Source organism: Anser cygnoides, chromosome 1 (assembly GCF_040182565.1).
Source record: "Anser cygnoides isolate HZ-2024a breed goose chromosome 1, Taihu_goose_T2T_genome, whole genome shotgun sequence".
In the NCBI taxonomy this organism is placed as follows: Eukaryota; Metazoa; Chordata; class Aves; order Anseriformes; family Anatidae; genus Anser; species Anser cygnoides.
In genome coordinates this window covers 114,608,489-114,670,641 of record NC_089873.1, presented here as the reverse complement: position 1 = coordinate 114,670,641, position 62,153 = coordinate 114,608,489, and the positions used below count along the sequence as shown (strand labels likewise).

The 62,153-nt window shown below is 41.7% G+C and overlaps 2 protein-coding genes across 8 annotated transcripts; one reads left to right on the top strand and one right to left on the bottom strand.

Annotated features, from left to right (window-relative positions):
• Positions 1-1,488: 1,488 nt before the first annotated feature.
• LOC106036138 (carbonyl reductase [NADPH] 1-like) lies at positions 1,489-9,085 on the bottom strand. Of its 3 annotated transcripts, XM_066978589.1 has the most exons (5): positions 8,954-9,083; positions 8,308-8,394; positions 7,703-8,022; positions 4,353-4,460; positions 1,489-2,752 (listed from the first exon to the last, which is right to left on the bottom strand). In XM_066978589.1, the coding sequence occupies exons 3-5, from the start codon at positions 7,986-7,988 to the stop codon at positions 2,316-2,318; spliced, it is 831 nt and encodes a 276-aa protein (XP_066834690.1). In that variant the 5' UTR covers positions 7,989-8,022; positions 8,308-8,394; positions 8,954-9,083; the 3' UTR covers positions 1,489-2,315. The 3 variants fall into 3 exon arrangements, with proteins under 3 accessions (XP_066834690.1, XP_047927376.1, XP_047927377.1); XM_048071419.2 differs by lacking the exon at positions 8,308-8,394 and having other exon boundaries at positions 8,954-9,085; XM_048071420.2 differs by lacking the exon at positions 8,308-8,394 and having other exon boundaries at positions 8,974-9,060.
• SETD4 (SET domain containing 4) lies at positions 9,009-21,950 on the top strand. Of its 5 annotated transcripts, none has more exons than XM_048071414.2 (11): positions 9,009-9,115; positions 9,550-9,652; positions 10,093-10,188; positions 11,142-11,179; positions 12,696-12,784; positions 13,950-14,379; positions 15,147-15,321; positions 15,992-16,073; positions 16,418-16,498; positions 17,474-17,597; positions 18,496-21,950. In XM_048071414.2, exons 2-11 carry the CDS (start codon positions 9,583-9,585, stop codon positions 18,628-18,630), a joined length of 1,320 nt encoding a protein of 439 aa, XP_047927371.2. In that variant the 5' UTR covers positions 9,009-9,115; positions 9,550-9,582; the 3' UTR covers positions 18,631-21,950. The 5 variants fall into 5 exon arrangements, with proteins under 5 accessions (XP_047927371.2, XP_047927370.2, XP_047927373.2 ...); XM_048071413.2 differs by having other exon boundaries at positions 9,023-9,158; XM_048071416.2 differs by lacking the exon at positions 9,009-9,115 and adding an exon at positions 9,154-9,177.
• Positions 21,951-62,153: the final 40,203 nt, after the last annotated feature.

The following is a 62,153-nucleotide window of genomic DNA, read 5'->3' as shown; positions in this document are numbered from 1 at the left end:
TAAAACGTTCAAAGGTAATTTGCTTGACTTGAACGTAAAAATAAAGCAAAACAAAACAAACAACAAAAAAAAACCAATGATGAATTAGACTTAAGGAGGAGATTTCTAGAATGTAGGGAGATACAGGAACTGATCTCTCTTTGATGATGGATACTATCCAGCTACATTAAACTTATCTGGGATTCTTACAGTCTCGTTTTTGCAGAAACCGTATGAAAGTGGGGGTTTGGGTAAAGCTTCATTTGAAAAATTTGTGCACGCCAACTGGAAGGGCACGCAACTTTTGAAACTTAATGACTCAAGTATGAAGAACTAGGTATGATTTTCCACTGCTGGATTATACCTCTTAAAGTTCTGCATAAACTATTACTAAATCAGAACAGCCAAGTTTCATTTTGCTGAGGTACCAGTGACACAGCTAAAAGAGCATAAGAAAGCCACGGTCCTTTCTGTTGCACATCAGAATGATAGTCAAGTTACTCTGTTAGCAGGATGACCTTTGGAGCTATGATACAGTAGGCAGCTTGTGGTTACTACATAAAACGCATTAAAAACTTTTTAAAGGGGTTTTGTAACTGATCTGCTGCCCTTAAACATCAGGCCTCCGAGATTTTTCTTCATGGAGAATAAATTAGCATGAGAACCCTTGGGGCAGCACTCATCCTCTTCAACTGACTTGTGCCAACAGTTCCATCTTAATGAAAAACAATAGCTACTGTGTCCTTTAAACACTGACTAATAATCACACCTTTGTTCTGCGCTGTTAAGCGATCAATAAAGCCACACACATTGTGCCCAGTGCCTAAGGCTTCCCTGAACACAAACCGTACCATGGGAAGCCAGTATAAAACCCAGTTAGCTAAGCCCCTTTGGCATCATCTTGCTGACTGCCGATTAACAGAATCATTACCAATTTTTCACAACTAATGAGGCTCATAGGTATTTTTTTCCTGCTCTTTCAGTTACCCATAGCAAGAGGAAGAGGGTGGCACCCTCCTCCTGCACAGCAGTCCTGTGTGCATCTTGCCCTGCAGCAAAGATGGGGCAGGGCCTTGGAGCCCCCACCATGGCTTTTGTGCTGGACAAAACCAGATGTTATGAAGGCTGCAGTTACTGCCTGAGTCAAAACCCACTTTGCTCCTACCTGCTGCAGCCAGCTACCTCACCCACCCCACACCTCTGCTGTGACATGCCTGCACCTCACAGCTTAAAGTGCTGGGGCAACCCTTTCAAGGTTAAGCATTTGAAATACAATAACCAACGTTTAAACCCCCCAAAAAAATTAGTGCTCTACATGTCACTGCTTCCCCTATTTGTGATTTTGCTTAGAGGATGTTTTTACTCTGATAATTATGTGTGTTTTAGCCCTATCCTATAATAGTAACATAGGATTCATAGTTCTATTTCTCTACTACACAGAGTACGCTTGATCTGGGCTTTTAATAAGGAAACTTCTGACTGGACAATAAATGAACTGGAAGTTCTGGAGAAGTTTGCTATTATCAGTTCTGTAGTTTATTTTCTCTTAATATATTCCAAACATCACACATTCCAGCTACAGGTCTGGATGCAAAAAATTAAAGCGTATTTTTCAACAAACATCTATTTTAGTATCACAATAATAGAAGTCCAGAAGTAATCATTTATTGATGTACACATTAATAAAGCCCACTGGATAAGCTTTCCTATTAATGGTATATCAGTGCTATTTTTATTTTCACCTAACTCCATTTTGTAATGACAAGGAATTTTTATACAACAGTGATTCTGTTTGAGTCTGATTAGCTTCCCCCAAAACCTGGTTAGATTGTAGCTCTGAGAAAAAAAATCCTCTCCTTTAAGAAATCACATACAAACTCAAGATGCACCTATGGTCCCCAGAAAGATCCGTTGCACTAAGAAAGCATAATGCATGTCTCCTCATCTGACCCCCAAGCCAGAGATACACAGGCTGTCTCAGGGGCAGTATGAGAAGTGAAGGGCTAGCAATGATTTAACAGAGACTAAATTCTGGTACACAAGGTCAGGCACCTCAATATAGGTTAACGTGGTGTTGCCCTTATGTGATCTGTGCTGGAAGACCCCACAAACCAGATGTCAGGCTGCCCAGTCAGTGCTGTGAACAGAATGGACACTGCTGGGAAGCATCCTAGCATAAACAGTGTTGGAGAAACACTGGAAATGTAACCCCCACCGTAATGACAAAGGACCCTCATGCTTCTGTGGAAAGGATAAGACTGCTCTGGGTGTCACTGCTGAGGCACAGGCTGATCTACAGCCCTATTACCACTTGCAAGGGTCCACAAACCATAAGATCACCAGGTCTGAACAGTTTTCTCACTAACAAACTGGCCATGAGGACCATCAGCATCAGAAGGCAAAAGGGCTAAGTAAACTGGGGTCTCAGCCCCTTCCTCTGGCGATTTAGGGGCCTTAGGACCTGCCATGTCTGTTCTCACCCACCCAGGACAGCAGGCATTGAGAAGGATGTGGTCACCTTTTCTTTTCTCACTTAACATCCGGGCTTGAATTCTGGACAAGACTGTGACACCAATTTTGGACACCCCATAGGCAGTATTTGGCCACCCCTCTTTCTCATGCACATTTTTCTTGGTATCTTCCACAAATTTTGTCATGAGCTCCACCAACTCTTCCTCAGTGATTGTGTTGCTGCGAAACTTCTTCTGTAGTTCTTGGCTGCAGTTTCCCAGAGCTGAGCTACTTGCCATACTAGAGACATTCACTACTCTACCTGGTAAAAAGAGAATAAAGACTGGTTACATTTATGCACACTAAATACACCCAAACTTGAAGTAGGTTTGCTCTACAGTTGTGTGTTCACTGCTTAAGTGAATACCTGTAAAATATTTTATATGGACTATTTCGCAGAACTTCTGGAAGATCAGTCTACTCAGTGTTCAATGCCTCTAGTGAACTCCATCACAAAGGGTAATTTAAGGTGCAAATCTGCAAAAGCTCTCTACTGAACTTCAGGTATGCTCAAGGATATAGCCTGTTACGGTCTGTAGGCGCAGTCAGAGCAGTAAGTGGTTTTCTCATTTAAGGGCAGCCAGACTTTAAATACAGTCTTGAAATTCTGGTGGAAAACATTCTCAGTTCTGCAACAGCTTTAAGAAGGTGCCACAGGAAAATACCTCCAAACACCAGAATAATGCATACTACAGCAAAAGCAACCTAGTTCCTAATGCATTGAGAGCATCAGCTTGTTTATAAGATACCCCATGATCTACAAATCCCAGCACACAAAACTGCAGTAAGCTATTTCTCCCCTAGCACTTCAGCACAGAATGAACTAAGGAACAAATGCAAGGATTTAGACCTTAAAAGCCACAGAAATTAATCATTTTTGTTAATGACTTTATTAACATACTTGTTCTTTGCCCTTGGTACAAGGGACTAAATTGCTATTTTGTCACTCTTTACTCTCCCCCATCTACTGACTCAAATTCACTTCATGTCCTTTCCCTCCTCCCTATGGACTCAGAGTTCCCAACTTTTATCTCATCTACTCCTTTTCTCATGCAAACTGTGGGTGTACTTAGATGTCAGTATAGACTACACTTCACTTATAGCATCAAGCACTTACCTAAATATCTATGGAAATATCACACAATCACAAGTTTGAAAATACTGCTATTAAAAAAAAACCACCACCACCAAGCATAACAACTTCAAGAGTTTGATGTAGGGATTGGATCCAGATACCCTCCTTTCAAATTATCTGTGACATGTCAGCAGCATTCAAGCACTCCAGGTTTTGACAAGAGGAGCATCCTGTGCAGGATAGTCATCTGATGAGTACGGATTATTTGCACGCTGCTAACATCCCTTTATTATTGATGCATCTGCCTTCTTTTATCCTGGTCTCCCTCCATTCTATTTACCATTTTTGGTGAAGTTTTTCCTCGAGTTCCTCCTGCTACCACCAAATTATGACAGTGTAAAGCATCTTTGAGTGCTATTTATAATTACATCACTGAACACCTGCAAATACAGCAAAGGCTGTGATCTAGAGACAGACCAACAGCCTATCAAAAAGGTTTCCTCAGTTGCAAGGACAGGCTTATCGCATCAAACCCAACAGGAATACTATTTTTAGTTGCTTCTTTATCCTAATTGTATGATCAGAATGTTCTTTTAAAGCGAGAACAATTTATGTAGGCAAGTAGCATGAAAAGAATGTGTGTAAATTCTTCATTTCTTCTTGAGGGTGCCATGAAAATTCCACTTCAGACCAGTGTGCTTGAGACATGACAGGATTTTGCCAGTTAATGAGCACCAAAAAAAAAAATCACATAGAACGATTTCTCTGCTTGTTATGTTACACTTACCATAAGGCTTCATAATAGGCAACAATTCTGTGCAAATATTCCTGGTTCCAAAAAAGTTTGTCTTCAGGGTAACCTCTGCTTGGACTGCAAACGGAGTTTGGTCATGAACTTTTTGTAAGAGGCAGTAGCAAGGGAAGAAAAAACAGAACAAAACAGAATTATACTACTGTTTGAAAGGAAGTTATTGAACCAACAAAAACAAACAAGTTTATCTTATCACTGTCCAATGACCTACCTACTCACATCTAGTTCTCAGAGTATGGGCTGTCACTACCACATCCAAGCAAACTTGGAGGTGCCCTCTCCTCTTAAATGCACAGTGCAGTGCTTTACCAGCATCCTGACATATCTGGGGGAGGTGATGGGTAAAAGGGGAAATCAGAGAGCAAAGAAGATCCTGAATCTAGGATACTGCCACTGAAGACGCAGAAGTTAGACTACTACTCAGGCATTAAGATCCAAAACCAGGGCAGACAATTGCTTCCATATCCTGACTCATTTCTTGCTATGTCTTTTGGGTTCTCAGACAGGACTTGGGAGTCAGAGCAGTACAGAATTGCAACAAACACCATAAAACATTCTATAAAGAATGCAGGGATAGCATTTGCTGCAGTCCAAAAAAAAACCACTAGTACCAGTGTGATAAATCGTTTCCCTAAACTGACAGATCTGTGCTGACACAAGCACAAGAGTAGGAAACATGAAGCTAGGAAAGAACAGGGAGCTGACTTAGGTAATCGTATGGTGCAGTTCCACAGTCTGCTTAAGGCTGTGATCTCAGACAGAACTGACAGCTTGCCACCACCAGAAGTGGGGTAGGATGTGCCATCAGCTGACGATTTGGCTCAGCAATAAGCCATATGCTGTGCGCCCTCCAGCTTGAGGGGAAATAAGTTAAAGAGACAGCATTCTTCCTCATCTGCTACAGGCTCAATCTCTGCAGCGATAAAGGCCACCTACACAGAATAGGTAGGTCTTCACTTGGTCTCCATAGCCCAGACCTACGTAAACTCAGAAGTAGTAACAGATCACTTGATGGTTAACATAGTTGTGGTTTTATTGTAAAACTCGGCTTAAATGACTGTAAATAAGTCAGTCTCCAGCAGATCACTTGCTTACATTTAAAACAGAGATAAAAGCTGGACCATTGCCTACTGCAAAAGCTGTGACAACAGGAGAAAAAACTAGAAGTCCACGCAATCCAAAACTCCTGCTTCCATGCCCACTCTGCAACAAACTCCCCTGCCCTCAGAAACCCACCCATTTGTCAAACAAAATATATATCTTGTAACATCCGATTGATATGCCCTCCCCTGACTTAACAAGCGTTACTAGAATGAGTGCTTTCACAGAAGCTCATCCAGAGGACAAGTCACAAGTACACAGTCATTTCATACAGGGACATTTTTGGTGGACTAAGGACTTCGCTGGACTACCTGTAGCGCAGCACAACAACTGAACAATAAATTCAATTTAATGACAAATCTGATCTCTGTCAGACAGCAATAACACATTTCTACAATAAAGAAATGAAACCATAAATTCTGGGATGGCAGCAAAAACCACGAAAGCAAGAATTAAAGCCAAAATACGAGATAAGGATCAGAGCAAGTTATTATACCTAGGTGTAACTCTCTAACCTCTGTTAGATACTTGCACAATAGCAGTTACAGATAAGAACTGTGATAGAGGAGCTGGTCATATGACCTACTGCTGACTCACGGTGAATTGTCAGCATGACAAAAGTCAAATTCTAAGCGCCTGGAAGCAACTTATGAATAGAAAAATCTATGCTGTTGTAAAGGAATTAACAGAAACCTCACTGCTCACGCTATTTTCACCTATTTGTGGATGTGGTGTTTTAGGGATACGGTTTAGTGGCAGACTTGGTAGTGTTAGGTTGACGGTTGGACTTCATGCTCTTAAGAGTTGTTTCCAATCTAAATGATTCTGTGATTTATCTGTCCAGTGTCTATACAATAATATATCTGAGATCTCTCACAGATGAGCTCTAGCCAATCTTGCTAAAGTGATTTCTGGATTTTTTGTTTCAGCTGCCCAGGTATCCACCCTGGTGAACGCTACGGTCGCTGCAAAGTCAGCAAGGGGAAACACACACTGCACTTCAACTATGGCAGTTACAGTCTAGTCTAGCTCAAACACATTGTCACTTGCAGGTTGAGCTAGGGCCCTGATTATGAACTGAAGAAATGCTGGTCTGGAGACCTGCAGGCTTTTTGTGCAATAACCTTGGACAGAGATGCAATAATTTAACCACTGCTGTTAAGTTCTAGCACTGCTCTATTTGTCCACACTTCAGGATGCACTGAAATTGTATTAAGAGTTGCCCCTTATTGAGCTGATCGTCAACAGAAGCAATCTTCCTGCAGAGTACCAAGCAAAATGTAAACAGTGACTTGACTTCAGAACACCCTTGCTACATTCCCACTATGTAAGAAGCTCCATCTTCAGCAGCAAGTGAGGATTAGTCCATACTACCTGACAGGCTGCCTTAACCCATACTGTGAGCAGATGAAACAGTGCTTATGCTGTGCTTGAACAGTTAATGTCCTAATTACAGATCAGGCAAAGAGATTAAAAAACAGGAGAGCAAGCTTTTACTGGCAGGGAAATGAACTAGTAGTCATGCCTGTGATTTGCTCCATCTGGAGCTAACATGATTCTCAATTTGTTTTTATAAATATCTACAAGTAGAATGCACTCTTCTACCTTACAACTGTGGTGCCTTCCTTACTTTGTCTAATAGATGAAAAATTTCAACTCTTTCTCAGCACAGCAAGATTTAGACTAACTGTTCTACAGGTTAACTGAATTGCCCGAGAAAGTTAATGAGAAGTAAAGGTGACAGGAACACCCAGAGCTGAAGGTTCTCCTTTTTATCAACTGGAACTCCTGAGCAGATAATGCACAGAGCAAAGTACAGGTCTCGTGAAACACAGAAAACTCAGATCCCAGAGGAACATGGCCAACTTTCATACCTATAACGGACTGCCATAGGTCTGATGAAACTCACATGCACCAAGGCAACAAACCCCTCTGCTCACGTGCACTGTGCATCTAGAATATTTGCACGCTCTGTACACGATGCAAATAAAATACTCCAGGGATGCATCTTTACATACACAGTTAACTCATCAGGTGCTGAAAGAAGAGCTGTTTCACATTGCCCTCTCGTCATGCTTGAGATAGTAGGCAGCTTGCCCAGCCAAAAAGCAGCATGGTGTTGGCACAGAAACCCCATAAAAGCTTTATAAAATCCTTGATGCATGTACCATCCTTCTCCATGTAACTTTATACCACATGAGTAACCCAGATGGTCTGCTTCCTACCTTTGAAAGCTATCCCTGCATTGTTAACCAGCACATTCAGACCTCCATATTTCTCCTTCAGGAAGTCCCGCAGAGCTCTGATACTCTGCGGATCATCAATATCCAGCTGGTGGAAGAGAGGATGCAGCCCTTCCTCCTGGAGCTTCGCCACTGCTTCCTGGCCACGTCCGGGGTCCCGGGCTGTGAGGTACACATCCCCTGGGAACTGCTTGCACATAGCCCGCACAATTGCGAAGCCAATCCCTTTGTTGGAGCCGGTCACCACAGCCACGGGCACGCTGGACATTGTCCTCTCTGAATGTACACTAAAGCAACAGTAACTGCAAACAACAAAGAAGAGAAGTTTTATGCTCTGATGGACAGAACGGATATCTAAAAAAGGATTAAGGATTAAAAATCCCATTTAGAATTTCTCTTTGAATTATGTAAACCTACGTTACAACTATACATTAACATTAATTTAGTGAACTAGCATGAGCTATTAGCAAAGAACTATATTTGGTGTTAAAAAGTTTTAACTCTGCCACTGGCTGGACTTTATTTTAAAGTCACTAGTCTGCAGTGCTAACTTAACTTTTGATAGTATTACAGCCTTTTGGACATACACCTTATAAAATGACCATTTCCTTTTTTTCAGGACATTCAGCTGGTTCAGGTCAAGCACTGATGAAGTCAAAACTGAAAAACCTGGGCTGAAAAATACAAGAGGAGCAGCTTGATCCTGAAGCCCCAAGCAGAACTAATTCTAGTGTTTTCAGAAGGATACAGGGACCACGCATTGCCCTCACACAACTTTTCTTCCATTTAACACATCAGCTAGCTTTAGATACAAAGTACACTTCAGAAAACCGCTCTTCTTACAGATGCGGCACATGAAAACCTGCATTTCACTCATATAACCGAGTTTCAAAAGCAGTTTCTGTCCACTTTTAACCGCTATTCCCTTCCGAAAGAGCTTGCAAGTAACCACGAGCAGGCACCTAGCAGGAATAAATCCTCACCAGCTCCCAAAAAACACCCACATCATGCCAGAGATGTCGGACAACTCATGCCCAGCCTTCCCCCCCCGCTTCGCTACCGAGGCCCCGCTGGCCGCCTACCATCTCCCCAGCACCCCTTTTTCGCCCTAAAATAAAAGCAGAAGGGATCCCACAAGCCAAGACCAAGCCCAGGTCCCCAGGAGACTCCGTGCTGGCCGCAGGGCGAGCCCGGCAGAGAGACCCGAGGGGCGGCTGGCGCCCCCCGACCCACCTCTGGCTCCGCGTGCCTACCCCGGCCCCTCAGCGCCGCGCTGCAGGAGGTTGACCTGGCCGCCCGCCACACACCGCGCTCCCCAGGCGCAGGCGCACGTACTTAAGATGGCGGCCGGGGCCCCGCCTCCCGCGGCGGGCAGGGCCGGTGCGGGCGGGCAGCGTAAGGGGCCGGCGGTGGCGGCTGCTTTAATCCCTCATTGCAGGTGGGCTGGAGGCAGCTGGGTGGGTGCCTGCGAGGCGGATGGGTGACTGGGGCAGCCATTTTTGGCTGTTGATTTTCTATAACTCTAATATATTTGCTGTTTGGAAACTGTTTGAGTTTTGTGTACGTGAACACCCGCGTCTCATTTGCTTTAGACAGTTATGGCCATACCTTGGCCAATGTGAGGCTGGAGATAAAGGCTTTCCCTCTTCTCTCACCCCATCACCCACCCTCATTTATGGGTTTGCTTGTAGTACATTTGCTTAAGTTTAAAGAGCCAGTGCATTCAGCGGAGAGTGGTCTGATTTTTCTTATTGAAATGAAAGGAACATGCAATATTTGAAGTGGTCATTTAATATTTTTATTTATTTATGTATTTTCCCTAAATTTAGGCTGTCTGAAAAAGGTGAGATCTGTTTCTTAATATGAAGAGAAACAGAGGCCGGACAGGTCGAAAGAGAAGAAGAAAACACTTGCAGGGATTCATGCATGGAGGTACTATCCCTGGAAGTACTGCTAAATAATTGTTTATCTAGGTATCATTTTATGGTGCACATTTCTCAAACATTTTTGTATTTTGCAAATAGCATTCAGATTTTTTTTTTTCTGTACAAATATTCTAACATTGCATTCCTAGTCAGAACCTGGTGAATATTGTGAGCTCTGTTTTCTGGTTGATGGGAAGTACCATGTTATTCTTAAGTTCTTTGTCCCTTGACTTTGCTGAATAACTCCTACGATTCTGAGAGCTCCCAGTGCCCAGAGGCCCAGAACTTAGCAAGCTAGTTCAAGGGGAGCCTTTCTTGCTATTCTATTATTCTGTACTAAAAAGTTGAAAATATATTTTTTTCTGAACACACAGTCAAATTTTTGTATTTGATTTGTTTTACAGTAGAGCACTATTTTACAGCATTAAACGTCTCTTTCATTTTCAGTCAACTGCAGTCACAAACTGGAATATATTAAACTTAAGAAGTGGCTGAAAGAGAGAGGGTGTGAAGACAGTTATTTAAGACCAGCACAGTTCTGGGGTAATGTTCTAATTATTTATTGGTGGTACATATTTCTGATTAAGAATGTTGTATTCCTACTTTAGCTTTGAATCACTCACGTTGGCAAAAAAAAAAAAAAATGCAGCTACCATTAGTCTTTTAAAGACTTTTGATAAGTGCACGTTAATGTCATTTAACACAAATAAGTGTATGTGGAGGCCTGAAATACTGTAAACTGTTTCTTATATAGAAATACTTTTCTGTAAAGCTCTGTTATAGAGAGTTCTCAGGTATGCTGTAAAACATGCAAACCTATGCCAAATTCCTTGTAGAAATTGAGATTTTAAGTGTTAATAGTACAGTTTTCAAGAAGAAAGTATCATGTCAAGTGTTTCCAGTATCAGAGTCTAACCGTGGTATCATTTCTTTACCTTTTATTTATCTGTGCTAGTTCAGCAGCGCTAGTGATACAGATAAGTAAATGATTTTAGAGGTCAGAGTCATATACTACTGTTTACAGTAAAGATACGTACCTGTATTTTTTCTCTTCAGTTAGATAGTGTTTCAAAAACTTTTGCAGTATTGAAGAGAGAGTAGAGAGGGTAGTATGAATCAGAGAAAAATATTGTAAATAGAAATTGTAAAGTGAAGTTAAAACTTTGAAAACAGGGTCAAGAGCCAATGGTGAAAGATGTGCTTAAAGAGAATTGGGAAAAAGGAATTGAGTAATTTCTAGAACTGGACAACAACTGTTGCAGGGGTGCAGGGGAAGGGCTTTCTCCAGGTCCTGAAAAAATAGTAGTAAAAAGGGAAAAGAGTAAAAAGAGAAAAAGAAATGTGGTGTGTATCTAGAACAATCTATAATTGGCTTTTTATGATTTTTCAGAGAGGTATATATTATTTTAGACTTATTCCTTGTGGGCCTGTAAATTTATTGAAGCTTACCATAGTCTTGTATTTTACTATAAACATTCTCTTTGTTTCTGCTTCAGATACAGGAAGAGGACTGATGACAACAAAAGCTCTTCAGGTTAGTAATGTTGATTGTAATGCAGGAGCTTCTCTAGGTTCGTTAAATTGTAATCATTGAATCATATGACTTCTGCAACAAGAAAACTCAAAATTCCAGACAAGGTGTTTGTAGTCCCTGTTGTAAATGTAATTTCTAGCCTAATACTAGAAATTGTAGTGTTGTCGTATCTGCAAAATTATATTGTATATACCCTCAGGACTCACTGGATGAGGGCATTACTATACTCATTTACAGCAATTTAGTATGCAGTCTTATTTCAATTTAAGGCAGTCAGTGGCTAACTGAAAACAGAAGAGCAGGCCCATTTCTTGCTGTGTGCATTTTTCCTCAGCCACTGGCTTCTAGAAGTTTCCTTGCTCTTGGGGTAAATTGCCTCAGGAAGCTAAACCAGGAGAAGACTCTCTCTTTCCTTTGATAGATTTGCTCCTTGAAATGGCACACCTTGGTTAGACTGCGTGGTACAAAGGGAGCAATGGCACGTCAGGGAGGGAGATGGAGGGAGGGGGTCAAGGCTTTTAAGCAGCATTTGGCGTTAGATTATCTTAACCATAATGTGAAACCACAGCTTTAATCACCCTTCAATGGCCCTCTTCTTTGTTGATAACCAAGTAATAAAAATGTAATTTCGCAAACATTCCCAGCAGAAAAGGCGCATAATAGCAAAAATACCTTGACCTTCAGATATTGGCATAGCAAGACTGATCTCCAACTGCAGAGTGCCTCTCAGAAAATAGGCTTGTTGGAGAAGTTTCCTAACTGGCATGAGAATAGTATATCAAATATTGGGAAATCAGACCCAGAGCCTTTTGTGAAACAGAGAATACAGCAAGAGATAGGAAGGAGATGCAGTGCAGAGTCTGTGTGGAGAACAGCGTAGGTTCTCATGCTGGCTCAGCGTAGGTTCTCATGCTGGCTCAGCGTATGTTCCCAGGGCCACAGCCAGCAGTTGAAGCCAGAGGTTTGGATTATCCACAGTGCTGGGAGTCTGCAGTTAATAAAATGAGAGCTATACTCAGCTATACTTGAACAGGATAGGGAAATACAGGAGAGGAATGGGAAGAGGAGAGTATTGACTTATGTCCTCTTGCTACAGGGATGGACATGTACCTCTCAAGCTAGGAATGAAAGCTAATTTACACACACGGCAGCTTGAACAACATCAGGGTAGACATGACCTTACACATCCCTACTCCATGCTGCTCTGTTGATAGAAGAGCAGGTGTTTGTGAGATCATTTATAAAATGTATCATAGTACAGAAGGTAGTGATGCTGAGGAGCCAGGCACCAAACTGTTGTGAACAGGTGAGTTTCTGCAGGAGACAGTTCCTACTGGTTGCAGTCATACTCCTTCCCTGGACTGTGACTGTCTTAAATCCATGTTAGTTTCCATTAAATTCAACATCACATCTGATTGCTTCCTCTCATTAGTGTTTTCTGGGTTCTCTCTTCATGAATCACATAGTAGATGAGCCATTTACACTTGACCTTTACATTTTATTTTTTCCCTCAAAGGCAGGGGAACTGGTTATTTCATTGCCTGAAAAATGCTTACTCACCACGGACACTGTCCTTAACAGCTGCTTAGGAGAATACATTATCAAGTAAGTGAAAAGTGACATGGCAATAAAGGAAAACTTTCTCAGCTGACCCTTCCCATAGGTTGCTCAATAGTAGATGAATCATCCTAAGTGGTGGTAGAATTTTGAACTGCATATTCTAACTTGTATTTTTTGTGTACTTCCCTGCATGTGGAATGCTCAGATAATCAGCTAGGCGGAGTTGGAGGCATGGTACAGGTTTGAACTTGACCTGCCTCTAGAGCCATCTTGGACCTAAATGCCAGTTATGAATGGTTTCTTAGAAATTTGAAAGTATGCTTCAATAGAAGAAGGGGAATAACATGAGGCAGCAAAGCAATCACCTGAACATAGCCTTTTAGAAAGTTCAGGACAAAGGCCTATGCTGGATGTTGAGTTGAATCATAAAATCACAGAATGGTTTGGGTTGGAAGGGACCTTAAAGACCATCTAATTCCAACCCCCTGCTAAGGGCAGGGACACCTCCCTCCAGACCAGGTTTCTCCAAGCCCCATCCAGGCTGGCCTTGAACACCTCCAGGGATGGGGCATCCACAGCTTCTCTGGGCAACCTGGTGAAGTGCCTCACCACCCTCAGAGTAAGAACTTCACCTTTCTATCTAATCTAAATCTACCTTTTTTTAGTTTAAAACTATTATTCCTTGTCTTATCACTGTGCTCCCTGACAAAGAGTCCCTCCCTGGCTTTCCCGTAGGCCCCCTTTAGGTACTGGAAGGCCGCTCTGAGGTCTCCCTGGAGCCTTCTCTTCTCCAGGCTGAACAACCCGAGCTCTCTCAGCTTGTCTTCACAGGAGAGGTGCTCCAGCCCTTTGATCATCCTTGTGGCCCTCCTCTGGACTTGCTTTAATAGGTCCATGACTTGCTGTAATAGGTCCATGAGTACTTGTTATCTATCCTAAAAAAAACCAAACAAACAACAACAACAAAAAAAAAAAAAACAGAAAACAAGAGGTGAACCTGAAATTTTTACCACAAACTGACTTTTATAGCTTCTCAATAAAATGAAGTCAAAAGCCCCTTTGAAAGAATCAAAAAGACTTGGAAATTAACTACAAAGAAGTTTAAAATAGAAGTTATTTATAACATTTCAAAGAATTAAAAGATAGACAAAATACTACTACATCAATTTCCTATCTCACCTCTGTGTATCTGCTTTTTTATTTTTAATAGATGGAAGCCTCCTGTATCTCCTTTGATAGCACTGTGCACGTTTTTAGTAGCAGAGAAGCATGCTGGTGAGAAATCTCTGTGGAAGCCATATCTCGATGTTTTACCAAAGTCATACACTTGCGCTGTTTGTTTGGAGCAAGATGTAGTGAGCCTTCTTCCCGAACCTTTAAAAAATAAGGCTGAGGAGCAGAGAACAATGGTCCATGAATTGCACACGTCTTCCAAAGCTTTTTTCTCTTCCCTGCAGTCTTTATTTGCTGAGAACACAGGAACTATTTTTAACTACAGTGCCTTAGAGTGGGCTTGGTGCACTATAAATACCAGAACAATATACATGAAACATTCCCAGAGGGAATGTTTTTCTCTTGAGCCAGATGTTTATGCATTGGCACCATATTTAGATCTGCTAAACCACAGTCCAAATGTTCAGGTAAGAGACTAAGAATAGATCACTTAATTTCTTGATATATGAATGTACTATCCCAATGCAGTATACATTTATGTGATGGATTAGGAGTGTCTGGAGGTTAGCAAGAGATCTCATAGTGGGGAAGTTGTCTATCTGGACGACACCTGCAGTCTGAGTATGCGTGGTTCACATGTACCCTGGAGGCTCTTACTCAGTAAAGCAGAGGTACAGGGGGAGCTCTCAATTTCTGGCTGAGATTTGCTCCCAGGGTAGCTACTGGGAGGAACCACTTGTAAATATAACCCTACCCTGCTCTCCCCACAGGCTCAACTCCTAAGACAATTCTTGAGTTACACAGTCCTTGGGTTACTTCACCTCTGGCTGAAGTTTCTAGGTAGCCTTAGGAGAGTGTACAGAGCAGTTCTGCCTGGTGACAGAGATGGGACTTTGCCAGTGTATTTCTGGGACAGCATAAAAGTGGTTAGCTCCACATGAGGCCACTTTTATTTGGGGCTTCTGTAATAAGTCTACAGAGTGGATGGCAGGCACATCCTGCAGACTACGGTTTTGATGTTCGTTCTTTGTACTAGTATTTTTGGAGTACTCCTAGTGTTAAATTGTCTGAATGGGTTGCCTTTTCAGACATCTGTAATGCTTATCTGTTTGCACCCTATTATTGTTGCTGTTAGAGAAGTGTTCAGTTCTGTTGGATTTTAATATTCAAGGCTTGATTCCTTTTTCCCCATCTTCTGCCAAGACTAACATTTTTACCTTTTAATTTCTCAAAGGTAAAGGCTGCATTTAACGAACAGACAAGAAGTTATGAAATACGGACAAATTCACAGTGCAAAAAATATGAAGAAGTATTTATCTGCTATGGACCTCATGATAATCAGCGACTGCTACTAGAATATGGATTTGTTACCACTGATAACCCTCACAGCACTGTTTATGTCTCATCAGGTTGGATTTATAAGTTGTCTTGACATTAAAAGGTACAAGAGGAGAGAGCAGAGTGTCTGAGCTAACACTGTCTTCAACAGGAAATGTGGTTAGAAACAACAAGGATAGTGAAGTTCATTTGCTTGCATATATGTATATGCACAGTGCATATTAAGGCATTGTGGTTTTTTATTTTATTATCATCAAAATATTTCTGTGTACTTCTAAGAAGTGGAGTAGAGTTGATACCACCTTGAACTGCATAAAATTTAAAGATTGGCATTTTCAAATTGGAAGTGGTTTTGGTAACTTTTTCTTTTGTAAAATTGTGATTCTTACCACCATTTATATAGAGCTTCTAACTGGATGTCTTAGATTGTATCATCGTTTTTCAAGATTGAAGCCCTGATTCCCACTAGTTGGAGTTACTAAAAGTTTTTCATGACTTCAATTTGAGTCAGAATTTCCACTATAAGGATACAATCCTGCAGGTTGCTGATTGCTTTTAAGATGTAGTGAGCACCTCCCAAATATGTTTTTGATTATGTTCAAGTTCTCCCAGATTTAGCAGTTTTGGTCTTTTATCTTTTAGCTGTGTGACAAATACAGTTGAAATATCATTTCAGAATTGAGGGTTGTGGTTTCTTCTTTGTATTATTTACATAAATATTTTAAATATGTTTTTATGTAGATACTCTCCTCAAATACTTTCCACCACTGGACAAGCAGAGAGATGCAAAGCTTTCTATTCTGAAGGATCATGATTTCTTACAGTAGGTATCTAGAGTTTTTTGTTTCCATGTTAGCTTTCTTATAATTTTTTGTTTCTGGGAGTCAAATTTTGCTTCTGGTATCAAAATCCACCATAAAATCATTTTTATCTAACAAACTGATTTACTCACTGTTTGTGAGAGAACATACAAGAGGTAAACACCAATATCAGGCTTCAAGATCCAGCCTGTCTCCTAGTTGTGGACAGCAGCAGGGTAAGATTAGTCAGGGAATCCTCTACTTCTGAAGAGCAGATCTTCTCTTGTTGACAATTACCAGGAAGAAAACTGCTGGGCTGTAGAAGACAACCTATACTTTCTGTATCTCAGCACTTCTGTCTTTTTAGAAACTTGACCTTTGGATGGGATGGACCATCTTGGAGACTTCTTACAGCCCTCAAGTTGTTAAGTCTTGGAGCAGATGAATTGTAAGTTTCAGTACTTTTTGAATATGTAGACAGTGCATACGTCATTTTCCTTTGTTCTTTGCTGCCTGTGTGTGAGACAGTGGGGACAGGTTTGGATCTTGTGTCTATCTGATTGACTCCAGGTGAGAGGGGGAAAAGAAGAAAGGCAGAGAAAAGTATACAACATGAAGAGACTGCCTATTTCTTGCTTTGCTCTTTTACTTTATTGTATTAAGCACTACACACACCCCCATTGTTTTCCCTTTCTATTTCAAGAACCAGATGTTTCTTTACGATTCAGACTGCAGGCGATTTTTCTGTTGGTTTGGTAGAACTCCTATATGCTATTGACCTTGCTTGCTTCTGATATTCTAAGGTCAAATAAGTTGCTGAAAGTCATCTCCAATGACTATCAGTGAAGTTTTGATCATTTGTTCCAAATGGCAAGCATGCCTCAGACAGGTTTAATACAAAACGGTCACCTGAGCTTTTCTTGTAATAGTAAATTTTAAAAAAGAGGAAAAAGGTTATCTTTTAGTTTTGATTTGGGCAGCTGTTTATGCTTCAGAGATTGATTGATTGCTGAGTGGAATAAATTGATTATAAGAAATAAAAATAAATCCCCAGGACACTGGTTTTAGGCACATGAAATGTGTCAGTATGTGAATAAGCTCTGCCTGACTGAATAGCTTTTAGTCCTTACTGGTGCTGCTGAAGTTGGTGGCAGCAGAGCAGTGAAGACTAGAAGCACTTACCTAAGTACAGACTGGCTTTGGCTGAAAGGGTAGGGGTGAAACTGTTTCTTTGGACCATTAAATATCTCTTCTCTCTTGCTTGATTCATCAGCCTCATATCTGTACACTGTGTGCCTTTTTTGTGCATGTTAACTTTACTTGCCTTATGCCTACAATGTTATTATGAATATAACCATGTGTTTAATATTTAGTTGTGGAACACAGCCAGTGATTGTGTGTTGTTCAAACATTTTGATTCTAGTACTTGCTGGAGGAGAGTGCTGCTTGGTGATGTAATATCAGCCAGAAACGAACAGCAGGCTTTGAATATAACAGCAAAAATATGCCGTTTTTTAGCAGAGGAGACACAGCGTGTCCTTCTCCAGGTAATTTGGTTAGAAGAGCAAGGTAACCCAGATTCCTTTCTCTCCCTGCATAAATGTATGGCAGTCTAATTTTCAGGGTTAAGAATTTTAGGGTTGAGTGATGGAGGGAATTGATTTCACTGGGATGGTGTAGGGTTTGTTACCAGGGTGACTGACACCGCTAAATAAATTGCTCAGCAGAATTTGTGGCTGCAGCAGAAGGAGGAACCATGTTACAAAGCTTATACAAAGCCCTATAAACAAGTGAATAGTATTTAAACTTGCTCTGCCCACAGTATCGTGTTTGTTGAAATTTCTTAAGTTGAAGTTTCATTTACATCTTAAAAGAAATGTGCCTACTTTATTGGAGTCTGCACTAAGATGTTACAGACCTGCTGTGAGTACATTTGCTGCAGAAAGTATGTTCATTAAAGCCAGCCAAGCCAAGCTAAATACCCTTGTCAGCCAGTCATTTGTGAGGGGGGTCTTCAAGACCAAGTTACTATTACGCTCTTAAAAAAACAATCTCTTCTTCCTTTCTGAATTTTGGCAAACAACGTGTATGTAATATAAAGTTGGATAGCTATAATGGCAGAGGGTTTTGAAAACCACACTTTTGCAAAGGAAATGCATGCACAGAGTATGAGGTGAATCTGGTCTTGAGCTACATCTTGAGGATAGTATGGACTTAGGAAATGAATATCAGGTAAACATTTACCTTCCCATCCTCTCCCTGGTTTTGTTCTGCTTCCTATCTGTATGGTGATTGTTTCCTTTTTTTTTCTTTTTAAAACAAAACAAAACTTTTACTGTGTTTTAAAATAATGCTGCAGATGAGCTTTCCACAAATTCTGTGTTCATATCCTATGTGAAATAATGTGAATTTTGAGTAATTTCATCCTGTTTGTATAAACTCCAGATTTCCCAGTTGAAAAGGGATAAAGAGAACCTCAAAAAACACCTGTCTTTGGTAGAAGCACTACGCTTGGAAGATCTGAAGATACTACAAAAATCAGCAGAGATTCTTTGCAACTTGAACGCGACAACAACTTGACCCATGAGGAGCTGTGATAGCTGTGGTTGATTGCATCTCATTTGCTATGGGTGTGCCTTGCTCAGCTGTTTTAATGGACCTGAGCAGCAAAGAAGAATGTAAAAATTCATCAGAAAATGCCTAGTTTTCTTTATAGGATCACATGGGCACTAGAAGCTTATTTTGTTCTTTGCTGACCTTCTTCAGTAATACAAAAGGATAGCCCAAAGGGTAGGGAGGAGCACAGGCAGCTTTCATCACGTGGCATCCAAATCATGGTTGTTATGAGCAAAACAGCCTCAGGTAATTTGAGCAGCTTTGGGATTGTGGGCTCCAGCAGTTCTAGACTTTACAGCTGTCTGTGGGGCTAAGGCATGGATTGTTGGGTCAAGTAGACATTCCTTAGCATGTATTAGAGTCCTAGCAATTGACAGAGAGGGAAAGGACAGAGCTACTTTTATTTGCCCTGTACTAATTTACTTTTTGCCCTGAGGTCTGTACATATGCCTAAAAATTAGTAGTTCACGTAGTGTCAATTCATTGCTGGAGCAATAAATGTGGACCAGAGCACAGATCACCATCAGCATCTTTGTGACTGACCCCAAATCATTTCCCTCACAGTTTCAGCTCATGTTTCTGGAACTTAGGGAAATACGAATTTCCCTCCTTTACCATCAGAGCTTCTTCCAGACTCACTAGTTTGTGTTCTAACTCCTCCTGCTGGGAATGAGTACTGAAAGGATGCATCATTTTTAAACTGTTTCTTATTTGGAAGAGCACCCAGGCAATTCATTCTGTTTCTGTTCAGTTCTTGTGATCACAGTGAGGAATATTTTCATCCTGTCTTTAAGAGGATAGTCTTGTGAGCTGCCTTTCAGTATGAGCTCTACCTAAATAGGGAGGTCAAGCTCCCTATGATAGTTTAGAAGAGAGGTTTCCTTGAGGGCATTTCTGAGCAGGACTCTTGTTTGAGCTTTATAAGCTTCATAATTGTGCTTGTGTTGTGATTATTTCCCATTGTATGGGGAATCACGTTTTGTAGAATTTTCATTAATATTTTTAGATTTTTGTTAAGAATTGTGTTTTTAAAGTGTTTATTTTTTAAATATATTGATTTTCTACAAAACTATTGTTCTCTATATTTTTTAATAAATGAAATTGTATACAGCAATATTTTGGCTAATATTATTTAAAGAAAAAAATGCAGCAAGTGAAAACTTCTAAGAAATATGAAAGCTCACATGCACTTTCTGATTTTCTGTGGTACCTTGTGAACAAGAATGTTAATGTATAAACTTCTTTGGATATGAGCATTCCAAGATTTTTCTCTGCCTTTTTTTTTTCCTGCCTTAATGTATTTGGGACAGGAAATACTTTGATACCTCACCCATGTGAACTGCTGTTCCTAAAGTGTGGTTATCCAGAATCTGCATAAGACTATGTGAACATGTGATATGTTTCTGAGCAAAACAATCTGGCATCTCCAAAAATTCCTGCATCTCACTCACTAATGTTCTGATCTTGTTGATGACATCTGTTCCCAAGCCATCTGGTCCTATTGCTTTGAGGCGAGTTAAGACTCTTCAACATATCTCCCTTATTTTTTTTCCCCCTATCCTTTATGATTTACCAAATGCTGGAGCTCTGAGAAGGATCTTTCCTTAACTAGAGAGGTATGTCAGCTGAGGTTCAAAAGACTGGGAGAACTAGAAAGTAACTGCTGTTACTCAGTTTCCATGACACTGAAGACAAAAGTTCTTGGTTTTGAGGTGCCATCCTTGTAATCTCTTCCTAGGTTTAGAAAAATAAGCTATTTTCTATGTAGTTCACCTGACTGCCCTGAGATTCTTGTACTCTCAGGCTTTCTGGATCATTCATGTGGAGATGCTGACAGTGTGGTTACTTTACATTTTCCAACAGAGGGCAAGGTGAATGTGTTGGGAGAACTGGAGTGCCTCCAGGACCATGAAGTGTATATACTGTGTCCTTCAGACAAAATTCATTTCATTTGCTTAAACTGTGGTTTTTTAACCCTTGCAAGTCACAAGGCACCTCGTTCTATACTTTGGTTGGCCCCATACTGAAGTACTTTAAAGAAGGAGATGACTGGATTTGGGTATGCAATCACTTCTAATCCCACCAAGGGCAATCTTCATCAGCTTGCATAAGGCTCCTTCTGTACCACTGAACCTGGCTACAGCAGAGAGTGCAGAGCTGAGAACCCGAACCTGGGGCTCCTGCCAGTTCACTTGGATTAGGTCTGCAAAAATGTTTACAGAAGTCATGAATGACATGAAAAGGGGGGTTAGTGACTGAGCATTCAAGTGAAATAAGTAAGGGCTTTCAAAGGAAGTTTGAAGAAGTCAGGTTCAAACCGATTAGGATGTGGTGACAGATTCAGAAGTTTACATGGGTTCAGAGTGCACGTATGTGGAAGACAGACCTGCTGGCAGTTACCAGCCAGAAAAACCTCTTCAGTCTTAGGCAGTTCTCTGATTTCAAAATATTCGAGGGGAGTATTGGTATTGGAAGGTATTGGCGGTAAGTATTATATACTCTTGACTTGTGCTTACTCTTTTAAGGTGTTGGTAGACGTTGGGGAGAGTCCTGGGCCAGATGGACGCTTGCTTTGAACATGTCCTGCAGTTTTTATGTTTACCATTGAACTGGTTGTCTTCTTAGGTTCTTTTAGTAAGATCTTTTTCGTTCTCTAAGAAAAGATGTGTTTTCTAGCTATGGTGAAGCTATATAGTCCCATGGTAGTCAGTAGGGCCCTGCTAACTTAACCCAGCTGAGCATCCAGTTATCCAGTTCTCTGTGTGGAAGACTGAATAGTGGTTTTGTTTGTTTGTTTGCCTTTTTTTTTTTTTTCTTTCTTGCTTTGCAAAATGGATACTAGTTTGACAGAAGTTTATTTGCTTCAGTATTGCAGGATAAGCCACACATTTATACCACCTGGTCTGAATATGGGTTCTACCTCTGTAACTCCTGCACTCCCTGAGGGACTGTAGGAAGGGGTTCTGGCAGAGCAGGACAGCAGGCAGCCTGAATCGCTTGTGAATCGCTTGTCTGTCTCTTGGATGTAAACACAGCAGTAAGCCCCTAGCTTTACCCTAAGCACTGTAGCAAGTGTTCTGAATAGAGCCATGTGTGTTTAATGTCAAAGACGAAATCCTGCTTGAAGAAGTTACGGAATTGGAACTAGTGCTTTTGTAACACATCAACAGCAGTGCATTTATAACTGGCAGAGCATAGGTAACAAGTCAGCATGTATATGTATGTACACATATGTGTGTATATATATAAATACACACACATACATGCACAATCAGCAAAAGCTTTTTTTTTTTTTTAATCAAACCTAAAACTATGTGCCAAATGGAGCATCCTAAGCTGGTCTTAGAGTTAGGGTGCTGGAGGAGGTAACTGTGCTGGGAGTGCTTTCCAGCTGTCTGAGAGAACACTAAATCGAGTTTTCAAAGAGTGAAGATGCTTACTCTTGGCCTCTACCTAGAGCCCCTTTGAGCTTCAAACATCTTAATCATGTAGCTTTAGTGACTTGCTGTTAACGTTTGGCTCTGGCAATCTGTTAGTTTAAAAAGGATTTTAGCTGTGATCCCAGTGTGGAAAGATGTGTTGTATTTCCCTCTTGGTATAACTTTCCTTTTCGATCATATCTGCAAACCTCAGCAGTAGTAGGAATAAACCCCAGCTTTTTACCATTGGCAATACAAACCTAGTATAGACCATGGCAGTGAGCTAGATTCTCTTCCAGCTTGTGCAGTATTACTCAAAGAGAGCTAAAATAGGACTGCATTCTGCGACTGCAGTGAAGACACTGGGTTTGGGTAGGTGTAATGAGAGAAGTTTTATTTTTATTTTCTGTGATAAGAGTGTGACACAGAAATAGCATACCTTTTTTTTTTTTTTTTTTTTTTGTCTTGAGGGGCAGGGGGAGTTGATCTAGTGCAGTCTGAAGTCACTGAAAAATGATAAACATGAAACCTCATGATAGTATCTTTCCTGTGTCAATTTATGTAAATATGGCATGGATTTTTCTTTGATCTTCTACAGAGAGTGGCTTCTAGTTTACAGTTTTCTTCAGCTGTAATGTGTGGAGCTCATCCATCATTGCTAAGTGCTTTTAGACCTGTCTATTCAGGACAAGATAAGGGAGTATCAACTCTCATATCCTGATAATTAAAGCTTTTAGGTATACTGTGAAAACATTTCAAAGATGACATTCCCAAAGAAAGAGCTTTTAGAAGTGATGTCTCCCAGGGTATGTAGCCTGTGCCTACCTAGAAGGTAAAGAATGCCCCTGAACAAATGCCACACTTTGGTATAATTTGAAGTGGTTGTTTGCACTCAGTGTATCAGTGACTACAAATGTGAACACTAAGATTGAATGAAATTGTCCCAACAAAACTTTATGAGTTTCATTACGTATTAAATATGAAGTATAGATGTTAAAAGATTTACAAATATTGTCTTATTTTCTTTGTGAGTTTGAGCCAGCAATTGATTTTGAACCATGTGAAATTCATGATTTTGTCTCATTTCAGTGCAAAAGCTCAGTGACTGAACTCAACTAAAAGAACTCATTTTTAATCCTATCTGTAACAAAACTTAGGTGGCATAAATCTGTTGAAGATTGGAGTAGAAAGAAAAAATATATTTCTAAGATTCACTTCCGAGTGTTTTAGAGAATATTTATAATTCCAGAATTAAGGCTTAGAAAGCACTGCAATGAGCTATATTAAGCGGAAAAGCAATAATATTTAATGAACCTCAATCTAAATTGTGTAAAACTACTGCAATCTCTGTGTTGTCCACTAGATGATGCAACTGTACTACAGAGAAATAAGAAATTACAGTATATCTACATACAATTGTAATCCTATTTACAGTATTATGTTTTAAATAGCAGGCTGCATAGTTTTCTATGAATACATTGTGGTTGGTATTAGATAAATAGTTAAAAATGTGGTTTTCTTTCTGCTGCGTTCAAGCGAAACTCGAAGCTTTATAGTCTTTTATTTTCCTTCAGTTTGATTGCATTTTAACTTTTTAGAAGTTGCTCCTTTCTCAAGTTAAATCATGTTGCTCTTCCCTGAAACTGTCACCCTAGATGGAACTAATGTGTCAAACCATTTTTATTTTTTTAACCTAGTGGGATTAGCTAGTTTAGCTAGTGGGATTGCAAAGTTTGCTCACGTGTCTTTTTCTTTAGAGTTTAGGTGCTGGATTCATCTTTTGCACAGGTCTCTTTCAGTAATGTCTTTTGATGTGGCTGGTTGAACTCTGAAACATTTCCTCTGTGCAGAGTGGTTCTGTGGGCTCTACCTCATGTCTGTTCTCTAGTGTCTAATAGCAATAAGATGATGTTTGTCCCTTTCATTTCCTGGAGATTTGTTCCGTGCCCATTTTCGTGACTGCTCATTACTTTTGATGCACACTTGTTTTCCCTGGGACTCCTGAAACAGTCAGTGTGTGTCTACACTGCGTGTCCTTAGAGCCCCTTTGGATTGTCCCAGTTGCCCATAGATAAAAAGAGGACTGGAAAGAAATGCTGCTTGCAAAGCTACTGTATTCTTCTGAACCCCCCTCTCCTGTTCCTTAGCTCTTTTCCCCTGCCTCCAGTGCTGCACCATACTGGAACATGCCAACCATGAGAGCACTGGAGTGGGTTGGACTTTAGCACCACCATGTGTGCGGCAGGAGGCAGGTATTTGCAGTGCACTATTAATGTAAGATTATTTTTCCTCTTTACATAAACCTGTACTTATCCCAAGTCTGGCAGGGCCAGCTATGTTTCCAGTGCTTTACCTCTCCACGAGGATGCTGGAGCTGGGCTGGAGGAATTGGTAGAAGAGCGCCGTATCCCTTGCAGATACATCCAATGGGCACTGGATGTGCTATTTCGGTAGCTCCCTCCTGCTGGGGCTGCTCTGGAAGGAACTGGCAGTGACGGTTTGGCTCCTTTGACCTTTGGCAGGCAATGATGACTATGAAGAGGACAGAGGGACATTCTCAGCATGGGGCTGGTGCCATGCCTGTCTGTACCACCCTGCCTGGGCCAGCTTCCAGAGCCTGTATCTCTGTCCTTAAGAAGCCAGGCCTCCTTGCAGCAAGAAAGTGCTAGTGACTTTGTGTACCCTTCCCATGACATGAGCTTTGCATGGACAAAGATGCTTGGGTGTGGGTGGGCTGGCCTGCAGAGGATGTTGGCGAGAGATCAGAAGGGACTGTGCCATCCCAAGAGGACTCACACTGCTCTGAATGGTTTCTGAGGAGTGCTTAGATGCCGGGTTAGCCAGCCACTGGCTCAGGAGTGGGAAAGCACTGTGTGAGTCCTGGGAAACTCCTAAAGGGCTGCTAGAAGCACAGTGTGGGCTGGGCTCTGGAGGTGGAAGGGGAAGGGTGGGCTAGGACAGGAGGAACAGTGAGGTCCTACTGGACAGGGGATGTTTGGCACCCTTACGAAGGGCACATGCTCCTATTTGCCTGTAAGTTCATTAGATAACTGGACAGCACTGGTGCCCTGGCTTGGTGTTATTTCTGTGGTGGTAGAGCAGGGGCCATAGGCTGAAGGGCAGGCACCCTGTTTGGGCCAGAGCCACACTGACAGGGGGAGGCCTTTGGTTGTGTTGGTCCACTGGGACGTCTCTGCTCCATGCTGCTATGCACATGGAGATGGGGATGGATCCCTCCATGTAGCCAGGTGGGAAATCCCTCTTGTCAGGCATGCTGCTTCTGGTATGGCAGTAAAGGCAGCCTGTCTGTCACGGAGACGTATGCAATGCATCCCACCGTCCTTCACTGGTGGGGTTGCCTTGCTGTATGGGATACGAGTTGGAGGACATTAGCTGCTCTGGCTGGAACACTCTTGGGTGTGGAGCTGTCTGGTGAGATAGGGAATGTGTGTTGGAAGAAACAGAAAGAAGTGCAATCCCCTCTGGCAAGTTTCCTTCGGCATTTCCAATGGGGTGCTCTCATGATTCAAGGGCATGCTCCAAGGCTATGGCAGTATGGATGGTCAAAGAGCTGGACTTTGAACACACAGCCAGCAGAACTCACAGAGGCAGCATGGTTGTGACTGCTACTTTGAGACTGCTACATTTACGTCACATTTGCTAGAAGCTGGCTAATGTGTTCAGGAAACACAGGAGAGAGGAAGGAGAGACTAGGATGGTCAGATATACAGAGATTTTCTTTCTTGTGAATCCAGGCTAAAATCTCTACAGAAAAACAGAAAATTTCACATAACATGTTTTGAAGTCAATATTGGAGACATTTGCAATGGGAGGTGATTGTACTTCTCTGAAGAGCTCCCTGCCTGTGGGAATGGCCATTCACTTTCTAGATACAGCTAGAAAACCACCTACACTTGGCACAAGTCATGAGCCACAGATCAGACTTATCTAAATCTCAGGAGACTTAATATTGTCTCTCTCCCTGGCTGCTTCTGGTAAAAAATAAATAAATAAATAAATAAAATCATTTCATACCATGTCAGTTTAATTCCCCTGGCTTGAACGGAGTTACATCTCGCCTTTGATATTTGGCCTCAGGGCTTCATTAGGCATAGTTGTGGTCCAAATCTTGCTGACTGAAATCAATTGGTTTATGTGAGTTGAAGCTTAATTTTCATTCTTGTCAAGAAAAGAACACAATGTGTTGCAGTTACAGGGGAGTTTTTACAGCCTGGTGGGAGGATCAGAGAGCATGACCCCTTAGTCAACTCACAATTTGCACTGGAAGCACCCAGACGTAGGCAGAGCTCTTGTACTTGGGGAGGCCTGAATGCATGGGTATAGGTGAGCTCCAATTCCCCTTTGTGCAATGCGGCTGGACTGGGTAAGAGGTGCCTTGGCTGTCCTGACGCATGTTATGCTTGAGTTGTGGTGGGACTAACATCCCCCAGCATGGGCGGGAGCCTCACAGTCGCTAGGTTTGCACTGCTTCAATCTACCTGCTCTTGAGGCGGCTCTTAATCTCCCCCAGTAACAGCACAGAGACAAAGCCACAGAGGAACAGCGCCTGACACAGCTGAAGCGCTGAGGGTAGGCTGCCATGTGTCTGAGTTTTGCTCCAAGGAGTGTTGTTCAGGTAAAAAAAAGCAGAATTTGCTTCTTACTCTGGGATTTCCAGAAGCCAGAGAGCTCCTTTGGTGCGGCAGTGACTGACATGTGTGCCTGACCAGCCACATGTATGCAGTCAAGCAGCATAGTAGAGGCTTTTTATGTCCAACGAGACCTGCACATGCCGGTCTTCATGTACACGTGCCAGGCAATAGATCTACACCTGTGCACAGCCTGATACACATCACCTGTACATGCTCTGGCCACCTGGGCAGCGTGTGCACAATAAATCCACCGCCACGTTCATGCTTGTGGGACTTGCTGGCAAGTGAGTCTCTGGTTTATGCCTCCCTGAGAATAATTAGGGATATCAATAATCAAGGAGAATAATCAAAGAGCTGAAATGTTCAACTGTAGCATCAAAAGTTGGTAGGAACTCTTATCACAACATTGACCATTTTTATTGGCCATTTCATGTATTGAAATATATTTATTCATGTTGTTTATCATGTATTCATTTATTCGTTCATGCTGTTTATCACAACATTGGCCATTTTTATTTAAGTTTTTCAAAATCCTTGGGAGAATCACCTGATGAGGACAAACACCCCTCCATTCAAAAGAAGAGAAGCAGCACTGGAAAAACTATGGGTTGAGCATTCCTAATTTCAAAATAAAATGTTTTCGCTAAAGAAAATGTGCAGTGAACTGTGAAACAAAGAAAGCCCAGACCATTGCAAAATGAAACAGCATGAAAAATGCTCTTTATATACCCACATTCTCTGGATTTTTCCCCGTTTTCCCCACTGCTTCAAGATGAATGTAAGATCTGAATCTAAGTCAATAACAAGATGCAACTGTTGAATGTCAAGTAGGGGGGAAAATGTGAGCGTTACTTGGATAATTCAGAAAACAGCTGCTGCAGCTATGCAGCACTGTACAAGTTAGAAAAAGATGCTACTCCCCTTGGGAGGAAGAGACAAAATTCTGGTAACTTGGTGTCCTAGGGCCGACAGGCAATGCTGTTGTGATGCTGTGTGAGCCCAGGCCGGGCAGAGATCAGGGTTGGGATACATCTGTGAGTCTGGGTTTTGGGGTCTTGGTGCCAGCTGCCTTCCCGATAAACACTTGCCTGCCTCTGATGGGGCTGTAGAGTTAAAGATTGTGAGGAGAGCAGATATCATGATACAAGGCCCTGAGACAAATGTTCATGACAATCTTAGGAAGTAAATGTAGGGCTAAATGGACTATTCTGCTTTTAAAAGGAGAAAAAGTCAAAAGAGTCCTAACAGTCAGTTATTTAAATCATCCTTTAAACACCTCATCCGGTCATATAGTTTGAGCTATTTTTCCTCGTCTCAAAGCTCTCTGTGACCAATAAATATTTTAAAAATATGGTATATGCTAGTTGTTGCTGGTTGCAGGTTGCAGTTTATATGTAAATCAAGTGCCCCTGACAGAAAGATCCACTGTACATCCTCTTTGCACTCCGACCACTTTAATATTAGAGAATCATTCTCTCCATTAGTGCACTTATATTATGAAGAATGATGTGGAACAGGGGTATTAGCAACTCTTCCTTTGTTTATAGCTAAAATATATCTGACTGCTTAAAAGAACATGAAAACGAGTTTTGTCTTCCTTTCCTATTACTGTCAAACAAACTTCACCTCCGCGCTCAACATCACATGGAATTTGTCACTGGCAGGAAGCGTAAACCCTACCTTGTGAATATATAACTTACAGTCACTTCAGAGGGAGAAAAAAAATCCTTTCATCATGTTCAGTTTTCTTCACTGTTTTATTTCACTTAAAACATCACTCACTACCAAATGGTATTTGTCAGTAGTAATTGGCAAATGCTGGAGGCGGTTTTCAAGGCTGTCTGAATGGAAAATCTCAAAGCAGTTGTCTGCTCTGAAAGAAAATATTACATTTGATCTTTTTATGATTCTCACAGACATGATGTATGTCTGCATTCCTTAGCCTGAAGAATTCTTGGTGTTTGGGTTTCTTTTCCTTTAAATGACAGGAAGTAGCACTTCACTGTTATTTTGCAGTATTGTCTGAGAATTAACCACAACATAATGGTAATGTACATTTTTTTAATGCTTTACAGAGATTCGTTTTTATTAGCCATTTATTGTGGTTTTGCTTGTTGGCAAGATTCAGATCCTCTCAATGATAACTGTGGCTATTGCATTTCATCTGCATCTGTATTTAGACATGCATTTCTCCTGATGTGTTCTTTCTAAATAATGTCTCCCTCAAAGATTGCCATGCAATAAATCACCTTTCCCTAATGCAATTGGACAAACGTATTATTGCTCTAGTCACCTCTGCCCCTGCACTTTTTGGTCATCAAGACAAGGGATAGATGGCATGTTACATTAACACTGTGGTTCAAGTCCACATAGCTGGGTTTTCCTAGTGCAAAGTAAATCCCAACACAAGAGAGTGGAGAACACAACAGTGGGCGAGTATTAACTCTGAGAGCTCGACAGCCTTGAACACTGCTTAAAATGCCACTGCTTTCTCCTCAGCATTTTAAAACCTAATGCCATATAAAGCATGTGGTAAAGCCAATTCACACCTTGCGATCACTTTAACTTAAAAATTTTTTTTTTTTTTGATATGACAAAATTTCTGTCGTGGGGTTCTTCTACCTCCAGTGTTGGTGATGATTAATTCTGCAGCCTGCTAACAGCCTGGTAGCACAGGCCGGCCATGCAAAATGTCCCTTTATCTCGGAGGTGAACATGGTGTCGTTACCGGCTGCAAACCTTGCATCTGGAGAAGTCCCGAATACTCTGGCCTGGCAATTCCCAAGCATGTGTGAACCCCAAAGTGATACGTGAGCTCCCTTGGCATTGCTGCACAGAGCACAGGAATGCCTTGGTGGCACCATGGTGACATACACCACACTCCCTTATTCCCACGACAGAGCACCTACCTCCGGGCTGGCCTCTGCCATCTAGGTCTGGTGTCAGGCAAGGCTCTGCTCTTCTGCCATCTCCTGCTGGCTGCTGGACCAGAGAAACTTGGAGCCAGTTCAAGGTCTTCCCAGCAATGGCAAGATTGCTGAAAACTTCCTCAGAGACCACCTTTATTGTCACCTAAGGGCCTCGCATCTGCCTCTCATCATAAGGTACGATTATATGAAGAGAAAACCGTGCTGGTTTTTGGTATTGTTTTACTTGTCTTCTGGGTTCCAGCTGTACTAAATTTAAATTTTATTTACAATAATCAGATTTAGAAGAAAAAAAAAAAAAAGATTGCTCCATGAAAGCTAGAAGCCTGATTCCACAAACTGAGGCTTTAAGCACTGTAGTAAGGGAAGGTTGTGGGCAACTCTGAGGTGCTCTGCAGCTTTACCTCAGTTATACGGCTGAAATACTAAAATGCTTGTTATCTGCAAGAAAACTGTGATAATGGGGCTTGGTTTGCTGCAGTGAAGCAAAATGCTGTCATTGGTGTGGATGATACTCTGGGAAACAGTGCTCATAGTGACACGGCTGTGTGCACACAATGTATACGCAAACACATGTACATACATACAATTTACTTTTAAATGACAGCACACCTTTAAAATCATAGTGCAATCCCACGGGAGGGAAAAGGATGGCTTATTTACAAACAACGCTGTATTTACTTGGTACCAAAATGGAATGAAATTATTTTCCCTCCACGAAGGACTGTGAGCTGTTCGACCCCAACTGTGTGGCTTATCCTGTGCTGCTGGTGGAAGGGGCCACTGGGGATGATGGCTGCAAACCCGAAAGAAATGGAGTTTTGTTAATTTTGCTGCCATTCTCTCCTGTCTGTAGGGTTGTGCTCACATTTATGCGAGGCAGAGTTCAGGACGTAACACCTTTTTCTGCAGCCTGTGACTTGAGCTATTCAGCCACATCTGCTGCAGCTCTGATTGTTACTTTTTCACAGTTTCCAAATTAATGGTACATCGGAGATTCCGAATTCAATAGCGCTATTATACAACAAAACTATGCAAGAGCATGAGCAAAATTAAAGACAAGCTGTGACAGTCTTCTATCCCCCAAAGTTTTGTGGGCCTTATTTAATTATTATCCGCAGGCAGTTACTGTTGTCTTCTTGTAAATCTTGTGTGAGAGTATTCAGGAATGTTTTGCTTTATTTTTATCACCAATCAACAGAACAATAAATGCACGAAGAACCATTTTTCTCTCTTCTGTTGACACAGGGAGCCAAGGACTCGGGGCTGTGCCTTAGAGATGACCACGGGCTTTCACATAACATGCGTGTCAAACCTTTTGGCCAGAAGGACAGGGCGTGATACCAGACCCAGCAGGAGAGGCCCACAGAGAGGTTAGAGTATCCTTCAGAAGAAGAAGAGCATGGGGGTGGTGGATCCAAATGAGGGCTCTGGGTCTAAAACCCGCAGGTTTGGGGGAATTTCGAGTCGGTCTGGATTTGGTAGTCCAGATCCATCTCGAGACGATGACTAATGAACAGCCCCAGCCAAACGAACCTGGCAGTGCTGGAAGATACATCCTGGTAGGTCAGAGACTGTAGAAATGGGGAAAGGAAACGAGGGCTGCACAATCTCGGTGCTGGAAACGTAGGCTGCGTAGGAGCACATGCTGAGGAAGATACTGATATGGCTGAAAGGCACACAGGAAGAGAACAATACATGCAATACTCACAGGGGTTTCATCAGAATTAGTCATGGTTTTCACATGAATGATTGTTTCTGAGTAAGCAATATACTTTTCAACAGCAGAAGTATTCTGCAGAAATGGTGGGCTGCTTTCATGTAGCGCTGTATCAGAGTTTACCATGTAGCTTTTCCTGTGTGCCAGTCAAATATCTCTTTAAACAACACTTTAAATAAAACCTGTAACCTGGGCTGTCATTTAGTCATTTATTATATTTGAAAACACATTGAAGTTCCAATGAAGGTCACGACTTCTTTGATTTGAAACAGTCATTATCATGTTTTTTTATTATTTAAGTCATTTGCTATAGTTTGTATCTAATGTTTTATACCGTAGAAATTCTACAAATGCATGTTGCTTTAAAAATTCTTAATATTTTAATAGCTAAAATGTAATTTTTATCATTAAGTGTGTTTGATTTTGAATGTATTTTAAGGTCTGCTTCCAAATGTTCATCTCCCTATCACAATGCACATATATCTCAGCTGAATTCAGGTTGAATTGATAACAAAATTGAATTAATTCATCCAAGTGTCCCTTCCAGACAACATATGCCCATGTTCTGTAGTATAATTTCCATACTCAGGAGTCATGCAGGTCTGCCGAAAACCATCAGGAACAAAAGAAGTATAAGTAGGGAGTGATCTCTACTCTTCCAAAACATTTATTGTCAAAATAAGCAACAAGCTTTTGTATCTGCCACGTGGGCATGGTTTATGACATTTTAACATTAAATACCTGAACCAGATTCTTTCTTTCTGAATTCATGCCAACTAGAACTGGTTGGCTGTTCAAACTATTTGGGGTTAAGTGCAGTTCTGTGCAAAATGCCCATTCTTCCACCTACTGTCTAACGCGAGGCATTCAAATAGGAGCTAAGAGGTGCATAGACCATATTTTGGCCTTCTCTTCAGGAACAGATTCACTTCATTGCACATTTGTTCTTTGGTTGAGGCACTTTGAACTCAATGGGAGATTTGAATTGGGGATTTGGCTGCCTTCAGGACACTGGCATCACCTTGTGACTGTTAGGTTGTGGTGTATGAAAATGATGCTGGTTCAGTGCTTGGCAGCAGTCAAAAAGGCAAACAGGCTATTGGAGATTACTGGGAAAGCACAAGGAATGAATAGAGGATTTTTTGGCCACTTTATAACTCATGACTATACCACCTTTTAGATAGGAATATTAGAGTATAATGTCGTATACTATAATATAATGTAATATAATTTAAATTATATAACACCCACATCTTTAGTTACCACTTCTTGAATATATCAAAACTAGAAAATATAAAACAAAGAGCAGAGACTGAAATGATCCCTACATACAGTGAGTTTAAATGTACCAATTTTCATAAGTCTGGGAAAACAGACAAATGGAATAGTGAAGGGTTATGATAGGAGACTATAAAATCAGGAATAGTATGGGGAAGGCAGATAGGGAAAGATTATTTATTCTTTCTCAACATACAAGCAGTAGGGGGTGTCTCGTGGGTTTATAAAGAAAAAAAAAAGGAAAACTTTTTCACAGTAGTGCGTAATTGCTTTATTGAGCTTATTGCCTCAAGATGTCCTGGAGGCCAAAAGAATTTGGTTTCCAAAAGAGACAAGACAAGGACAGAGCCAATGGTCTGGGTGCAAACTAAAACAAGACCGGCATGCTTATGCCATGTTTTATGCTTTTCCCTTGAGCATCTTTACTGGCTGCTGTCAGAGACTGGATGCTGGGAAAAATGGTCTTAGTTCTTGTATGGAATTGACATTTCTGTCTATGTTTTTATATTCAGAAATTGCCAGATGTTTTTTTCTGACTACCACCTCACTTGATAGTACCAATTCATATTTTGCTGCTCATTGTCTTCCATTTCCAGAATTACAAAAGTTGCATTATATGTCCATAAGCCATAAAGTGGAAACAGGAGTTGATTTCTGCTTCCTGAATGGATAATTTGTATGTTAAACGCTTATCCAAAGCAGCTAAAAATGTGAACACGATTTTTTTTTCAGTAATACAGCTCACAATAGAGATAGTTCATGACAGATAATTTCTGAGAGGTGTCCATGGGACTAGAATATTACTCAAGGCACACGCTGATGGAGAGCTCATTTCTGATTTTGCAAAATATTGAGAGGCAACTACAACTAACAAACTGAATTATTCATGGCAGAATGAAGGGAAATGATACTATAGCTTCCCAGAACTACTGAATAATACTGTTGTACTGCAATTAGTGAGAAAGTTAAAACAAAAGAATGAATTGGCACAGGGCTGCAGTCGTTTCCAAAGGACAGAAAATGCAGAGCAGAGTCCACACGTTAGCAGGTGATAGGGTTGCACTTTGGAAACTTGCAGTGCCTACCCCTGTATCTACACAACCATGCTTATTGAAATGTACAAGTCTCCTGAGTCTGTTTAAACCGTCCAACTTTGTGACTTGAGAAAAGTCTTAAGAATTGCTCAACATTTTTATTATTTAAATCTCAAAGAGCTTTTCTTTGGCAAGTCCTTTCTGGGTTACAAATTTCATTTAGTCAGGATAAGGGGAAAGTGCTGGCACTGTAACAGTGTCCTCCTCCTTTTAAAAATGCACATAATTTCAAATTCTATAATGTTCAAAAGAGAAATATGACCTGTTTAGTGGATTTCAGTGTCATTTTAGTACTTTAGGATCCTGGAAGTCCATCTTAAAAACAAAACTGTGTTTTATTTCTGCCTCATGGTTCTCCTTCAGATGTTTTGAGAACTAAATGCAAGTTTTAAAAAATTGTATTAGCAACCCTGGCTGAATATGTCTCTTACTCAAAATGTTATTTCTTAATTTAAAATTATTTAGAATAGTAAAGAGTAATGACTAATTCATTTAAGATTCTTTGTGTGCATGGCTTGGATTTGATGCTTCCTCACTTAGCTGCAGACAAGAATATTTTTAAGAAGCCTTTGTAAAACTTACCGGAAATATATGTGAGATTTAAATATCAGGTCTCAAGGGAGCTGAGAGCTATGTGCAATTGTTTTTAGTTTTTGACTCGTGTGATTCTACTAATGACGTGAATGATGTTTTTTTGTGTTTTTCTGCTCTTTCCAAGATGCCTTTCCAGTGAGATGCTTCACTGAAATAAGATTCTCCTGTTTGTAGTCCATGCATTATTTTAAGAAGAAACCAAATGAAAAATTATGGAAATGTAACTCGGGGGTGCTTATGACAAGGAAAATAGGGAGCCCCATTAAACAAGGAATCGGAATCAGAAAAGCTGACTTCTAGATCTACCACCATGTGCCACTGAGAACTACTTTTTGTGTCTTTTATTTGGTTACCTTTCTATGAGAACTGGGGCAAAATCAGTACAGGATCCTCTGTGTGCCATTTTGGCTGTATGGAGAGCAGATGCTCACTGCCCCCAGTGACCTCTGCATGGGGTTCCCTCACTACTCGTTTTGGGGAGGAATAAAAGCACTTGCAACACCTGTTCTGGTGAAATGATTACTCTGTTGAGCATTCAGTGGTAAGGTATGAATCACTGCATTGCACAGTGCTGTTTGCTTTCATAAAACATACATGATGCAAGAGGGGTCACATCTGATATTTGCTTATCTTTCGGCTTGTTTGAAGACCAAACCACAGCCATGTTGGGATAAAACAACTGAGGTTAGATAGTGCTAGCAGCATTCTGTTAACTCCTCTCCCAGTTTACCACGAAAACCTCAGTGCTGATACACTTTTGCAATGTGTACAAACCAGGAGAGTAATTCAGAAAAGTAGCTTTCTGCAGTGTGCCGGTTGACTCTGGCTGCATGTTGTAGTGGTGCTGCCAGCCCGCGCAGTGTGACGATGCGAGTGGGAACACCGGTGCCTTTCCTAGAGTGGTCGCATTCCCGGGGGACATGGCTACTTGGGAAAGCATGGTAGCCTGGGGCTTTCAAAGGTGTGCTAAGTGTGCCCAGAGAAAATTGGTGCAAGTCGAGTGCCTGACTACCCTAAGGTACCTTTGAGCACCCAAAGCAGAGCTGATGTCAAGGCCTGGTCTTCCAGCAGATGTGCTGAGCCAAAGACACGTCTTAAAGACAAGAATTTTACAGCATTTTCACTGCAATAATAGTTCTTTATTACACTTCTGACTGATTTATAGGGGCTGTATCAAGGAAACAAGATGTCAGATATACGTAATGGCAGCTTCTGCAAACACACCTGAGCTAGCTAGTTCAATGCTAGCTCCAAAGCCAAGCTGCAGGGAAGTAGCCTGCAGCTCCGGTCTGAGAAGGTGGTCAGTTCTCAGACAAGTAGAGATATTAATGATCCCATAGCCTGATTAGAGCTCCATGCCTCTTAGTCATACAGTTAACTAGAACGTTTTTAGCCACCTGGGGTGGTATTGCACTGGAACAGGCTCCCCAGGGATGTAGTCACAGCACCAAGACTGTTGAAGTTTAAGAAGTGTTTGGACTGTGCTCTCAGTCATACGGTCTGAATTCTGATTTTTGGGTAGACCTGTGTGGAGCCAGGAGTTGGACTTGATGATCCTTATGGGTCCTGTCCAAGCTGGGATATTCTATGATTCCGTGATTCTACCTGAAAGTCACCTTGGCTATGCCCACAAAAAGGCATGAACACATTTGACTACTGCAGCAGTTGTACGAACACAACCTGCTGCATTTTGCTCAGTGTTGCCTTGGGCCTCATGTTGCCTCATACAACCTATGCAAGGTTAAAATCTATCAGGTGGGAATGGTTTCATTTCACTCTGGTGTTGCACACACCTAGAGGTGCATGTGAATCACAAAACCAAAACCTCAGTGTCTCTTGCATTGTCAGGGCTTTTCCACTCTATGGCAAGTTTTAATATGAAGCCTGCAGGATTTGGGCATTACCCAGGTTCACCTGGCACCAGACCACTGGACTAGTCCCCAGTGCAGCTACACATTTTGGCTGCATGCTAACTTTGCAGATTTCTGGATGAACCTTTATAACTCAACAAAACAAATACCGTTTTCCCATATCTTGACTTAGTACCACTAAATGGTGAGAGACGGATTCCTGCCAGTAACAGAGAGCTATGCTATGGTTTACTTTGCCTTTGGGCTTAGATCTGATTATGTGCAGGATCTTTTGGACTTGTTAGTCTCCTGAGCCAGTTGCTTCTTATGTCACATGCATGATGCAACAGCTATGGGACAGTGACAGGCCTTAGGACATATATGATGGGCATCATCTTAACCAGGTTTCTTAGCATCTGCAAGGGCTCTGTTGCCATTTTCTGCAGAGCCCGTTCTCTCTGTGGATAGAGGATGCTGTGTTTTTCAGGGTGTCTTTGGGAGTGGCATCAAACCTGGACCTTGGGGCCTTAATATGTAAACTTGTTGAGATTTAGCTAAAAAAAAAATAATAAAAAAAAATTCTAGCTCTCAAAGTAGTAGCAACAAGTCATGTGGACCACCCACTGTTTAGTGCTGCTGGAGCACCACGGTGAATGCATGTGTCTGGATGAGAATAAGCCACTCCAGCAAGCATGCCTCTTCCTGTGCTGAGGTTTCCATCTGTTTTCACTAGTTCTGAAGGGATGTGGGCGACAAGCCTCTGGAGTATTTGGAGATAACTGCATGCTTCCACTCTGAAAAGCAAACAGCTCCTTGGTGATAAGATCTTTGATTGCATACTGTGGTTTTCTGAGATGGATTCTCGTGTCCTGTGCTACCTGCAAATGGAAGAGCTGCTGCCCTTGCTGACACCGTGCTCTCACGGGGTGTGACGTGCCTGCTCCCTGGCGAGGCAGGGAGAGCTGTATGTCCCAGCGCAGAGGGTAAGGGCAGCAGATGGCAGGGAAGAATATGAGGACTAAAGCGAGTTCATGCTCTGAGATATTAGACATATTTTGGCAACAGTGCTATTCACTTAAATGGGCAGTGCTCTTTTTTTTTTTTTTTTTTTTTTTTTGGTATTGTAATGCTGGATGTGGAATTTACCACAGCACTTTCCAAAACAAACACACCCTCCCTTTTTGCGTCATATGAATTGTCTGTACCTGCTGCAATATAAAACACGATAAAGGATTAGCTCAAACAGATCATGGGGCAGGTAAGTGACAGGGTTCAGAAAGACAGCTGCTGCTGTTCTGCTGAAGTTTCCTCTGAGCTGCATGCACCACTACCAGCCAGAATTTGATAATTTTACTCCCTGTAAATGTAAGACTCTTACCCCACAAGTAATTCTCCTGCCACCTGTTAAATGCTCTTCCACATCTTCTCTCAAGATAATCTCACTTGTAAACATAACATTAATCTTCGTACCGATGAGTCAGAGGTACACCTCCACAGTCCAGGTCATCACCTTCTGTCCAAACAGAAACCTTGGCTGCCTCTTGGCAATCTTCTTATGGGTGTCTAGCTGTCAGCTCAACAGCAACCTATCTGGAAGTGCACAATAGCATTATTTTGCCTATCATTCAGTTTATAATTTACATATTGATATGGGGCCAATTTATTGTCCTGTTAAAACACCGGCAAAATCCCCCCAGAATAAAAATCAAAAAGCCCCAAAGATATTCAGGAACAACTTCAATACCTTACCCTAGCTTTAATAGGTTTTTGTCTGCTAACTGCAAACTAGATCACACACAGGATGGATGCCTGTGTCTGCCAAGCCACCTCATTATCGCTCCTTTGCCTTGCTGCTCACAAATAATTGCACCTGTTTCCTTGTATTTCTTGCCTGCATGTCTCTTGATCCATACTTCAGCTGTAAACTTTTTGGAGCATGGGAGATTTTTTATGGGCTATGTACTGAATGCATTTGGGTGCTAGTCCAAGAGGAAGCCCTGAGAACACTTAAAAAACTAATTCCACACAAATTCCCTAAAAAGCAATGGGGAATATTGTCTACTAAAGCAGGATACAGGGTCAGAGCTTGGTCATTCTTTAACTTGATGGTCTTTGGTCTTTTGCAATTAATTTTAAAAGCAGGAGGGGGAACGGGGGGCTTGCATCCTTAATTTAGTTCTCATTTATACAAAAAACATTACTACTTATATTGAAGCATCTTCTGTGCAAGTGCACTGCTGCTATGAAGCACTCTGGGGTTTCTTGCCATTGCAGGCACCTAGGGACACAGGCTATGTCTGAAACTTTTGAACTGCTTCTACCTCCAGTGCTCAAAATGTCTCTGCAATTTATCTGGAAAACTGTTCAAAAATAATCTTTCTGAGTCGTTTTCAACCTAGGGCATTTTTCCTCTGTTCCAAGGCACAACTGCGGGGAAAGGGCCACTTTTGCTAACACTTTTGTTAATTATTGTAGCCTACAAGAGATCCACTTTGCACTATATCACTACCCTTTGTTATTCAGAGGGCAGACAGCAAAGGCAATTTTAGGTCTATTTGCAAAGCAAATGACCATGTGAATAAATATATATATAACTTCACAATTTAGGCATCAGCCCACACTCTGGACGGCCAGAACTGTTATGATAGGAACCAGCCTGTGAATCCCATATGATTTATAGTAAAATGGGCTTGGATATCAAGTGGCCAGTAAGTGTCCTCGCTCTGGGCCATCAGCAAGCTCCTTCAAGTGCCTGGTATGTTTCCTGAGCAGTGTGATGGGTTACCTAGCTACTGAGCTGCTGGAGCATGCAGTTTAGGCTTTCCAAGCGTCTTGTACTGAGATGCTTCCTTAATCTGAGGCAGGTCAGATTTTCCGTTTGTATCCTCCAACAAATTAAGGAACAGCTAGCCTTATTAAAAAATAATAATAATAATAAAAAAAAATCTTAACACATTGGAAAGCAGAAGAGACAGAGACCCAAGGGAAATAATTTACTCTTGAATGCAGTTCTGCAAGAACTTGTCTGATCACTATGACAGTTTAATCTCTTTCTTCATGGTGGCCCTGCTCTCTCCCTTATCCCTTCTTAACAGAGAACATTCCTGTGTCCTATCAGCCATAGCCACTGTCTCCATCCATGTACTTCCTTTGCTCACTTTCCAGGCTTCTTTTCTCCTTTGCTCTTACATCTGTATTAAAAATTGTTCCAAGTCACTGTAGGTTAAACACTTGACTCATTAGGTCCAGCCTCCAGCACCGCTGGCCTTTCACTCCTCTGTCACCATTTTCTGGACTTAGGTTGGATATTACATCCCTGTTTTGAAATTCATGCCGTACACTCACACTGAAGATTCCTTTCAAAGAGAGGTTGCCATTACTTTCACTAACAAGAGTGGCACCTGTAATATCTCACAATCATTTTCTTAATTCTTCATCTGTTGAAATCACATAATCATATTGGCTTATCAGAGAGCAGACCTCAAGGCTACAGGAAGATGTGATCAGAGAAAACATACTAGAGTTTTGACTTTGCTGTTTGGACCAATTTTCATGTCCATCACATGTTTAGCAAAACATCCCCTAGATCACCATTCATTGCTTTGGGTTTCAGAAGGCAATTTCCGTCTGGACACATGAAGGAGTCCAAAGGCACAGGGTCCCCTCGTGTTGTTCTGGCACATGATCTTGCTTTTGGAAGCCCTGAGATTCAGGCAGAGGAATAAAACAGCTAGGTTTATTTTCACTGTTCGGAACGGGCTGTGGTAGCTCAGCAACGAAAGCTGGAAACACAAAAGATAGGACGGCTGCCCGCCCGCTTTGTAAACTCTGCGCAGGTGGCTGAAAATAATACCTGAGCAAATATCACCAGTCACTTCTGAAACTTTCATTGTATGAACATTTGCTGTAGGTGGTTCACACATCCATTGGCGTTTGCTTGGCAAACAACCTGGTTTGGAACAAAAGAAAAAGACTTCCAAGGAACAATTATGCATTAATTAACCTTACAGATAATGTTATCAGCGTTACTTTTTCTGCCATTAAGAACTGTAACACCGTTCTCCACTTTAATCTTAACGTTGACATACGTGAGAAGCTTTAGCATTTAAAGGTGGTGAATTTTTGGCCTGCATGTTTTGAAAACCCTTTAGGAGCTTCCAGTTGTCTTGTGGTCTCTGCAAAACAAATCTTTTCAGCAGTCTACAAGACGGTGTTTTCACAGAGAATGGCTTGTAGTCCAGTTGATCAGGTAGCAAACTGCACAGTGTCTGTTCAGCTCTCTGATTCTCTTCCATGACTGTGGGCAATCTTTTAATGTTTTTTTTTGCATCTCGATTTTCCTCTGTAAAACTGGAAAGCTACATTGATTGTCCTATCCTCTGAGGACCATAGAGATGTTTTGTGGATACATGCTTATTCCTGTGGGCAGGTTTAATTCAAATAGGTAATTCATATTTTTTGCAAACCCTGTTTTAAATAAAAAATCATTAATATTAAGTGAAGTTGTCTAGTGGGTGGCCTGGGGAAAGCTCTAACTGAAAAACCTGGCCTTCAGCCTCACTGTTGATAGGGAGGGTATTTGGAGAAGTAATTATCAATTGCTTTATTCACAAAGAAAGGGCTTTGCACCAAAGCCTTACCCTGTTTTAGATTGTTTTGTCTTTCCCTGTTCAAGCTCAGTCCTGAGTGATTAGTTCTGGAGTCTTGGTGCAGGCCTGTCTTACATATTAAACAGTTCAGGATGCTTAATTAAGATCTTCAGGAAGAAAATTGTTTGCAGCTTGATTTTGAGAGGCCCACCGACAAACCTTTTAACTCTCACAGTTTAGCACAAAATAGTCCTGAACCCTGAACGAGGCACCTGGCTACTTTAGGGCGAATAAAGAATAGAAAGATAATTTGAAATATGCCATAAAATATTTTTGGTAAAGATATGGCAAGCACTTCATAACATTTTAAAATGCTATACATTTCCTTGCACTGTTCTTGGAGACACTGTATTGTCAGGGCCTGCCTCAAGTGCTGAAGGGGTTCCTCTAGGATCAGACCTCTACAGAACCTGTACTCAAAGCCGTTTTTGAAAACCTCAAGCTAATTTAACCTTTTCTGCTCTGTTTCACTGGGACTGTGAGGTAAGTGAGCGAGTGAGCACAAACCCATTGCAAGTTACTTTTGTCCACTGTGTAGCTCTGAGACCATCCCCAGCTCAGCACTGTCCTCTGGGTGGCTCTACTCAGTACTAAGACTTGGCTCTACCCTTTCAAGCCTCACTCTCTCCTTGCCTCCAGCTCCAGAGAGAAGGCATGGTTGGTGGTTTGGATACCTGCAGCTGTACCCAGAGGCTGAAGGGACAGGAGCCTTTTTCCTCTGCAGCCCTCCAGATGCTCACCATGCCACAGCTGTATCTGCCACTTGTGTGACTGCTGTGGTCAGCAAGTCTAGTTGAGGATGGAGCCAAGGCTCCTTGATCCCCAGGTTGTAAGTATTGAAAAAGCAAACCTTTTCCTCCTGCTCTGGCTACCACCGGATAGTGAAATTCCCAAGAGGTGACACTCTCTCTGCCTTTAAAATAACTTTGTTATGCATCTGCCAAATAGCCAGAGCATGCTCATAGATGTGAAAAGTAAGTTTTTTTTTTTTTTTTTTTTTTTTTAACAGGAGAAAAACATCTCCTCTGGGAATAATTTCATCTCTGTCAGCTGAAGCATTGCTTGTGCTAGCATTTAGAGATACTCTTGCTCCCTGTTTTAGATGAAAAAAAACTGACTCTTCAGGTCCTTTCCCCCAGGGCTGAAAGAACTCAGGACTGCAGGGCTTTTCTCCTCCAACTGATAAATATTTTAAGCTTTGAGCTTCCTTTTGAAAATGCATTCACAGAAGCAAAGGCTGAGCTCCAAACACAGTGGATCTTGTTCCTGAGGCCAGCCTCCCATTGCGCTCTGGCAGCTTGTGGTCTTGGTTGAGTGTGAGCCTAAAATGGTGGGCATGGACCAAGCAGCTGGCCAGAGGCTCCTGCTTGCAGAAAGCCTCCTGTCCTTTCACATCAGCACAGGAGGAACATGGGTGCTCCAAAGCATCTGTTCTGTATTCTCACAGGTACAGTGCTGATAGCAACAACCACCCCAAGGACATCAGTATCTCCACAAGGAGATATTGATCACTATTAGATTCACTGGTGAAAGTAAAAACACAGCAAGAAACAGTCTAGCTCTATGCTGTTGAGTTATTATTATTATTATTATTTAATTTTAAATTTTGTAGTTAAAAATATGCTGGGTAGCTTTCCCTTATTAGTCAATTAGGGGTCAGACGTTTGTACTTAGCATTTATATTTATCTTGGTTGGTAAAGCCCTAGAACGTAGTAATTTGTCTCTCTCTTTAAGCATATGTCTATGAGATTACTGGAAATGCTCACTCCGTGAAGACTTCACTACAAATAAGACCTTTTAGGAGCCCTTACGAAGGAAATGGTGTGACTTGGGGAACTGCTGCTAGCCGATGTTCCATACTCTTTGAAGGCCAAATTTGCATGGAATTCGCTGCTTCCCCAGCTTTTCTAAGAAAATCCCATGCTAGTAGTCTTTGCAGTCATTAATTTTAATTTCATTAAAGACATTTTCCTATAAATCTTTATGCTCATATATGTGTGGTTTGTATGCCACAGGCTTAAGTAGGCTGGATGTGGCCCAGCATGCAGAGTGCTAACACCACAAGCTTCAGAGTACCCTACATGTGAACCAGGAGTGACCTCTTTTTCTCCTGATAAGTACCAAGTGAATTGGAGATACCAGGTAAATACCAATCTGTTTTCCTGGTGTGGTGGTGATTTCTGAATGGGGCATAAAGTAGATCTGTAAAAATTCTCTGGCATCACTCAGGAAAACAGCAGAAACAATGCCCATCCTGGTGTTCTGCTGAGATAACAAGCTTCCACAGAATCACAGAATGGTCAAGGTTGGAAGGGACCTCTGGAGATCAACTAGTCCAACCTCCAGCTGGACACTTGTGTCCCTCTTATATAGTTCCTAAAATTCAAAATGTGCATTGGTTATGGAAACTTTTGCCCCCTTCTTCATAATGCTGCTTTAGAGCATTACATAGTCAAGAAAAAGTTATTATTTGTGTTATCCTGCAATTAGACCCATTCCTGAGTTGAAAGGGAGTGTTCACTGTGTATGGTTTAAATCTGCAGACACTATGTACAACTGGCCTTCGGGTTTGTGTGAAAAAGTACAAGTTTTAGCGGAAGGCCTCTGTTCGTGTCTGCCTGTTCAGTGAGTGAGGCAGAAGCCTGGGTCACCTCGGCCACCTCCAGCACCAGCCAGGCCCTCACCCCATGGAGAATCAAGGCAAATGGTGGCCATTCCAAACACGTGGGCCTGAGCCCTGCGTTGCTGCAGGGGCAGAGGCTGCGCCTGGGCTCTGCAGCTCGGCCTGTGCTTCCCCCTCTGCGCCCCTGGGCCCAGCTCCCTCCCGTGTGTGCGCCATGGCATTGTTCGCAAGGCCTCCGGCCCTATTTACCCAGCTGGTGTCAGTGCAGATCGCTGCTTGGGTTGGTCTACAGAAAGATTTGCCTGAAAGGTTTGCATATTCCAAGAAACCGCAGTGATTAAGTACACATGAAAGAAAGCATTATGATGAATAATCAGGACATAATCAATGATACCCTTTTTGCATTATAAATGACAACGCTTACACTCAACAGCTTTTAGGCAGAGTGTGGGTGTGACAGTTTGAAAAACAGTGTATAGCATGACATGAGACCTGTCAACTCTTAAATGAAGTAATTAATGATCTGCTAAGAGTGCAGACTTTAAATGTGTCAGTTATTTTTCTGAAATATCTCAGGAGTAAAAAATTATTTACAATTTATCATTCTTATTAGTAAAAACTCAGAATGAGAATACACAAGAGCTATGACAAGTAACGCTAAAGGTTATGACAAAAATGCTTTGTGTTTTTATCGGTAATAAAAAAAAAATCAAACCTGCCTTCAAGATTCCTCTCACTTGACATCCTCTTCAAGGTGTCACTTTAGAGGTAGATAGTTTTCTTTTTGTATATAGGAGCTGGCAATATTTTAGGATATTTTCTTCAAGATCAGTGCCAGATGCTTAAAAATGAGGATCAAAAGAAAAAGTTGGATTAATTTATTCTGCTGCATGACTGATACTAATCCTGCAATTATGTGACCCTTCTTTTAGGACTTGACTGGTATCAAAGAAGGACAACTTTCAATTTGAAAGGAAGTTTAATAAAACATCAGTTTTCAGGTATTTGTCAAGTCTCATGGGGAAGCCAGATCTGGACCTCCCAATGTTTCCTTGTTCTGCTTGTGTCTGCACCTAGTCCATTAGCTGGGGCTAACTAATCACTGCAGCTGTGTTTTTTTTATCATTTTAATTTTCAGCAGCAATTCATAGGACATGGGAAATGAACAAATTTCTTCTCCACAGAAGACCTTTAAATAACTTCTTTTACTTCATAGGCTAAACAGAGTTTAATATTAACAATACTCTGAATTACAGGCTATGGTGATAGTGCTAGAAACTCGCGGCATGGGGACTTCTCATCCCAGACATGGTAAGGGCAGTTTCTCTATTCAAACTTTCATCTGTTAATACAATCAACTTTCTGGTGTGCCCCTCTTTATTAGCAGAAATTCCTCTGAGCCTAAACCAAACATGTCTAAAGCTTGTCTCTTGGTCCTCTCTCACAACTGGGAGTTAGTAGAGCCTTCCTCCTTTTCAGATTTTGTTCCTTTCTGCCATACTTTGGGGATCATAGGGTGGGATACTTGGTTGCTGGTGGGGAGTTGGGAGTGTGGGAGGGCTTCTGTCACCTCAGCCTCTACATGTATTTGGCCTAAAATGACCCTTTAAATTGTTTTCCAGAATTTAATAGCATTAGTGGTTCCAAGTCAGGCTGTTAACAACATGCCCCATAACTACAAGACAATTCTCCACAAATCCCATTGTCCAATTTGTTCGAATCCTTGCTCAGGCGACAGTTTTAGTTGTGTAACTTTATTGTAATAGGTGGATGCTGCATTTGGTGTATGCATGTCCCTTCCTTGGGAAACTTGTATGATAAGGAGATCTCAAAGACATATAATTGCAAAAGCAGTGTGTGGCATTGCCTGGGTAGGTGTGATATAAAGACAAAGTCCTCATCAAAAACTGATTTACTCTGCCTATGGATACAACTATCAACTTTGTGTGAGTTCTTCTATTGTCTAAAATCACCACACCTTAGACCTTTTTTCACTGAGAGTTGCTGGCATTTCTCTCTCTTTCTCTCTCTCTCTCTCTTTTTTTTTTCATTATTAAATATATATATATTTAATTAATATGATCTCCTTTCTATCTTTTAGCTGTATTTATATAATCTGTTCTTGCCTTCCTCTGTCCTTCCATAATATTTGGCTCCTCATTATTCAGTCTACTCGTGGGTTTTCAATGCTTTCTTTGCTCTTTCTTTACTGTCCGCCAGTTTTCCCTCCTTCATTCTTTAAGATCCTTCATAGCTTTCCCTCACATCCCCATGGCAGCATGGGCTCAAGCATCTTCAGGGTCCTTCTGCTTTGGTAGCAGGACCCCTTACTGTTGTACCTCTCCTGTGTCTCTGCCAGTGTGTGCATACACGATGCCAGCCTCATCAATGCCATAGGAGAGGGATCGGGGGGAGTTGCAAGCTTATAGCACCCGTGAAGGGTTCCCCTTCATCCCCTGAGAGCATGTAAAAGGAGGGCAAGCAGAGCTCTCAAGCAGTAGGGCAGTATTGGTGCATCTGATAATGCTGATTATGGCAAATGTGCCAGGGTAGACGGGATGCTTTCCTTGAACAGGGGAACACCACTTAACTATTCTTTTTTTTTTTTTTTTCCCCACAGTGGTTTTCCCTTAGAGGTAGCCCAGAAAAAATGCCTCATCCCTCTGAGTGTTGCATGTGCTCTGTGCTGGGAGGTCAGTGGCATCCCAGCCAGTCTATGGGGAACTGTCTCCTCCCAGATGGTTTGAAGGGAGGCTGGAGGTTCAAAGGGAGGTGTCTGCAAAAAAAAAAAAAAAAAAAAAAAAAAGAGGAAAGAACTAGATAACAAGTGAATTGTAACTGTTGTTGTAAATAAAGGAGGTTCCTGATGGGTGAAATAAATGCTTGGGATAATTCCAAATTAGTGTTAATGTGTCGGTGGAAGCATATACAGTCTTTCATTGTCTTCCTCAGACAACACTACACGTTTGTGTTTTGGTACAGTAAATCTCACCTTTTATATGATTTTGAGTCCTGAATGCTAAAATAAACAAGACACAGAAAAAGTGCAGTTTAATCTCTCTAATGACAGCCAGAATACAGTGTGAAGCTCAAGAGATTATAATTTAACAAAGACCATTTCCTAAGTGTTATCTTAAGATCGTATTTACCCTGTGCATGCATGTTGAAATCTCATGTAGGTGCTTTAATAAATGAAAAGAAAGAAATAAAGGTGTTGAAATGTTGTCTGGAGCACTTTGTGCCAGGAATCATAATCATGAAAAACTAACTTTAATCCTGCTTTAAAGTCAAAAGGTATTATTTTGTTTAGACTTCTGTCTTACAATATCCATGCAGCCAATGATGGTGGTTTTGCCAGCTCATGGTAACAAGATTTCCATAAAGACTAACACCTGCATCTTGCATGGCTAGGTGGATATTTCCTTCTTAGGGATGAATAAACGATGCAGGTGTGCTTCCTCAGTCTTCTTCCAGGAGCCCTGTCTGGGGGCAAGCAGACCGGCCTGTGTCTGCCAGCAGAGCATGCCAGCAGGGTGCCTCCAGCTCCGAGCTCAGACTATCAGCACAGCAGCCAGGTCTGACAGCTGCCTCATTCGCCCTGCTTCCCCTAGACCGTTTTCCAAAGTGAACTGGTACAAATAGAGCACAGACTTAATTTTCTGGATGCTGTGTGTTACATGTAATACAAAAGCATCAATACATTTTTAATCCAAACATTTGCTTGAATTCAGTTGTTATTGCTTTCGTGACCGTTTCCGGGCCTCCTAGATCTCCACAGCAATCCACATTCATGGCCTTTATTCGCTACGGAGCAGTAGCTCTCAGTTACTTCAGCCAAGCTGGCTGCTGCACTGGGCTAGATGCAAGCACAAACGCAGAGAGAAGGACTGTCCTGGAGAGGAGCCACTTCAGCAGAGGAGGCAGGACAAGGGAAAGAGGGGAGTGAGGCTAGTGTCTTGCCCAGGGTCAGGAAACTGGCTCATGGCAGAGTCCAGAAATATAACCCAGTTTTCTTCAGTCTCTGATAAATGTCCGTATTTGGCAGTCCCTAGCTGAGGTGAGCCCTCATTGGTTTAGTTAGGGGATTTAGTAAATGGAAGTCATTAGATGTAAACTGTCCTGGCATCTGGCTGTAGGGTGCAGGTCAGATGACAAGGAAGTTTGTGCTAGTGGGCAAGATGAGTTTAGAAGATTGTTCTCTCCCACCTGGACATGTGAGTTACTTTATTAGTTTGAGTCATACAGAAGAAAAATGCACCAGCAATAAACTAAAAAAAAAAAAAAAGCATGAAAGCATAAAAGCAATGGTGTCACAGAAAACATATGATTTGATAAATGCATTTCATGGGTTGGTGTTCGCTGTGAATTGTGAAAATATATGAACATCCAACTGTAGGATTCAAATGCATAAGATCAGTTAAATCTAAATTCCTGTCAGCTACAGATGTATCCAAAACCCCACAGAGATGAGTTAAAAGCCTTCCTACAAATTTCAGCAGGACTCATACCAGAACCCATATATCTGCACACAAAAAGATGGGTGCACCTAAAGTGGCAGAGAGCAAAATTAATTTCTTCAGGTGTTGAAGGATGGGTTATACCATATGGTGTGTAAGCCAGGAGGCTGTCAGCTCCAGCCAGTGCATTATAATCAGCTCCTCAAATTCATTAACTCTATATGCTAGTAAGCATTATGTTTTAAGAAGTTACTATGTGTATTGGACAACCTTATCAAGCTAATAACACAGTCTATTTTTTGTTTTTAAGTGTAGTAATTTGTATTGTTAACCCACAGAAATTTCTATTCCTCTGACAGTAATATGCGAGAAGCTGGTGGATATGTCTAACACAAATCTTTTGTTTTTCATTCCTTCTTTTGTTACTTCACCTGACACTTTCACTTCAGTGTATATAACTTACAATTTAGGAAATAATCCTCCAAAGGAGCATACTATATACAGTAAAATAATAACTGTTTTCTCCTATAATGCCAGTGGAATACTTTTACTTTGGAATTGTCTACAAAGGCTTCTTATTGCATCACATATTCAGGTAAACTCATCCTGTGAAGCATAATGTGCACCTCATAATTTGGAGGGAAGCTTATCACTAGTTTCAGCCAAGTAAAGTCAAGAAACACCAAATAGGTTTTTGATATGTCCTTGAGTAGGCTTTTAGTAGGCTTTTTTTTTTTTTTCCAGATATATGAGCCATTTTCCAGTGTCTTGTAAATAATGTGGTGTATTTACTATGATGCAACACAAACTGGACTTATGGTCTTCCTTTTGAGGACTGTCGTAGCACCGATTAATATCCATGAAGGTCAGGATACCTCTTTCCAAAGCTTCTAGGTTACTGACATCATTGTCTGCAGGTGCTGGCATGGGTGTCTGCACTGATATTAATAACACATTGCCCTCATCAAGATGCGGTGTTTGGTAATTCATTTCATGTAGTACTTTCCAAAATCACAAGCTTGAGTTTTCGGTTTAATGCAGTTGTGTTGAATTTTTCTTTATTCTTTATTCAGCATGAATATCTATGGCTTTTATCAAGCATCTAGTTCCATGCTTGCTTTCTCATGTTAAATCATAGACAAGTCAATAATAAAGTACTCTTCATGATCCCTGTTCTCTCTGAAGCTGACACAGACATGCTCACTGGGATGTATGTTTCATATTTCATTAGAATGTGTAGCTATGGCAAGCATCAGGATCTGAATGAAAATCCCAGTTACTTGCTTGAAAGATAACCTTGAGTTTACTGAGGCTTTATTATTTTTTTTTTCTTGTTCTGTGTTTGCAAGAGCAAACCTTTCTGGGAATATGCCTGAGTAATTGGAGCATTCAATAGGAATTCTGTGATTTGCTGTGCTATGCTAGCCTGATACTTCCCCACACATTTTTCCATGTAGAGTCTTGATGTATTGCCTCTTTCTGGACTGTTTTGCACAGTGCTACTTTGTGGCAGTGTTTAGACTCTTTGCTGACCAAAAAATCCCATACTGGTTTCTGTATCCCAGCCTGATCTGGCTGGACCTGCTCTAAGCAAGGGGTTGGGCTGGAGCCTCCCGAGGTCCCTTCCGACCTGAATTATTCTAGGGTTCTCTAAAATCACATACTATTTTCTCTTTTCTCTCCTAGAAGCATTACAGCAGAACACACTAAACAGCATATTTAGGTGTAAAAACCATCATTGTTAACAAGGACATCTTGATACTGCTGGAGGCTAGAAGGACTTAGCAGCAGTATAGGCTGTCTGATCAGTTGTTCCCCAAATGGCTGAAGTTTGAGGAAGAACCAGCATTTTTTACACATAAAGATTCCCCTTGCTCTTTGGTGAGGAAGGAATGAAAATGAAATATATCTTTCATTGCAAACCTTGTCAATGACATGTCAGACTGTAACCACAGTGGTATAAAAACCGGAACATCTTGGTCTCAGTCTCTGCTGAACTCATTTTGAGCCTTTTAAGAGTCTGTCAGTCCCCAAAGCCAGCACAAAGAGGATTCCAGGGAGACTAGTTTTCTAACTTGGCTACCTAGCTGAGGTTTACCTCTTTGCTATGATGCCCAGAGCAGTATGTTCTGCAAAATAATGCTCTGAAGAGGCTCCCAAATGTTGATGAGTATATCCTGTTATCCCCTTTTTGGACTGAAGCATTTAGGAAGTAGTTTGGGCCCCACCAGGTGTTTTCCATTAGAAGCTGAATCTTGAATCAATGTCTTATATCTTTGGATAAAGCAAGGGTAGCATCTTTGCAACAGATTCAAGCCTTTTCTGACAGCGTTTACCTTAAAAACTCACTTTCTCAACTTTTCATTCTCTGTCATGCTGCTACAGCTCCCACATTTGGCGCTTCTGCCTTCTTTGTTAGCTTTCCTGTTGTTATTATTATTATTGTTATTATTATTTTCTGCTATTGCTTCTCTGAATTCCCAGCAAAAGACCAAAAGAAAAGCTAGCTCCAGTGATCAATAAAGCTGAATGTCTACATGCTCTATATCAGCCCCAAATGCTTTTTAACCAGATGGTTTCTACTCAGGACTGGCTCTATGGGAAGGTTTTGACCAAGAGTGGGTGCTCTCACTCTCTTCATCACCTGGCTCTGTAATAGCTTCTTTACGCACCTCTGCATCAAACCTGGGCATTAGTTACACTTACCACTAATTAAACCTGCAACAACATTTTTGGCATGCCATTGATTTAAAGAAGACTATGTTTTCTCTTTCTCTGATTGCTTTTTTCTAATGTACAAACTATCGGTGAGACATATTGTATCAGTACTTCATACACACCAAACCCTGGGCCCGTCTGTGCAGACATACCTGGGCTGTGGTTCTGCGTGCTGCTAGCAGTGCAAAAATTGTGTGAAAGCACACATTTTGCACCACCAACACTGTCTGTAGAAGGCTGTGCAATACTTCTCTGCTGCATGAAGGGAAATACAGCTTCAGCAGAAAGTCAGCACTCCAGAAAAAATCATACTGCTATGCTCTCGCCCTCTGACATGAACTGTTTTGCTGTCCTAGGAGAGAGCAAATACTCCCCAAGGGCTGCTGAGATCTGAGTGCACGCTGGCTGGTGTGGTGGTGGGGTGGGAGCTCTGTTTGGAGCAATGGGAGCAACAAGTCCCGCAAAGAGGTCTCGATTTCCAGACTGGTGGTGTGGTGGGATCCATTTCGGTGTTTCACTTCAAAGTGTGTTGTTTGCTCAGGTGACCTACAAATTAGGTGTGTGATGAACATTGGCTGAAAAAAAAAGACTATCGGATTGACATTACAGCAGTGGGTTTTCTCAAAGTACTCAGCTTGCGGAAATGATTCTGTTTTGCATCTGCTGGAAGCAGCAGTAAACCTAGTGTGGAAAACAACGCAACACTCCTGAAAACCAAATGAGGCCTCTTTCTTCTGAAGATGACAGTTGAGTCTATTTTTTTATGATGTCTTTTAAGGCTGCTAAATTGTTGTCTAATCCTTACCTCAGGGCTAAAAGCCTTTCAAGAGAACAAACACATGTAAAATCAAAAAGAAAAGGTCTGTGCTGCACACTCTCCAAAGCAGCTTGTGTGCAGATAACTCCTCAGAGGTTGCACTCAGATGAGCAAATGTGACAGAAGTGCATTCAGTAATAACAATATCCTCAATCAAAGGCATCAGCTGCTCTCATATGCACTAAGCCTGACTTCTGAAGTCTTTGAAAGAATGAAAATTGGCACATGTGGATACTGCACAGCACTTGCAAGGAGGTTTGTGAGTATCTTCATGTTATCAGAAAAGAATCTGTCTGGGAGAATTTGAGATGTTTCACCTTCCTGGCCCCCAGAATTACAACAATTCACTCTTTTTTTTTTTTTTTTTCCTTTCTCTATTCTACAGGGCTGGATTATACCACTTGGTAGTAGATATAATATTTAATTAATTATGTTAACAAAGATTTTATCCCATATACATGATAATAATAAATTTAACAGATCTCAAATATTTTTTTTACCTGAAATATATATATCTATATTTTAAAACTGATTTTTACAATGAACTGCCAGGGGGTATCTTTCTACTCTCCAGAAGTGGAGTTGTATCTGTTTGGGCAGAGTAGCCAGCCTTCGGTTTTCAGAAATTTCTTGGCAAAATCATAACAGAAATGCCTCAGAATAACATTTTAAAAATATATTTAGAAATTTATTGAGATGGGAGGCGACTTGGTCCCTCATCAGATGTGCAGAAGGAACCTCAAGGGCTTTCTTCCAAGGCTGGACATCAAGGGTCCAGCACCTAGTGCTGCATGAGGAGCTGGATGTGCACAAGGTGATGGGTCCCTTGGTCAGGGATCGTGGGCAAAACTGTGAGTGTGCCTCCAGAATCAGGGGAGCAGGCTCCAGACCTGAAGTTGGGCCTGGTCCAACCAAGCATTGTGCGTAGTGGGACTCCTCCGTCCCCTGACCTCCTCTTGGTGATGAGTTCCTGGTGCAGGCGCTCCTGACAGTGGATGCAAATTTGCTTTCTGATGTATCCTGCAGTGTTCACTGGAAAGTTGCTGTCTTGGTGAGCATTTTTGCCAGTAAAATCACTTATGAGAACACGCATTCAAGGAGTCATAGGAAATTAATTTAAATAGTCAAATGAATTTTCATGGGAACTTTCTATTTACCCAGAATTTTAAACATCAATAATTATTTGTAACTCCATGGAGTAACTCCATGTGCCCAGGAAATAGGTACTCATGAACTTACTCATGAATTACTCATTAAATGGGTAATAATCAGAGTATGAATTCACTTTTAAAAATATATATAGCACACTTAATTTGGAAAACAGTGCTTCACCCACGGTGGATGGAGGGTGACGGGAGGCTTTGGAGCAGACCTAAAGCATGCTTCCTGTCTGTCTCTTGCCAATACAATGCCTGAGCCTAAGGAAGTAGTGCTTTAGAATTAGGTGCCTTGATCTTGCCTTATGATAATGGGCTCACCTGGGTGTTAGTGCTGTCAGTGCTTCCTTTGCAGCACGCCCGTATATAATTTCTGTGTGTATTTACTACACATGTGATGTATAATTCACATTAATGATAGACACAAAGGCTGCTCTGCTCTTTCTGGCCAAAAACATGAGAGTGATTTGTATTATTCCTCTCCTAAATACACACAAAACTCTTCCAAAATGTTCTCCTACTGCAAGCCTTGCAATATTTACACTGTGGAGAAACCAGTTTGTCTTTTAATGTCTTTGCAGAGAAACATTACTGAAAAATTAATTACTGTGCAGCGAGGAAGCAGACATTCACTGAAGATCAGTAAAGGAAAACAACGGGACAGGAATGTTAGCCACATTAGGACACTGCTTCGCTCAGCACATTTAAGTTGAAACCCCACTTTTAATTCTTTTTCACACAAAAGCAAAATAACCCCAAGACCCTCAGTGATGTGCCTGTGCCTGTCCATCCTTTCGAGTTACTCCATTCACACATTTTTTCTGCCTTGTGTTTCAGAATTTGTTTGGCAGAATAAAAAAAGGCACCGGAAAAGCCAGCGGACGAACCCTCCTCATTTCATTCTTGCTTTTAAGCACAGGTGAGAAGCATTTGAAGCCAAGCTGAAGCCAAAGAGGCCAGCCGAAAGTACGTCTGGGCTTCATGGGGTGCCTGGCCGCATGGCAGCCCCGTCGGGTCGGGGTGAGCAGCGCTGGGGCCATGCACATGTCTTAGAGGCTGAACCACGACCGCAGTCAGACCTCCCACATCCAGGAGTGCGAGGGGGCAAGCAAGTGGTGAGGAAGCCCCCAACATGTGCTTCTGGGAGAAGTTCCCAGTCTGCCTCCCTGTTGCTTCCACCCTCTGGTTTTTATCATTCATTCTGGCTGTATACAGAGTCCTTCTGGAAGAGCCGTCTTCGAAAGATGATTGTCATTGGAAACAGCTAATTCATCTACAACAAGGCATTGTTATTCTCAGCTAGGAGCTGTGTACATGTGGTGATATCTAAGAAAGACTGTTTTGCTTTAAATTTGCATCCTCTCTTAGTTGGAATTAATTTTTTAAAAGTTGACAACCTCATAGATTTGTGGGGGTCTAACAAATTCAGAACCGGACCCCAGAGATTCATATCTGAAATTGCTGACATACACAGTCACAAATTTACCACTTGTGTCTCTTTGCTGGTAATTTGTTTACCCACAGAACCACACATTTTTCCCCACGGGTCTTTGATAAAGTTAATATGGGAAACAGCTGGTCAGTGGAATTGGTTAAAAAAAGCAGTAGTAAGTTTTCTGTCCCCATGTACATTTTCCATTAAGTCAAAGCAATATTTAAAAAGTAAAATGAAAAAAAAAAAAAAAGGAACAGTTTTCCTGCTTGCATATAACTCCAGCACCCATACATGGAGTCAGGGTAGTCACCATCTGTTAAACATATTGCTTAAAATATCTTATTGCTTATGTTTTAATAGGTTATATATTAAATGCTGAACTCCTAAATAAAGATAGAGCATCATTCTTGGATGTTATCATGGAGATCTCAGTGGTTCCACACCATCAGTGCTGCTTAAACGCAGGGTAAGATATACAGATTTTTCAATTATTGTATAGAACACTTTCAGTAATTTCATATCTATTTTTCAACCCATTTGATTGTTCGGGATTTGGGAAACTTTTTTTTTAAAAGGAGACTGTTTTCTCGTAAAATCTGCAAGTTGATTAAAGAAAATGTCTATTTTAAAACCAGCACATTTTATTCAGGAATTGAATGAGTTTCAGCTAGAATAAAACTTTGATGAAGCAATAGAATAAAATCGGGGTCAGTCTTGGAATCAGATTAAGTGTTTCTGTAAAAGCTCATTTCCAATATTTTCCTGCATTAGCCTGATCTGGTCACTAGATGTTGCTAGGTGTCTACGTTACCAGTCGTTTTGGCTGATTTAGCTACACGACTTTGTCGGTATAAGGAGAGAACATTACTATCAGTAGTAATATAAACAGTTATTTCCCTCAGTTTATAAATTTTAGCAACAAAAAAGCCCCCATTTTCCTCCTTTCACAAGTAAGCCGTGTCCTACCGTATTAATGAACTCTACTGAGCAAAGCAGATCACCCCGTCATCCGAATCCTGAATTTCATTTTTAACACTTCAGATGTTTTAGGAAATGTTATTTTCCTTGCAGAAACAGGTTGTTAGGCAAACAGTCCTTATCACTGAGGACCTGAGCATGGCCACCGAAGACCTGCCAGCCTGATCTTGCTGCGTGCCACCTGGCCAGGGCATCTCCAGCCTCCCCATGGGTGCTGCTGCTGGAGAGCTGGTCCTCCTGAGAGGTTTCTACTCTGTGGCTTCCCAGGTAAAACACATTTCATATTCCCAGTACATCTCTGCTTCCCCATGGTGCTGGATAAGGATGTATATACATAAATGTATGTAAACTAGGTGTATTGGTCTCTTTAGTTACTGATCACTGGCGTTCTAGAAGAGGGCATTCTATGTTGGGTATCAGGAGGCTAGTGGGTTATGTTCACATAAGAAAGATGAGATAGCTATCCTCTTTCATATGGCTAGTGCTTAGGAAAGGCAGAAGGATGGTGACTCTCCTCCAGCATGGAGTCACCAGATACCTGTGGAGTTAATACTCATATATTCCCTTAACAAAAGTGCTCCATAAATCAATGAAAAGCTTTGTATCTCAAATGGTAACTTCCACACCATTGGGCTCATACAAGTTGAGAGGTTTCTTTTCTTTTCTTTTTTTTTTTTTTTTTTAAACTGCCGAAGCATGTCCTTTTCTTGAATTATTTCCCACATCAACAGCAGTTATACAAGTCTTGAAACTAGTGGAGTGAATTAGTGGATAATAATAATAGTAATAATAAATACTCAACAAAGTTGTGCAAAAGTAAATTTTATTTCACTGAAATCGTTGAATTCTTAACTTTAAACTCAGTTTTGAATTGGAGATGGAAACACGATTTGAGGAAAAGATACGTAAAAGTTTTGAATAATAAGGAAGTGTGGAGTAAAGCATTCATGTAACTAAATTTGGACTAAATATAGTTTTACCAGTTAAAATGCCCTCCTGCTTTGCTTAAATGCACTTGAATGCTTTGTGTCAGAAGCAGTGCTGTTCTCCCCTGCGTGTGCATTCACGGTGGGTGTAATTCCTCCAGCCAGGCTTCAGCTGCTTCAGGGTCCGGGTGTGATGGGAGCCAGCAGCTCATCCAGCCTGCCGGCTCTGGCAGAAGTGATTCATCCCATCCTGAGAGAGGTGACACAGATCGTCGGCAGGATGAATTCACCTGGGCACGTGTCTGTCTCTGCTGATGACGAGGGAAGCCCAAAAGGCTGGCTTACTAAATGTCTGACTTCTGGGAGGCTGAAATTAGTTGAAACGAGGCTGAGTATTTCTATAAAAAGTGCCAAGGCATGGCAGCTAGTGATTTTCTTTCCTTCCTACATGTTCTTACGTTGAAAATACGGAAACAAAATATGCTGCTCTTTTTTGATGACGGTATTTCTTAAGACAGGAAACACCAGAGTGGCTATTTGTTCAAAATTCTCAGGGGTCAGGGAAAGAAGAGGAGAGAAAGAATAAATATTTCTGATCAGGGTAAATCATGATAGGCAGCAGGGTACCTGGAAAAAAGGCAAAAGGAAAGGCTCAGAGGAAATCTTGAGAAGAAGCAGAAAATACCCAGAATGGATCTGAAAACTTTGAATGAAACAGATTTTTTTGATTAAATTGTATCTGTCTGATGAAAAACAGGGTCTCTATTTTACTAAAAACCAGCTATCATCAGAAAGAGCTCACCGAATCGGGCTATCTGAATATTTTAATTGATCACTGTTCTTTACCTTAGAAATATCATTTGTTTCTACTTTCCTGCACAAGAAAGATAGTTTACATGAATCGGTCTGAAAGACAGGAAAAGTCTGAGACCATGCTATTTAATTTAATTTATTTAGTTAAGTACAAGATGTACAGAAGTGTTAAAGACCAGGAGACCTGGAAAGGATATATATAATAGGGCTGGTAAGCATTCAGAGAACTGGTAATCATAACATTCAAAGACCAGTAAAATTTCCTTCAGTAATGCCCACTTACATTGCTCTCCATTGTTCCTTTTCTAAGGGGACCGTGAGTATATATGCTTTGCATCCCTCCTGGGAATCTCAGGCTATCTCTTGTAATTGAGTCTGAGACCATATTCAGCAAAAGTTCCTCTAAACATCCACTTTGCTCCAGGATTTAATCCGGGGGACAACCATTTCTCTTGCATTGCTGGGAAAAAGGGAAACAGCATTGTCTGGTGTTCGCTTTTAGCCTGCGATCTGTGCACGTCTGTGGGTTTCTGGTCTGTATTTAAGAGGTCTGCTAAAGGTACAAGGATCCATCAAACACAAGCAACTGAAAGACACTTGCCTATGAAATTGGCATACTAGCAGGCAAAATAAGGAAACTCTTTCTCTTTTATTTCATCTTCCCCCAAGCTGATAAGGAACCTATAAAGTTGGGCTTTATGATGTGCTTTCTTATATACATTAGTCATCAGTGGGGTGCATGATGTTTTAGAAAAGATGCTGCGGCTCTTTTTCTTTTACAGGAGGAGTGACCAAAGCACAGAAAGGCATGATGGCTTACCAAAAGCAGCACAAGTCATTCTGTGCCTCGCCTGTGTGTAACCATCTCTGTTAAAGGATGGTTTTTGTTCAAAACGGGCAAAGTTGTTCGACACAAGCGCTCTCTCTGGGTTTCAGTGCTGGATTGCCTTGGCGAGGAGCATGTGGGGAGGCAGCTGGTGGTCAGTCCCTGCTGGGGACCTGGGTGTAGCCTGGCTCTTTCCAAGGCAGATAGAGGGATGTGGAGCCCAAGGGGGTGCCCGTGGGAAATGCCAGTTTTCCATTTTACTTCCTCTCCACATCCTGGTGCTCAACTGCCCATTCACCGCCCCCCTGCCCATCTTCCTGCACATCACCTTTCCCTGCCTCTGAGCATGGGAGAGCTCAGCAGCCTGGGTGGGTGCAGCTGGGGGCCCTGCAGCTCCCCGTGCCTGCTTGACGGGGGCTCAGGGCTCCCCTGCAGTGCAGCTGCCAGGTTGGCTGTGCTTTCCTGCAGCAGTCTGCTTCCCAAAATTGCTGAGCACATTTTTTTTCCCAGACCTCCTCACTCTTCGATGCATACACCTTTGGAAAACAGATTTTTCTGTAATAAGTGTGCTATGCATGGCTATGCCCACATGATATTTATTCTACTTTTTGTTGTTGCTGTTTTTGTTAAAATTCGAAGAATAGGAAGGAAAAAAGAGAACTTTCATCTCAAACTAAATTTTGCATGTATGGAGGGAGCCCTACAGATTAAAATGTGTTAAGTCTCCACACAGTTAACAACATGTCACTTCGTGAGAGAATTTTCATAATTAATGAACTGGTTCAATTTGCTCTGCCGCTTGACTTTGATTAATACATTTTTGAGTGTTCCCACTGGGACTCTGTCCAGTTTGTTTAGTAAGCTCTTATGTCTATATCCAGTTCATGTGCATGGATCAAAGTGTTGGCACCAAATACTGGCAATATTAGGCTATGGTACAGCCATTCTGACTCCACTTGAAAAGAAGATAGCAATATATCTTAAATCAAGTTCTTTGTGACTCATTTGAAAAAAAAAGGGGGGGGGGGGGGAAGAAATTTCACACTGCATTGTGTAGAAATGCTGTGATTTAAAAGTTCATCTCACGCAAGCTTTGCCAATTAAAGAGGTATTTATCAATCCAGACAGTAATTGTGTGGACCCGAACTGGCAATTTGCTCAATATTAAGTAGCGAGCTGCAAACCTCCCATAATTAATAAACCTAAAGAACATCAGCCTCCTCTCCCCAGCCACTGCTGCGGGCTGATCCCGCAATCACAGCCTGGGCACTCCCAGCCCCTACGCCCCACGTCTTAGGGGGGGCTGAGCCCTGCATGGATCCCAGGGTCAGGGGTTGACCCCAAGGCAGGGTGGGAGGTGCTGGGGCAGCATTTTCCTCCCAGACACCCTGGGGTGTGTAACACATTTGGGTGTGGGTGTGTGAATGTTGCCATGCCCGGCTGTGAGTACATTGGGCAGAGGGGAGGTTTTGGCACTTGGGTGCCAGCCCGGGTGTTAACTTGGGGCTGTCCGGGACCTATCCTGCAGGCTGACATGTGAAGCCAAAGCACTCCCCTGGCTCTGTTTCCCAGGGTAAATGTCATCCCCAGAGAGCTGGAGGCACGAAAAGGATCAGTGGCGGTGTCAGAAAGTCCTCGGAGAAATCCTTTGTAGCGAGAAAACCTGAGAAGGCTCCAACCAAGTTTCCAGTTAATGCTGTGTATATATCCACATCAGCTCAGAGCTCCTGGCCCTTGGCTCGTGGCACCGCGCTTCCAAATTACGGCAGTTAAAGAAGTATATCTTGAGCCTATAGAGTTTAAATTAATTAGAGAAATTCCCCTGGGCTCAATCTCCGCTTTCCCTGGGGGTGGCGGGGAGCAGGCAGTTAATCACCAGCAGTAACGAACTGTCGTGCCTGCTGCCCTGGTTTTGTTCAGACGTTATAAGGCTGAATGATATTGGATAATGAACAATGGGAGACAAGCTGATGGAAACACAGAAAACACTGGCAGATTTAAGTGCACATTGTTTAGCCAGGAGTAGGAGAACAGCCTCAGAAAAAAAAAATGTATTCTTTTTAACTTTTCCCATGGGGTTCTTGCTCCCATAAGACTCCAGCGGGTTTTATAGCTGTTTATTCCTGCTCTGTGAGGACGCCAAGGCAGTGTTTGTATCTAGCAGCTCCATCTGCAGCATTTATCTTACAATTTATGTCTTGTCATTTAAGCACTTGTAAGCAGTCTTCTGCCCAGCGAAAACAAAGCATATAACATGCTGAACATAGTAAATAAACCCTGCAAATAACTTGCGGGATGAGTCCTCATTCATTCAGTGCTTTTACCCATGTGGTTATTTTCATTGCATACGTTACAGGTGACTTGCCAGCGAATTATGAGTTTGTTAATGGCCGTTTTCCTCTGCCACATATTGAAAGAAATGTAAACCCAAACCACGCATTAAATCAAGCACGCTGTCTAGCACGGTGTCCACACAGATTTGTCTACCACTAGCTGCATACTTGAGGGACTCCCTCCTTTTAAATCCCTGGTCTTCAAGCACTTTCTCTCCTGAAAGAACTCGGTTAACTCTGGTAGCGTAAGAACCAGGTACAGCTCCGTATTTTCAAAACACTGTGCAATGCAAAGCAGCATTTGGCCTGTGGTGATTTTTTAACTTTCTTTTATTTGTGGTATATATGAGTACAGAGTGCAGACAAAAGTGCCTTCTCATTTTCAGTATTTATTTATTTATTTTTATTTAGTTGGCAGACAGTTTTCAAGGGTTTCTTTTACTCTTTGCCCTGACTACAGATCAGCCAGTCAGTTTCTTCTCTTCTACATTTAACTTCTACTAGTAGAGATATGGGATATTTAAAAAAAATGAGAAACAAAAAATGAGGAAAATACAGTGCTGTCAGGAAGACAGAATCAGGTGTGAGGGGTAAAGGAAGTTAAATGCAGAAGTTCTTTTTAACAAACTGGCTAGATTTCAAATGTGTATTCTGCCTTTAGCAAATCCTCACAATACTCCAGGGACTGCTAGTGACTGTATCGCAGTCCAGCAGCAGAGGGAGGGCTGTGAATTTGGGCTGCCTTTTGAGGTTTAGTTTTGTTCTCCATCTATTGCAGCATAGCATTTCACAGCATCTCAGCTGTACTAACTGTAATTCTGGGACGATGCTACCTTCTTGTTTGTCAGTTTAGCAGTACATCCTCTTCCTATTTTTTTTCCCCAGCTTTTTGACAATGGCAAACAATTTGGCAGTGGAGAAGTTTCAGGGGATGGGAGCAGTTAGCTCTTTGCCCTGTGCTTAAGCCCATTATAAAACTGTAAGCAAACCCAAAGACTGTTGTGCTACTGTTGAATATGTAGGAACTACTCTTTACTGGATGACCTCTGGGATCGTAGAATCACAGAATTATTAAGGTTGGAAAAGCCCTCCAAGATCATCTGGTCCAACCATCCCCCTACCACCAATGTCATCCACTAAACCATGTCCCTAAGCACCACATCCAACCTTTCCTTGAACACCACCAGGGATGGTGACTCTACCACCTCCCTGGGCAACCCGTTACAATGGATACATGCATGCCCCTTATGGGGGATCAGGGCCTGTAAGGGGCCTGTCAAGGGCTGTATCCTTGCCCTCTCTGAGGTCCATACTAAGGGCATGAGACGTCCCACACCCAAGATCTTGTCTCATTATAAATCAGTTATGGTTGCTTTACCTGGATTCTTCTCTGGTATTTACCACAGACGTTCCTTACATCCTCTCAGTCCAGGCACACCGAAGGCCCAGCTCTGCTCACAGCATAGTGAGTGGCCAGCCCTCTTCCCAGAGCTGGCTGATGTTGGATCTCTCCAGGCACATGTATGTGCTCTAATAATGCTATAGGGGGTCAGATTTCATTCTGTACTTTTCACTCCAGGACACATTCACATCTGCCTTCTGTCCTCCTGAGAATTCAAATGTGGAGAGAAATGAATAGCCAGGAAAACTTCTGACAATCTTAGGTCCTCCAAGAAAAGCGGATGTTGCTTTCAGTGTTATTGTCACCTTACATGGGCCCTTCCTCCAAAAGAAAACATGAGGGGTTAGAGCAGATAGGGTTTTAAAAAGGGGAAATACCAAGATATTTAAGAGAAAAGGAAAATTGGCATCAATGACTGGAAAAGCCAATGAAGTCCTGGAAACAAAATTAACAAGGCTGCTGTCTCTTCTGATACAAGAAGCAGGGAGGCAGGAAGGGAGCACAAATTAAACTAGCAGATGGAAGATTTACAGTCAATACCAGCATCCCAACCCAGTGTGGGGTGAAGCCGTGGGGCTTGCTGTCCCAGAGCAGTGGTGACAATAGGAACTTGCTGTGTTGAAAGGGAGAAAGGTGATGTATGGGAGCAACCTCCATCCCAGCCTCCATGCCTCCAAGGGAGGCTTGCAAAGTGTGCCAGGGAGTTACTGGCACAGGACAACTCTGGTTTTATACTCCAGTAGCAGGCGCCTGCTACTGGCTATTGCCAAGGACAAGATACTCAGTTAAACACACATTTTATCTGACCCAGTACAGCT

Bases quoted from the DNA above. Each gene is read 5' to 3' on its own strand.
- LOC106036138 (XM_048071419.2), bottom strand. From the start codon at position 7,988: ATGTCCAGCGTGCCCGTGGCTGTGGTGACCGGCTCCAACAAAGGGATT. The intron at 4,461-7,702 runs GTAGGAAGCAGA...TCTTACAAAAAG, and splicing joins TGCAGGGATAGCTTTCAAAG to TTCATGACCAAACTCCGTTT. The intron at 2,753-4,352 runs GTAAGTGTAACA...TCTTTTTACCAG, and splicing joins GCCTATTATGAAGCCTTATG to GTAGAGTAGTGAATGTCTCT.
- SETD4 (XM_048071414.2), top strand. From the start codon at position 9,583: ATGAAGAGAAACAGAGGCCGGACAGGTCGAAAGAGAAGAAGAAAACAC. The intron at 16,499-17,473 runs GTAAGTTTCAGT...TTTTGATTCTAG, and splicing joins AGTCTTGGAGCAGATGAATT to TACTTGCTGGAGGAGAGTGC. The intron at 17,598-18,495 runs GTAATTTGGTTA...TATAAACTCCAG, and splicing joins CACAGCGTGTCCTTCTCCAG to ATTTCCCAGTTGAAAAGGGA.